The sequence below is a fragment of the Squalius cephalus genome (assembly GCF_949319135.1).
Source record: "Squalius cephalus genome assembly, chromosome: 2".
NCBI classification, from domain to species: domain Eukaryota; kingdom Metazoa; phylum Chordata; class Actinopteri; order Cypriniformes; family Leuciscidae; genus Squalius; species Squalius cephalus.
The window spans coordinates 8,492,045-8,564,133 of NC_137123.1; the positions used below are offsets into that span (position 1 = coordinate 8,492,045).

The 72,089-nt window shown below is 38.7% G+C and overlaps 3 protein-coding genes across 3 annotated transcripts in view; all 3 read left to right on the forward strand.

Moving 5' to 3' along the window:
- Positions 1-6,375, forward strand: part of LOC307144583 (B-cell receptor CD22-like) — a 33,129-nt gene extending 26,754 nt beyond the window's left edge. The window contains exons 9-13 of the mRNA XM_079847058.1: positions 1,494-1,751; positions 1,836-2,078; positions 2,162-2,249; positions 2,367-2,406; positions 5,893-6,375. Coding sequence (XP_079703184.1) covers positions 1,494-1,751; positions 1,836-2,078; positions 2,162-2,249; positions 2,367-2,406; positions 5,893-5,949 — 686 coding nt within the window. The 3' untranslated portion in view covers positions 5,950-6,375. The remainder of the gene's footprint in view (positions 1-1,493; positions 1,752-1,835; positions 2,079-2,161; positions 2,250-2,366; positions 2,407-5,892) is intronic.
- Positions 6,376-17,085: 10,710 nt separating this feature from the next.
- On the forward strand, positions 17,086-58,223 carry LOC307144594 (B-cell receptor CD22-like). Its single transcript, XM_079847066.1, has 13 exons — positions 17,086-17,149; positions 26,346-26,469; positions 26,824-27,165; positions 27,264-27,512; positions 31,481-31,828; positions 31,927-32,175; positions 44,627-44,965; positions 45,064-45,312; positions 53,246-53,500; positions 53,585-53,827; positions 53,911-53,998; positions 54,116-54,155; positions 57,679-58,223. Exons 2-13 carry the CDS (start codon positions 26,406-26,408, stop codon positions 57,733-57,735), a joined length of 2,523 nt encoding a protein of 840 aa, XP_079703192.1. The 5' UTR covers positions 17,086-17,149; positions 26,346-26,405; the 3' UTR covers positions 57,736-58,223.
- A 13,643-nt stretch (positions 58,224-71,866) lies between these two features.
- Positions 71,867-72,089, forward strand: part of LOC307148957 (B-cell receptor CD22-like) — a gene marked incomplete at both ends in the record, with an annotated part of 20,815 nt that continues 20,592 nt past the window's right edge. The window contains one exon of the mRNA XM_079854927.1: positions 71,867-71,930. Coding sequence (XP_079711053.1) covers positions 71,867-71,930 — 64 coding nt within the window. The remainder of the gene's footprint in view (positions 71,931-72,089) is intronic.

Below are 72,089 nucleotides of genomic sequence, written 5' to 3' on the forward strand. Positions count from 1 at the left end.
TGAAAGAGAGGTGACACTCAGTTATCTGATGCTGTCCTGTGAGAAGAGAAAACCCACCGTCTGTCGATCCTTACCTGTAGCCTCCTGTGTCCTGCCCATTACTTACGTTGGCCTGCTGTCTGCCATCTGAAGGTCCTGGCCTTTGCACCAATCCGTCCCTCGTCCCTTTTCCCCCTCCCCTCTTCTATTGTGGTCCTGTGAGCAGAGTTTCCCAGTCCCTGCTGTTGCTTAACCGAAGGCATCCGTCCCTTGTCCCTTCCCCTCCCCCCTGTACCGATCCGTGCAAAGAGGTGATCAACTGGCGGCTGACCTGAGCCTTCCTCCATTGAAGCCCCGTTCCAATGAGTGGCCCTTATGAAGAGTTCTGTGGCAGTGACATTCCTTTAAAGTGTTTTTATATTCAATAAAAATAATCAAGTTTTTACATCACGTCGTTGTCTGGCTTTTGGTGTGTCTTGGTGTAGCTCCTCCGGAGTGGTGGTTGTCCTCGGCCCTAGTGGTGACAATATAATTCCACAACTATATTAGTTTAATCAATGGTAGTCTTCAAACTGTTTTACTCCAGTATGGAGGATGACATGGACAGTTGACAATAAAACATAGGCGAGCAGCCACAATAACTATCCCACCAAGCCAAGGGAAATGCAAACAAGCAAAATATAACAGTTATGCATTTAGAAGAGTTTCATGAAACATAGTCAAAAGTCCTTCACTCACGACCCAGCCTACTCCGCGCTCGAAATGCACACAGAAGATGCTAACGGCAAGAAGGCAGTAGTCTGCAGTTGCACACACAATTCACGGCTTTGGCCAATTTCCAGCACACTCCAAATAGCCAGCGGGGAAACCGGAACCGTTGATCCGAGCTGTGAGACAGGGGAAGGGAAATCAGTTCTAAACAGACACACGTCAGTGCCCAATCATTCGTAAGTAGTAAGAATTTCCACTTTCCTCGATCAGGACAAATAGTTGGATTAAACGTTGGTTAATATCGTAGGCCTCTAGCTGCCAGGAGTCAATCAAGATGGTTGTCACTGCGTGGAGTCATATATCCAAAGGTTCATAGGCACGGAGACAGTCAGGCTTTTCACGTTTGGGGCGTCTGTTGGGGTGAAGGAGCATGCCGTGGAGGGCTGCCTGCTGATTTTTATTCAATGGATCTGCCAATAGCGTTGTACCACTGGCTCATCAGTAATATTGGACGCACCTGTGAACAGAGACTTGCAGATACACATGCACACCTGATAGACATTAACCCACCCTCACAGGTTGTCAAACAGTCAGTGTTCCCCTCCCGTTACATATTCACCAACAATACTTTCTTGCTACCATTGTGAAAAAGAAATATACAAAAATATTTTATTTGAATTACATTTATTTTATGCTAAGTATACTACAAATACATTTACATATTTATGTACTTAATATAATTTCTGCAATTGCAATTTCGCCAGGCCATATCTATATTGAATCTTAATTTTTGTCTGTTTTAGACCCTCCAAATAACGTCTCAGTGTTGATAAGTGGATCTCGTGTAATAGTGGAGGGAGATTCAGTGACTCTGAACTGCATCAGTGACTCAAACCCTCCTGCTCTGAACTTCAGATGGATTAAAGGAGGAACGATTGTAGGATCTGGAAGAATCTACAACATCTCAAAGATCAGCTCTGATGACAGTGGAGAATACAAGTGCAAGTCCACCAATGAACATGGAGAGCAATACTCTGATGCTGTGACTTTAAACGTCATGTGTGAGTTCATGATCATCTGCACATTGTTTTAAATTTCCAAGTTCAGCATTTTCTAATATCTATATAGTGAATTTTGATTTTTAGATCCACCCAGGAACGTCTCAGTGTTGATAAATGGAACTGGTGTAATAGTGGAGGGAGATTCAGTGACTCTGAACTGCATCAGTGACTCAAACCCTCCTGCTCTGAACTTCAGCTGGTTTAAGGAGAATGAACCCTCAGCTGTTGGATCTGGACAGAGTTTCAGTGCAATACAGAGTGGACGCTTCTACTGTCAGGCTCACAATCAACATGGATCTCAGAGATCAGACGCTGTAACTGTCACAGGTGAAGCTTTTATTAACACACTCCTGTATCTTCACATCATTCATCAGTTTGGAGAGTTAATCATGATGATCTTCCTCTTTCAGTTCATCATGTTGCTGGTAGGAATGTGACTGTGATCACAGCGGCATGTGGAGGATTATTCATCATCATCATCATAATATCATTTTTTATGTAAATAAAAGTCTATCAGTAAAGAGTACATAAATATATTTTCAAACTAATTCATAAAGATATTTGATTATTAATTGTATATGAAACAATGAAATTACTTGTTTGTGTTTTTGACAGTAAGAAGAAAAGGATAAACAGAAGATCTGCTATAACTGAGGTGAGATAATCAAAGAACCACAGAATAATATCATTGAAAGAATAAAATGAGCTTTTTTGTAAATTCAGAGATGGTTTTCTTTTTACAGCTGGTCCAATGTGAAATATTGATTTGAGCATAATTATGTTTTACTGTTTGAGTAAGAGACTGTAGAATGACAACACTTTTGAGACTTGATTGACACTTCTGTTCCTAGGGAGATGGCAAAGACTCTTCCTTTAGTGTTACGGCAACAGTTGTGATTAAGTCAGATTACATAATATGTTGGGAAATTATCAGACTGCTCAAACATCTCATGGCAAACTGACAAATACTGAGACGTGAACTCACAGCATTTCTTGTTTTGTGCTGTAAGTCCTTCTCCTTGTTTCCAATCATACTGCATCGCTTAGTTTTAATAAAATCATGCAGAGAAACTGCACGAGCCAATGGATGCTCCGCAGAGAGGAACGAACCTATGGGGCCCTATCTTGCACCCAGCGCAATTGACTTTGTACACCGATGCATGTATCATTCCTATTTTGCACCCGACGCACAGCGGACTTTTCCCTCCACAGACGCACGGCGGTAGATTAGGGAATGAACTTGCGAAAAGAGGAGGCGTGTTCCAGCAAAACCTTCCCTGGTGCTATTTTGCAGTTCCAGAAAACAATTCCGCCACTGACCAGGAAAAACCTAGTCTAAAGTCAGTGGCGCGTTTTCAGTGACGCGTTCAGATGCTATTTTAGGGGGGCATGCTTGGCCATAATGTAGCGTGTGCACAATGCGCATACACTTTGCTTCTCTCATCTACACACAAACGCAGCAGTTCCCATTTTTACAAATCATACATTATTACAAGGAAAAATATTAACATACGAGGGAAATCATTGTGGTTTCCATGAAGATAGGCATAAATCTAGCTTATACGAGAGGTGGAGCGAGAACGTGCACAATGGGACCCGAAAGATGGTGAACTATGCCTGGGCAGAGCGAAGCCAGAGGAAACTGGCTGGAGGCCCGCAGCGGTCCTGACGTGCAAATCGGTCCCTCAGGATAGCTGGCGCTCGCCACGCAGTTTTATCCGGTAAAGCGAATGACTAGAGGCCTCGGGGCCGAAATGATCTCAACCCACTAAGCAAAATGATGTACAAAACACGTCTTTTCAACTTCTTTGTCACAAAAGTCGGACGTTGAAAAGACATCCACTGAGGAGCCAGAATGAAAGTTTTTATGACGTCTTTTTTTTGACGTGTTCTGCACGTCCGATATCTAGACGTTCATCGAACCTTCGTACAAGGTTAAAACTAGTTCAGATGTGGCCATTGTGGACATATTTCAACATAATTTATGGTCTCATTTAGACATTTATTACACATTTACCCAAATTATTATACGCCTGTTTAACCGAAGCTAATTTGAGTGGGTTTCTCCCGTCCCCAATGTCACTTCTCTGTGTTTTACGGCCCTGGCCAGAACGTCGGTCTCCTCGGCTGTGAACCGCTCCTGCAAATCCGCTGTTATAATAGCAATCTGCCATGGAACAAGCGCACCTGCTCTTAAAGGGAATGTGAGATGAAGCCGCGTTCATTGATAACTGATACTTTCAGTACGAGAGCGCAAATCTCGCCTCGCTGCATTATTGGACTGCTTTCTCTGAAGAAAGTGGTGACTCCTCGTTCTCCCGCTGGGCTGAATGAACGGGACTAAGTAAGTGTTACCAGCATCAGGGCTGGGAAATCTGTATGGGTAAGTTGAATGAACCACTCTTCACAGCAAAATCCCCAGTGTTAAATTAACACTGAAAAGTGTGAATTATATAAACTCTGAGCAGAGTGTTAAATGAACACTGGAGCAGTGTTAAAGTTAATGAGCTAATTAAGTGATTAATTGAGAGATGATTGAGCATTATTGAAGACACCTGATGTTAACAAACAGAATCACTGAAGGAGAAAATCACACATTGTAAGTTACCATTATGGAGAATAGTGTTTGCTTTAGTTGGGCTCTTGACCCTTAGATGGTTACTTTAGACTTTGTTTGGCTGCTGTTAGTGAGTTATAACTGCCAGATGAACAAAGAAAAAAAAAAAAATCTGATGGTTATGTTATGACAATCATCATTTGAACTTGATTAGCTTCACTGAACTCATTGAGACCCTTATTTCTGACTTAGATTTATGTTGTTGATTACAGCATAACTGTGATTCTGCATATCTAGAATTTTAGATATAGTACGAAGGATTTCTTTTTTTTTTTTTTTTTTAAGAAAATATTTATTTTAGGCACACACAGACATCAAGATTCAGTCTATGCATCTCAACAATGGTGAGGAGCAGAATATACAATTAGGAAAAGGAAATTACTAAGACAATTCAGTTAATAATTTATTCATACCGCAATGCATGATGGGAGCCATTAATGAGTTGTGATTGGTGGCAGCCAGAGGAAAAGTTATTGTTACCATTGTTGAGATTCACAGGCTGATTATTGATGTCTGTGTTTCTAAATAAATTCATTTAAAAGTCTTTTGATCAGACCAATGTTTATTAATTATTTTGGATTATATTAAAAAGCTGATAATCATATGCTGTGGAGTCACCGAGCTGCTGTACTTATCAAGTTAAACCAAATTACCTCAATAAGTTTCATTTTTCAGATCACAGCATGATTATGTCTAAACATAACCAACACCATCAGATCACATTAGATCTTTGTTCATCTGACTGTTATAAATCAACAACAGCAGACAAGCAAAATCTAAAGTAAACATATAAGGGTCTAGAGCCCAACTAAAGCAAACACTATTCTCCATAATGGTAACTTACAATTTGAGATTTTCTCCTTCAGTGATTCTGCTTGTTAACATCAGGTGTCTTCAGTAATGTTCAATCATCACTAAATTAATCACTTAATTAGCTCATTAACTTTAACACTGCTTCAGTGTTCATTTAACACTCTGCTCAGAGTTTATATAATCCACACTCTCAGTGTTAATTTAACACTGGGGGATTTTGCTGTGTTGCCGGCGGAATACGAGTGAACTGTATCTATAGGTAACGTACTCGGTTACAAGCGTAACCTTGGTTCCCTGAAATAACAGGAACGAGTATTGTGTCACCGGCCGTGCTATCATGCCGTATCGTCGCTTCAGTCGAATGAACCTGATTCCTATGGGCAGAATGCATGCTTATATAGAGGGCTGGCCCTGCCCATTGGCTCGTGCAGTTTAACTGCATGATTTTACTAAAACTGCAGTAAATCGGAGAAAAAGGAGATTTCCCATTGTGTCTAGCCAATGCAGTACTCGTTCCCGTTATCTCAGGGAACCGAGGTTACGCTATAATAACTGAGTATGTTTCCCTGTAGAGCGATGATCCCAGTGCAAACACATGCAGCTCTTAACCTCAAGTCCAGATCATCTGACGAGTGAAATGTTGAAAACTACATGTGCAAAACAGTTTGTTCATTCAAAATGTAGGTAATAATCTCTCTGTCTTTCACACAGTCTGTCTCGGATCCTGCTGTTCACCAGTCCGGCGCTTTTGAATATGAGAATCTGTAGCTCAGTAGCTCTTCAAGTCTTCTCAAGAAGAAACTCTCATCACTCTTACTCCTCAATAGATACTATACAGTCCTTGCATTCAGTCTTTTCAATCTATATTATATGAGCAATCTCACCAACAGTAACCATTGAAGTGTTTGCTTTATTCATGTGCTTTTTAAAAATGTTTGCAGACCTTGTCAAATGTGTTTCCCTTAACAATAACAATACATGCCAAGACGCAGCGCTAAGATGAAGCACAAGTTGAACTTTACTCAACCTTTGTTGCATCATTGGACACGCCCACATCACAACTAACAATGAAAATGAAGAACTTTGTGTGTGAACACACTTTTAGAGTTTCCATTCTGCAGGGAAGTGATGTTTCTCATAGCTTTTGTAGAAAGTAATGGTTTATGTTCATTAATAAATGAGTTTACCACTGTGAGCTGTTGCTTTATTAAAGGACTTGTGTGAGTAAATCATACTCGATAATATATAGTAGGGGTGTAAGAAAAAATCGATACTCTTGAGTATCGCGATATTTTATTTTGCAATACTGTATCGATTTTCAAAAACGCAATATCGATTTTTTAAATTTTTTTTACATTTTTTTAGTTTACGTGCAAAAATATTCATGGTAAGACAGTGGTTCACGTTTATGTTGTGTTTAAATCCCTATCACTAGATGGCTATGCTGAGACGCACCACTAGTGTCCTCGCCTAACATTTTTGCTAGATGTTAACAACGTAGCTGGGCGTTTCTTCAACTAGGGGCACTTTTAGGCTTGTGAAGTTGAATAAAAAAAACTTGTTCAAAAGCCACGTAACACAGTCTCATAAGTTTAAATAATTTGTCTAGTTTTAAGGTCTGTATGAGGACAAACTTAGATTACAAGAGAAATTGTTAATATTTTACATTTTTTCCGACCTGGAATGAACAAATGTCATTTCCACCACATCTCTATATACAGCTGTTATTTAAAAACAGAATAACTTATTTCACTCAAGAATTTCACTCAGGCGTGCACCTGAGACCTGCTGTCAGACTCTCTAAAATGGAGAGTTTGCTCACAGGGTCGCAAGACGACGTAAAGTACATGCATCTGATGAGTTTTATCGAGTTGATGTCAATAGCGCGCGCTCTCTAGGCATTTTCATATTTTGCCGCTATGTGAAAAAATCCAGAAAAATGCGCCGACGCGTTTGTCGACCCCAGAGGATTAACTTTAGCCTAACCATAAATTGTGATTAAAATATATATGATCACTCACATCAAGGCGCCGCTGTGGTGGTGGAGTCCATGCAGAAGCAGCGTTTGGCACTGCGTCGCTTTTCAGCGCGAGCTGTGTGGAGAAGCCCATTTCCACCTCTATTGCGTTGGAAAAGCAATCCCGCGTGAAATGCAGGTTTCACACTCACGGTCTTCCAGGCCAAGTGCATGCAAACACTGGCGCCTAATTTCCAAGTCTGCTGGAAAGCTATGCAGTCCAGCAGTCCTGTCGCAACCAGCAACACTACACCTAAGTACTCCTGCCCACTATACAATACAGATAAATCTACGCTAGCTCGTTCCAAGGGCGTGGTGAGCTCGTACGAGGGGCGTGGTGAGCTGGAACCTGCTTACGTCACCTGCCACCGCTTACGTCACTTGCCACCGCAACATCCAATAGGAAAATTCAACTGCAGTAGCCACCGTTCAACCTTAAGAGGGCAGCACTCAGACGTTTTTACACCATATATTGTAAAATTAAAACACTTTATACCCAAATGTCAAAAAAGTTACTCGAATCAATGAACAGCACTAATAAAGCCCCATTCTTACAGATCATTGACTAAAAAAAGTTGGTTTAGGGTTTAGTTACCCTTTAAATTGTGGATACATTTTTAATGTGTGATGAGAACTTTTTAAATGTTTTTAAAAAATGTGTGTGCTGATGGAAATGACAGGGTGGTGGTGGAAATGACAATGAATTAACGTGAATGTAGAGAAACAGTAATATTTAGAGAAATATTTATTTGAAAAACTCTTAAACTCATCACACTCAGTAAACTCAATTCACAAAGTCAATCTACTCTTGCAATCCATATCAATTGTACTTTGTAATCATAAATGTCATTTCCACCACATGCTGTCATTTCCACCACAGAGGGCAGTGTGGTGGAAATGACATTTCTGTAGTTTTTTGTGAAAAAATGGAAGATAGCTTCACTGATCATCTTTGAATTAATACTCAGCATTTCATGCATGCAAAATACTCTTATTTAACTTAAAAAAATGTACTTTTTAAAAAAAAACCTTGAAGGTACAGCATGTTTCCACTACATGCTGTCATTTCCACCACAGAGGGCAGTGTGGTGGAAATGACTGTGGTGGAAATGACATTTCTGTAGTTTCTTGTGAAAAAATGGAAGATAGCTTCACTGATTAGCTTTGAATTAATACTTAGCATTTCATGTATGCAAAATACTCTTATTTAACTTAAAATTTTTAACTTTTTAAAAACACCCTTGAAGGTACAGCATGTTTGGAAATGACGTATAATAAATATATTAACTGATCAAGCAATATTTACCTTGATTTTTCTTATTTTGTTCTTGATGAAAATTTAAAATTGCCTCCATGTCCAACATGTGCTCTGATGTCTCTGAACATTTCCATAGAAACCACCTAAACAATCTTTCACACAAACTTTTTAAAGGGACATTACAGTGTTGTGGTGGAAATGACACCAATACTGTGCAACAGCTATATTTTGTATAAAAAGTAATGTTGATGGTGGTCTCACATTAAATACTATAATGTATTTTAATTATTTTACTAGTGCTTAATTTAGGTATATTAATAGTTACCAGATAAGTCATACTTTTAAACTGTATTTTCATTGTTGAAGTTAAAAAGTCTGGGTGTGCGACAGGGATAAAACAGTGATTTTGACACCTACAAGGAGGTTGAAAAGTATGAAAAAAATCATAATAGAAAGGTAGTAAAAAGTTTTTAAGGAGGTTTTATTGTTAGTTTGAAAAAGAAAGAGGACTTTGTCCAAAATTATATGTATTTTTAAAAATATGACCAAAGTACATAAAAGTGCCCATAGTCTAAGAATCACCCAGCTATGGCTGAACCCTGTGTAAGACATTCCGTGCTGAAGTGTGGAATCATTTTGGTTTCCAGAGTAAAGAGGGCACTACCGATATCGACAGGAACCATGCAGTTTGTAAATTGTGTCTGGGAAAAATACTCTGGTAATACCATGAATTTGATTGCACATAATGTGTTATGTATTGTGACAGGGGCTATATGTATTTTCTTTTATTATGGCCTACTGGAGCATATAAAAATTTGCTCACTAAGGCCGGCAAGACACTGGCTGCGTGGCGTGAGCATCTCAGCTGCGTGGCGTGTCCGTTTTTATTTCGGCTCCCATGTTAACAGGTTAGAGCTTGCACACTGCCTGCGTGACAGCCGCGCAGAAAAACGCGTGCATGAAATAGAACTGACGCCTATTTTTCACGCGACACGCAAGCGTGTTGGAAGCGTTTCCAGGCAAAATAGAATAGGAAAAGATGTTTATATGTCATTTTGACACGAATACATATTAATAAATGTCATTTTGATGTTTGAAAGTCTCTACACAGCAAAAAGTCCAGTGTTAAATTAACTCTCCTGGGAGTTTATATGGCTCCAGAGTCAGTGTTAAAATATGAGTGTTAAATTAACACTCAAGAGTGTTAAAGTTAATGAGCTAATTAAGTGATTAATTGAGTGATGATTGAGCATTATTGAAGACACCTGATGTTAACAAGCAGAATCACTGAAGGAGAAAATCTATTTTTTTTAAGACACCGTTATGGAGATCAGTGTTTGATTTAGTTGGGCTCTTGACCCTTAAACTGTTAACTTTAGATTTTGTTTGGCTGTTGTATCTGAGTTATAACTCTCAGATGAACAAAGAGAAAAGTTGATCAGGTGGTGTTGGTTATGTTTTGACATAATCATAATTTGACCTGAATCACTGAACTCATTTAGAGTCTAATCTCTGACTTAAATGTATATTGTTGATTACAGCATCACTGTGATTCTACAGCATAAGGTCCAGAATTTTCTAAATAATCTAAAGGATTTCTTTTAGGCACACACAGACATCAAGAATCAGTGTTTGAATCTCAACAATGGTGACAAACAGAATATTCAGTTAGGGAAAGGAAATTACTAGATCATAATTTATTCATACCGCAATGCATGATGGGAGCCATGAATGAGTTGTGATTGGTTGCACTGCAACTTGCTTTATTATTGTCACCATTGTTGAGATTCACAGGCTGATTCTTGATGTCTGTGTGTCCAAATAAAAGCATTTTCTACGTCTTTTTATCAGAACATTTTTTAAGAAATATTTTGGATTATATTGATAATGATGAAAATAATTTGCAGTAGAATCACAGGCTGCTGTATATCAACAAGGTAGACCTAACTCTCTAAATAAGAGTTGATATTCAGGCTAAGTTATGATTGTCAAATCATAACCAACACCACCTGATCACCTTTTCTCTTTGTTCATCTGAGAGTTATAACTCAGATATAACAGCCAAACAAAATCTAAAGTTAATGATTTAAGGGTCAAGAGCCCAACTAAAGCAAACACTGATCTCCATAACGGTGTTTTAAAAATTAGATTTTCTCCTTCAGTGATTCTGCTTGTTAACATCAGGTGTCTTCAATATTGGTCAATTATCACTCAATGAATCACTTAATTAGCTCATTAACTTTAACACTCTTGAGTGTTAATTTAACACTCATATTTTAACACTGACTCTGGAGCCATATAAACTCCCAGGAGAGTTAATTTAACACTGGAGTTTTTGCTGTGTAAGAACATGTGAACCACAATCCCAAACTGGCAGTTTGATTTTCTGTGTACTGAATTGTTTACCTAAAGTAAACCTCTTTGACTTTTATGCACATCATGTCTTTTTTTAAATGTTACTTTTTCTAAAATGATAGTCCTACTTTAAAAAAAATCCCAATATATTGCCTTATGCACAGTATCGAAATATATTGCAATATATTGAATCGCGGCCCATGTATCGTGATACATATCGTATCGCCAGATTCTTGCCAATACACAGCCCTAATATATAGCAGTTTATTAAAGGGTTTAATCTTTATTCCTTTTTAAATAACACATTAAATTATAAAAAGGTACATGGCCATTCAACCTTCTGTTTTGAATGAGTGCTTTAGAGCATGTATCAAACTGGCTTAAATTGTTTCAAACCACGTTTTGCAATTCTGATGCTCTGACGCTAGAAGCCGATGAGCAAACACCTGATCTGAAAATGCTGTGGGTTTTTACACGTCAGGTGTTTAAAAAAAATGAAAACACCCAATATACAGATGTTTCATAGATACTATAAGATATAATCAATAATTACAATTACACAAATCCAACATAAATATTAGATAGGTAAGATAGGTAAGATTAATTACCAGGGTAAGATTCATTTAAAATTAAAACACAAATAAAACACTAATATTAATAATAAAAGACTTCTCTTGTATATTAAGTTCTACAGTCTTTAAAATATCCATCAGTGTGTTGAAGGATTTTTCAGATATTATCAATAAATTGTGTTGTATTATTTAGCTTGTTCCTGGGTCTTATCTTTGCATTTACATGCATTTGACAGATGTCCTCAGAGAAACACTGAAACGGGCGCTCGAGGTCCGCGGCGAAGTCGGCCACCCACCCGACCCCTCTTGAAACACGGACCAAGGAGTCTAAAGCACGCACGAGTCAGAGGGTGTCTATTAGCCCCCACGGTGCAATGAAGGTGAAGGCCGGCGCAAGCCGGCCCGGGTGGGATCCCCCCTCCCCAGAGGGGGTCGCACCACCGGTCCGTCTCACCCGGTCCGCTGGAGAGGTGGAGCGAGAACGTGCACAATGGGACCCGAAAGATGGTGAACTATGCCTGGGCAGGGCGAAGCCAGAGGAAACTGGCTGGAGGCCCGCAGCGGTCCTGACGTGCAAATCGGTCGTCCGACCTGGGTATAGGGGCGAAATGCTAATCGAACCATCTAGTAGCTGGTTCCCTCCGAAGTTTCCCTCAGGATAGCTGGCGCTCGCCGCGCAGTTTTATCCGGTAAAGCGAATGACTAGAGGCCTTGGGGCCGAAATGATCTCAACCTAATCTATCTCCTCCTCATTTCCTTGAATTTGAGACTGTGCATTCTGTATTACAATTCTGGTGACGGATGCACATCTGTCCAACTTGCGTCTCATGTCATGAGCTGGGCTGTCAGTCTTTCGGCATTCATCATAAACACTGTTGAGCTCAGATTCTTCTCTTTGAATACCTTTAATGTGTTCTTGGAGAATATCACTGGGATCTTGTTTGATTACAGATTTTTTAGCCACATTCATCAAAACTTTCCAGCATTCATAAATACTGTCAAAGCGAAGTAATAATCCTTTCACTTTTTCCTTCTGAAATTCCTTTCCCTTTTCTGTTAATGTTCGATCTCTTTCACTTCTACGAGGCTTTGCAGGCTGTACTGCTTGTTGTACAATGATAGACTTCTACACTTTTTCACTTGTTTGTGACATCTTACATTATCTGGGAATTGTAATGCACATACCTCGCTGGCTGCATATAACCAAGAGGTAATGAGTTCACTTGAAAACACCCGGTTCAAAAAACAAAAATGAAAAACATCTTCTTTACTTCTTCGCTCAAAACACGAGTAACTCTTGTAATCCACACATGGAGAATAACTTCTCACCAAATATGTGTTTTTCCTGTTGCACCTTAAAAAGTGTCCGTGTGCAATGCAAAATGTACTTTAGTTCCTAGTTAACATCTACACTCAATATGCATGAATAGATTAAACAATATAAGAAAACATGTTAAATAACAGAAATAATCTGTATGGCAGTTATACTCAGTATGTGATGAATGAACAGTATTGTTCATTCATTCAACAACAATAACAGAAACTACAACTGACTTCAGCCACAGCCTTAAGAAATCAACTGAAATAAATTAAAGGGGTGGTAAAATGTCCTTTTCACAAGATGTAAAATAAATCTCTGATGTCCCCAGAGTGTGTGTGTGAAGTTTTAGCACAAAATACCCCACAGATATTTTTATATAGCATGTTAAAGTTGTCACTTTTTGAGGGTTTGCAAAAACGCACCGTTTTGTGCCTGGCCCTTTAAATGCAAATTAGCTGCTGCCGAGGGTTTCAAGAGCTCGTGTGTGTTAGCAGCTGCGATTACCTCACGCAGACACACTAAAATAACAGAAACTGTTCTGCCTTTAATGTTAAAGCGGAGTCAGACAAAGATGGTTGAGACTCAAGAAGAAGTGACAACATGCAGAATGCAACAGGACGTCTCTGAATGGTTAGTTGATGAATTTATGTAGCTGATGTGGCGTTAACTATCTTCAATTAGCATATTCTGTCATGGTAATCTATAAATCACTCGTATAGGAACTGTTGTTAGATGCACACAGAGTGACTTTCTATTGCATGTGAAAAGATGGATGCTAAAGTTTGAGCTGACTCACAAATGTACTCTTATACAACAACTTTTCCTCTTCTCAACATGGACTGTGTGTTCCCGGGGGCGGGGTTTATGTAAATTTTAGGGTCAGTGATGTCACTAACCCGGGAGGAATGTAGTCCTACCAGCCGTTTGTTGTAGTCCTTTTCTTTAAAAGACTTTACATTGTAGTTTATATACCTTTCAAGGGGGAGGGAATTACATAGAGGTGGCATGTAAAATACTGGAGTCAGCTCGTTACCTGATCTCATCAGCATAACAGTGTCATTCAAATGCATAGATGCTAATTCAATCAGCCTGGCAGTATCACCCATACCTTCACATTATCATAGCTTATACTACAGGGCCGTTGAATGCTTGAATCTGATTGGTTGACGAATGTTCTAAGGTGTGCATTATTTTCAGGGAAACGCACAGCTAAAGTAGTTCCAGGCAGGTCTTGACCGCATTACAGTTCCATATCACTTCGCGTAGTTAACTGTAATAACGGAAAATAGGATACAATTCATAACAAGAAAAAACATTTAGCCCCATGCACTTGATCTGCAATTTTCAATGTCTAGCTACACAATTAATGGAAACATGCAGTTTAATTTGAATAAATAAAGTATATTGTCCTATCTATAATCAATAGAAAATTAAACTGAATATAGGCTAAATAAATGGATAGTCCTGCAGCACGGATTTTTATTGCAGATAATATAAATAAATAATTATTGATAGGCCTACTTGTTAAAGGGCTTAGTGTTTAATTTATTTGGCTAGTCTACTGTCATCTGTCAATAATAGAAAAAAAAAAAAGAATGAACGAATTAATTAAAACAAATTGAATTAATAAATAAATAATAATATTGACACACATGCTTTTCTGTCTCATTATTGCAACATCTCTCTCTAATAACTGCATAAAGCCGAGCCGAGGACACACTTTAAGGCCGGTTATGAATGTAATTTGATGACTGATCATGCCCAAACGCGTGTTCAGCGCGTTCAGTCTGTGTTCAAAGTCGGTGTTTAAAATATGCAGCGATGAAAGCAGTCAGAGAATGTGTCAGCTGGTCGTGTGTCCCAGCATTAGTCTGCTATCAGTGGCTCAAACCTCCGTTACTAGCTCTAAAATGACGTTTTGGAATTAGCAACGGAGGCATGGTATTACATGCGTAAGAAATTAGTCCTACATACAAGAGCGTTTTAATGACAAACACTTTACAAACATCTTGAAATACATAATCTGAACAATGTTTCGAGGTGTGGTAACTGTAGTATAAGCGGAATAATTGACTTCAGGCCGTTGAATTATTAGAAAAATAATGCTCCGCTTCGCGTCGTGACCGCATTACCACCTCGGGTGTGCATTATTTTTCTAATAATTCAACGGCCTGTCGTCAATTATTCCTTACCTTAACTGTCACCGTCCCACAGGTGGGACGTTTGCCCATATATATATTTAGAACAATAATATCTTAGTAAAAACCTAAAGTAATATTGACAAACTATATATCATTTGAAAGCTTACAATCTCTAGTTTTCATATTTGGTGGCTGTTTTTTTAAAACAAATTACAGAGGAGCAGTAATTTATCAATTTGCAACAAGAATATTTCATATTCATTAGGCGTGTTTAGGCCTTTATTTTGAAATAGATATAAACATGAAAAATCACGAAAAATTGGTAGAAACCTCAGTTTGTTTTCATGCCAAGGGTTCAAAAGATAACACCAATTAAATTTTATGAGAAAAAAAGGTCTGAAAAAGTTTAGAATATAAAGAAAAATATTATGGATTCTCGATTTGTGATGCGGCACGCAGCGGCAGCAAGCTATAACGCACATATATGCTCTTTTTATGTTTATTAGAGGTTGAAATCAAATCAAATACTGCCAAAACACCCATACTATTTCTGAATAGGATGTATACTTCATAAATTGTATAAAATTATGGAAATGCATGGTTCAGATCACTCAAAACATATATGAAAATGGAGACGCCCTTATATGGTCAGTAAGGAAGCTGGCTGTCCATCTAGTGAAAAAGTTTGGTACTGCGCCCAAATAAAATCTTACTGAAAGCTCATTTTTTGAGATATCAACCTAAAATTTGGAACAAAACTTGTTTAGATTTTTGGCTTTAATTTTCTAGCAGTTTTAGAGTAAAATATATTTTGTAATATATATATTTTATGTAAAATATAAATAATTTTATTTGTACGTTCTATATTTTCATAAACTCAAACTTATATAACTTTTTTTTTGTTTCACTTTCATAATTTATTTCACTTCTACAATAATCTGGCAAATGTCTTCTTAAAAACAAGACCAACCATATGTCTATATTCCAAAGCATTCTTGAATTACAACCATTTAAAGGAGAACTCTTATCTTCTGCAGTCAGATTCACCCTTGTTCACTCTGAAGGAATCACTCACATTTTCTGTGCACTTGTAATGACACATCAAGGATGTTAAGAGGCTAAAAGCAGGTTTAAAACTTGCCCCACTGAAGTCAACAGGGTGCAAATTTTAAAAATAGAAAAATAGAATAGGCAACACCGATTTTTGTCGTTGTTCTCTGTATTGACAGCACTCCAAATGTACAAAAAAATGAGCTCAATGTTAAAATTGACCGGAGTTCTCCTTTAAGTTTGTATAGTGATTTTTTTGTCTATGTGAAAAAAAAGGGGGGGGGGGGGGGGGGGTGACAGTTAAAGGGTTAACTTGGGACAATGACACTGTTCAGGAGGTACATAAAGACAAAAGGTTAATGTCAGACACTTGGGTTGCTTGACCTAATCTTCTTTGAATCTCATCATCTATGCCTCAAAATGTAAAACACAGCCTACAGAACTTTCTCGGTTTATATACTATTGTATTGGAACCTATATGTAACATTTTATAAATGTGTAATACAACAATCTCATCAGAGGAGGATTAAACAACTCCACAAACAGCATTACCAGCTTCACTTATTACTAACCAGACTGACTTTATTTCTGTCAGACGTCTACAGAAGTTCTTATTGAGAATTAAACCGTTTGATACCTAATAAATAACAATGAAATAATTGTCTTGGCATGTTTTTCATTTACAAACAGTGCTGGTATTTTAGCCATAACCCTTTTCATTATCAAGTCAATTTCCAAGCAACTGGATTATTGCTTGGAAATGTACATAATGAAATGTTTTCCAAAAAAAACCCCACAATATTTATAATACTATATATTATTACCGGATATAAGTAATTAACGGATTCAAAGTTTGCAGCCCCGCCCCGATCTGCAGCCAGGCACAGAGCCAAAGTAAAGCGAGCCGAGAAAAACACCGTAATTGCACCGCAAGGAACGAGGAGTCAAGGTTTATCAAATGCACAATCAAGCAATTATTTTCTTGGTCCTATAGAAACAGGTTAAATATGCATGTTTAAAAACATGCTCATGAGCATCTCTACAGACTGACATAAAGTTTATCCAGTTTAACTTTTGTTTTATTACTTTAGTCTAATGTTGTCTCTGAAGTTGCTCTGTCACTGTGTTTAAACTTTGCTTCCGGTATCAGCTCTATGAAGTTTCATATCCTCATATTAAATATAAATGCTGACCACATAAAAACCCAATGCTGGTTTCAGCCTGTTCATTCGTCATTGAGTGTTGGAGAAACGGGTAAGAGCATCATTTACTAATCAATCTTTACATTCAAATATGTTATAGGGGAGACTGGGGCTAGTTGTCACACAGTCACTATAAGGTTAAAGGTCAAAAGTTCAACTGGGGTTGCATGCTATAACATTACAAAAAGTGTGACAGTGGCTGCAAACCACGTCATGCATGCGTAATGAGTCAAATATTTTATTTCATTTGTTGCTTTTATTATCAACTTATTAAATATAACACCCAGCCTGTATATAATTGCTTCCAGAAAATAATATGTGGGGGTGTTATGGGGGTGCTTTGGTCTTTTTGGGAGTGCTAAAGCCACTGCTAGCCCCCCCCCCACCCCCCCAGCGCCGGCCATGCCCGTCTTTAAACTGTGTCTCTATACAGAAAGTAACTTTTAAAAAGAAATCTACCTTTAGAAATATTCACTGGAGTAAAAGTGTGACAACTAAACCCAGTTTGTATATGTGAACACTGTAGACACACATTTGTACTAATTGTTCTGATTTTTGGAGATAATATGCTGTTGTGGATTTAAATATTTTATATGATTTTTCCAGCTCAGTGAGTAAATATCCTTGTGTTTTTTTTACCTTTAAACTTTTAACTCTTTATGTGATGATTAGATGTGTTTTTTTTTTTTTTTTTTTTTTTTTTTGTAAATATAAGCTTATTACGAAGACCAACATGTGCTGTTTTTCATAGTTGGTGTCATTACTTCTAATAATCTTAACCCACAAGACTATCTTCGTCAACAGCTGGTACGGCTGATGGTGCTCAATTTGATCTGGCCTAAAAGAGGAAGTTAAGGGCTTGTGTGTTTAAATTAACCATTTCTAAACCAGTCGCAATGAGTATGGCTGAAGTTAATTGTTTTAGTTTTCTTAAGTTATATTTGTTTGTTTACTAGGTAATGTACCATAAAAAATACAACAGAATTAAACCATTAAATTTCACAGAAATAAGCCACTGTACACTCTAAAAAGAGATGTGTTAAAAAACAACACACAAGATGTGTTGATGGCATTTTGACACATGTTGTGTAGATTTTTAACACACAATGTGTGTTAAAATGTAACACTGGAAACACTCTAAAAAGAGATGTGTTAAAAAACAACACACAAGATGTGTTGATGGCATTTTGACACAATGTGTGTTAAAATGTAACTCTGGATAGAATAGCACTGGGTGGAGGGCAGTTTTTATGAAAAAAAATTATAGGTATATTTTATATGGTATCCCATAAAATACTCTAAAATAAATAAAGCAATATATTCAAATAAATAAATTAAATCTTAATTCATGAAAACTTAAAGATTAACGGGTGTTTTTTTGCAGCCAATCACATCAGGCCTCTTTTTCAATGTCTTTTTCAAATGCTGCTTTCACTTGTTATTAATAACCAGATTAACTTTATTTCTGTCAGACTCTACAGAAGCTCTTATTGAGAATTACCAGGTTTTGGTGTTGAAGATTCATTGAATGTTTCATTTAAAGTCACCAGAATCATGATTAGTGTCAGCTTTATTTGGGCTCTTGACCCCTTGACTCTTTAACATTAGTTTTCTCTGATTGCTGTAAATGTGTATTTAATTTAACACATTTGAAACAGCAGAAATAAACATGAGAAAAATATGCTCCGATGATAATATTATCATTATGAACATGTAAAATTGTTCAGCTGAAGCTCAGAAAGAGTTTAATATTTGAAAAATGAGTGTAATACATAATAGATTAGCATAATGCACTTAGCTTAAAATTAATTAATAAATACACAGTTCGAACAGAATCTTACAGTCTAAGGTATCAAACAGACATCAAGAATCAGCACATGAATCTCAACAATGGTGACAAACAAAATGCTTCATGCCGCAATGCATGCTGGGTGCCACAATAGTGCAAATCTCATCCATGACTCCCAGCATGCATTGCGGCATGAAGCTTTTCATTTGTCACCATTGTTGAGATTCATACGCTGATTCTTGATGTCTGTGTTTGACTAGTTTCTGCTACAGATTAAAATTTTCAGAAAACATTTATTTTATTATTCTGCAGTGCTGGACAGCATGATGTAGTGTCACAAGATTGTTATAACTAACAGCACATAAATAAATTAAACGTGCACCATCCATTTACTCATAAACTTGATCAGATCAGCACTTGTTGATTATGACATCATCAAGAAACATCTGATCATATTTTCTCTCGCCATAACAAATGTATTTTATTAAAATACAGTTAAAGCAGCCAGAGAAAAACTAAAAGAAGAGTCAAGGGTCAAGAGCTCAAATAAAGGAGCCATTAATCACGATTCTTGTGACTTCAAATAAACATTCAGTGAAACATCAACATCTAAACCTCAGTTAATTCTCAATAAGAGCTTGTCTATGTAGATTCATGATGTCTAAACCATCCAGCTAATAAAATGTCCAAACAAACTCTTTATTAAACGTCATTGGACTCCATAAACACAAGTTAACAATACGTTTCAGTTTTCATCCAAACACTCAGTTGTAAAAACACAGGAAGTAACTCTGGCAAATACACACCGACTACAGTCACATGTGACACATATCTGACACAAGTTGTGTAACTATAACACATTAGTGTGTAAAAGGTTTCAACACACTTCTGTGTAAGAGGAATAACACATTAGTTGTGTTAAAGGTAATACAAAATGTGTAGTCCTTATAAACACAGAGATGTGTTAAGAATCGACACAGGTTGTGTGTTAAATTTGACACAACATGTGTTGTCCCTGAGCACACTCACTACATGTGTTAAAACTGACACAATATGTGTTAAAATCTACACAACATGTGTTAAAATCTACACAACATGTGTTGTCCCTGAGCACACACACAACATGTGTCATTTTTAACAACTCTTTTTACAGGTTGTGTTGTTTTCAACTCATCATTTTGAGTGCCGACACTCACCATCACTGTGAATGGTATGCAGTGTTTGCTATGTTCTCAAACAAACAGGACAGTGTAAATACAAGTTATTTATATACAATATTTTGTCAGCTGCTTCATTTTAAAGGACAAGTTCGGTATTTTACACTTAAAGCCCTGTTTACAGATCGTTTCTGATGAAATAGAACGGTTAAGATTAAAATGTGGACACATGCTGCTGTCCCGAGAATTTTAGGTTTATTTCGCTTTCCCCCCCACCTACACAATGGCAGCCTATGGGCACTGGAACAATCCTTCATAAAACGCATTAAACTTTCGTTTACAAAGACGTGAAACTCACCGAGTGGTCAGGGGTGTCCACTGATATGCTCACAAAAAAATCGCTGAAAAAGATGCTTTCCAACAGGTGTTTTACCATTCGTTGTAAAACTGTGGACCTATTTTTCCAAACGTCTCACACCCGTAGATTCTTCCGTTGAGAGCTTGAATAATAAACACTCCAGCCCAGTTGGTGGCGATAATGCACCTTTGCCAATTACAAGCAAACCACTGGCATTTCACTGAATACACAGAAGAAGCAGAAGAAGAAGCGGCGGAGTAATACCGTACCGCACACAGCCCATCCAATTCAAGTCAATGGAGGAGACAAAAACTACGATAAAACCTGTTGGAAAGCATCTTTTGCAGCGATTTTTGTGTGAGCATATCAGTGAACACCCCTGACCACTCGGTGAGTTTCACGTCTTTGTAATCGAAAGTTTAATGCGTTTTAGGAAGGATTGTTCCAGTGCCCATAGGCTGCCATTGTGTAGGTGGGGGGGAGAAGCGAAATAAACCTAAAATTCTCGGGACAGCAGCATGTGTCCACATTTTTATCTCAACCGTTCTATTTCATCAGAAACGATCTGTAAACAGGGCTTTAAGTGTAAAATACCGAACTTGTCCTTTAATAAAATTCAAAGTGCAAACTCGGTTAACCTTTATTTCTTCATGAACTTTTGTCAAAAGCAGCATTATCAATTAGGGGTTGAAGCGTGAATAACTGAATAATGTCCAGTACAGTGAGTCTGTCCAGTCATTGAGCTTGAAACATTGTCTTGTACTTTGTGTGCACATGCATTCTGTACTCGACTATTGATTAAACGGTTAATATTTTTGCATCTGGCCCTTTCGCTTTATTTTTTAAAATGACACAATTTGTGTGTTAAAATGACTTACACATTTATTGTGTTAAATTTGACACAACATGTGTTGTCCCTGAGCACACTCACCACATGTGTTAAAACTGACACAACATGTGTCATTTTTAACACATCTCTTTTTAGAGTGTACATTTGTTGTAGGTGTTGCTATGGTAATGTCGGTAACGCTTTAGATTACAGCCCGGAAAGTAGGCTATACTGCGTAATTAAATCGATTTTACAGTGTAACTTTCGGTAATTATAGTGTACCTATAAAGTATTTACATGTAAGTATAAGGGAACAATATGTAAAGTTTGGGGAATAAAGTGGTAACAACCAGGAGAATAATACTTATTCTACTATTATCATACAACAATCTTTCATTTGGGAGCAATTTAGCGAGAACATACACTGCATACCTTTTTGTAATAATGGTGTACCAATACATACTGTATAGGCTTTTTAAAAATTAAAAGGTACATATTTATGCATTTATAAAGTAATCTTTTTAACAAAAGTGCACTGAAAACTAAAACAATTGCAACTTTTGCTTAAATATTGGGGAAAGATACTCTTGTTTCATGTAGTGATGCTTGTTACCCTCTTGTTACAAGGTAAGTCTACAGTAAAAATACATACACAATCTTATATCACTGACTCGGAAATCTTTATCCGAAAAACAACTTAATTCAAAACAGATTTACAACACTTCTTTTTTGTTTAAAAGTGTTTTTTTTTTTCTTTTAAATCAACAACTCATTTCAAATGCTTAAGTTTTGACAGAAAGTGGCACGTTTTGTCCCCCCTTTTATCCTCTTGCTTGGCTTCTTCCTTGTGTTCCTCTTTTCTTTTCTTTTTTTCACTGATGAATCTGAAGAAGAAATCATGTATCTTGCTATTCTGCATTATGTATGAAAAGAAAATCCAGTACACCCAGAAATACATCCTCACCATTTACTCATCTTTTACCCTCATGCCATCCAAGATGTATATGACTTTCCTTCCTCAGATTAACACAAATTAACATTTTTAGAAAAATAAAAAATACATCTCTGCACTGTAAAAAATTTCTAACCCTCCCAAATCAAAAATTTCAAGTGACCGATAACATCTAAATTTTTCAATTGGCCCAAGTTAAATTCTGTAAATTATAAAATTAAATTTACAGATTTTCACTTGGGCCAATTGAAAAATGTAGATGTTATCGGTCACTTGAAATTTTTGATTTGGGAGGGTTAGAAATTTTTTACAGTGTGGGAATATACACTGTTAGACGTTACCAGTTTTTTTTTTTTTTTTACAGTAAAATACTGGCAACACTGTTGCCAGTAATTTACTGTTAATTGTACAGTTCTTTACTGTAATCTACAGTATGTTACTGTAAAAAATGCACTAAATTAAAACTCGAGTTTACTCATTTCACTTGCAGAAGTTGAGATGTTTAATTGAAAATGTTTGGTTTTAAGTTACCATGGAGATCAGTGTTTGCTTTAGTTGGGTTCTGGACTCTTGACTTTTTTACATTAGTTTCTCTCTTGCTGTTTGAACTGTGATTTTGCAGGTCACACTTATAACTCATCAATAATGGCAATATTTGTTTTTATTATTTTTTCTTTTTCATGCAGCAGTGCATGCTGGGAGTTTTATACTATCCTGGAACCCAGCATGCATTGTGACACGAGACTTTTGATTGTCACCATTGTTGAGATTCATGTGCTGATTGTTGATGTCTGTGTGTGTCTGAGTTAAGCAGGAGTTCAAAATGTTTTAATCCACTATATGATTTCAATATCCTTCAGAATAACTGGTTACAGAAATGTTTCTTTATTTCATGTTTTAGATTAACAGATATACTATACATATTAAATACCCATACATTTAAAGCTTATGTACCAGATGTGATCAGAGATTCAGACATGTCCAGGATGATTATGGCATCATCACTACAGCCTGAACACCTGATCATCTTCCTCTTGGCTCTTTCTTGCCATAACAAATGTGTTTTATAAGCTCACTGTTAAAGCAGCCAGAGAGAAACTCATGTTATAAAGTCAAGGGTCAAGAGCCCAACTAAAGCAAATACTGATCTCCATCATGGTGACTACAAACTTTATTATTTTCAATAAAATATCTAAAATAAATATCTGTTAATACTCAACAAGAACTTTTGTACATGTATGAAAGAAATAATGTTAAACTGGTTTCACACTCGGTGTTGCTGGAAGTCAGTTGTAGTTTTTGTGTTTCTCTTTTTTCTGTTCTTGTTTCTCTGTCCTTCAGTGATTCTGCTTATCAGGTGTTCATCAGTTTCTCAATTCACTCACTTCTTTTCATTCACCCTGTCAAGTGGACTATATTAGTGAACTAATGTAGTTAATTCAATAGACTGTGAATTAACAGCACTCAAAATCGACACTCAGAGGCTGTTTTCCCAATCACACCCTATACCCTCATTCCCAGTGTCAATTGCGCTGGGCGCAAGATAGGGCCCTTAGACTGACCGTGTGAATGTAGCTAATGTGACACCATCCACTCTTACTCAAGACATGTTCCAAAAACAGAAAATGTTTCCATTTACTCAGGAACAGAAAGAAAGAGTAAAGACTTCTTTTTTTTTTTTTTATCAATAAATTATCATTCTCTAAATCAGAATTGTGTATTATTTGCACTCAGCAAAAATTAACTCTGCTCAGAGAACATTTGGTCCCTCTCTACAGAGAGTTAAAATAACTCTGAATCAGAGTCTAATTTAACTCTGGGGATTTTGTGATGATTTGACATACTGATAACCATGGCAACTGATGTCAAGTTCTACTCTTGTTCAACTTCCAAAGGACACAAGGACGACTCAAATTTCCGACTCAATCACTTTTATTTTTCTTTTGGCTTTGTCAGTTGATTGGTCTGTTCAATGAATTAGGTTGTAAACCTTTAAAGACAGAGAACAAAAGTTACCATTTTAATGAAACATTTTAGTTAAACATTCTTAATGAATTGTAAATGAGTTTAAACGTTTAATTAAACATTTTAAATCAATTTTATGATGAATTACCCACTTAAGCCTTTTACATGGAATAAAGAACCCATTTAACAAATAATCAGTGAAGTCTGTGCTACAATGTGTTCCTTAACCCAGCAGTTAAATATAGCTCAAACATATTAAAGGGCACCTATTATGTAAAATTCACTTTTACATGGTGTTTGAACATAAATGTGTGTTGGCAGTGTGTGAGCAAAACCACCCTAATGATACAAATCTACCCAGTTTTTTTTTTACAATCTCAATAAATTATAAGCACTGTCTCAGAATGAGCTGTTCTAAGATTCGGCGCAATGTGACGTAGAATTGCGCAAGCCCCAACGACGTGGTTTGATTGACACTGTGGTTACCCCGCCCTCTGTGATCTGTACACCATCGCCATTGTTTCAACGACAGCCGGTAATGTCTCCTATGAAATGTAGGTGTTCTGTTGTGGGATGTAAGAATGGACATAGTCTTCACTGACATCAGAGCCACTGAAAACACAGCGGATGGATTTTATTTATGAAGAAAAGGCGCCACTTAAACTTCCTAAATACGTTTATGTTTGCGAGAATCATTTTCTGACTGACTGTTTAGTGAACGAGGGTCAAAGTTAATCCAAGTGTGGATCGTTGCCTACTGTTCGCGATCCAACGTCACCTCCAGAAGAAGTAAGTGTATTTTATGATTTTTGAATAGTCATTTCAATCGATGTCAGCAAGTTCAACAACAATGCGTCTAAAGCTATTTATTGCCGTCGTCATAGGATGTCTCAACAAACAACGTAAGACAGTTTTATGTCACGTATCATTTTTTGCAGCAATTAAAAAAGTAAATAAATTAATACCTGCTTTATCTCCATAGACAGTATATAAACGTCTATCTCCCTGCAGCATATGTTAACTGGTTCTGTATAACCATCTTCTCACATTTGCCACATAAGAACCTGTACGACAAGTAATGGCAACAGCACCCCTCCCATAAATAATTTCGTTTGTACTTAGCAAATGTTATCACAGTATGTGTGTGTGTAGTTTCAAAAAATTGCGCGAAAGTTATCACAATGTGTGTGTGTGTGTGTGTGTGTGTGTGTGTGTGTGTGTGTGTTGCACATCCATAATTGCAAAGGGGACGCGATTAAAACTCTATAAGTACATACATGTATCAAATAACCATTCCGAGACGTCTTGGTCCATTCTCATTTGTGATTCTTCTGCCGAGTCTCTTCATCATCTGGGTCCAGCAGGGCGGGGATATGCAGCTCATTTACATTTAAGGTGGTACACACCAAAACAGCTCTTTTTAAAACAGGCCCCAAAAATGACATTTTCAAATGGTTATAATAAATTAACTGTGGGGTATTTTGTGCTGTAACTTCACAAATACATTCTGGGGACACCCAAGACCAATATTACATCTTGTAAAAAGGGGCATAATAGGTGCCCTTTAAGCAGCATTTAGAACACCATGAAAGTAAATAAAACATTTCACCGACCACTGGTGTCTTTGGACTGAACCTACGAGTGAACTTGGAGTGTCTTCTCTGTGAAGTTTGTTTGTCGGAATGACTAAGGACCTCCATGTCTTCACAGGTGCTCCAAATCAGAGACAATATGATCAGGTGACAAGCAGCCAGTTTTTTTATAAATAAATAAATAAAGATGATTAACAGAATAACAGATACATTTAAAATTATCTGAGAGTTGCATAATTATATTATTAGATAAGTAAATAATATTAGCATGTACTTAGAATTATAAATAATTATTTAATTATTATTATTTTTTTATTTTTTTTCAAATAGTTAAATACAATTAGTAAAGGGTTAAAAGGAGTGTGATCCAATTGTTTGCTTTGGAGTTAAATTGCTACCAAGAATCCTGAAATTATTGATACTGGTCTTGATACTGATTAATGAAATCACTTATTAGTTATACTAATTAAGTATTAACGCTGTTGCATGATTATTTGTAGAAGTTATGACTTGTAATCTCGTAAGTTTCCCATGTACATTATGCTATTGCTACGGTGGTGCAAGGAGCCGTTGCTTACACACTTTGAGCACTGTATCTAATTTCAGAAGCGCCTTCAGTGATCTGATTCTGGAATCAATCCTGATTATATTGGTGATCTTGCAGTGATGTCAGTCAGAATGGCTCCTCCTCTTCCTCTGATACTTCTTCTTATGATTCTCGCATTCCACGGTGAGCTACAAGTTCATTTTAACTTTTGTCAATCATTCTTTTGAACCCCCTTTCACATTTTTTGTATGAATCAAAAATATTATATTAAGCAAATTTTAGTCTTTAGTAAAAACTAAAGTTCAGCTAAATGTTTCATTGTTTCCCCCAAACTAAAACGTACCAAGATAAAAATAAATAAATAAATGTACAAGTTATGTGCTTTACATCACTGACTATTATTTCAATTGTGTTGCAATGTTAACAGTTCATGTGTTCCAGGGAAAAAGAACAGCGTAAAGATTTGGAACAACATGAGGGTAATTGTAAAACATTTTTTTTTGTGTGTGTAAACTATCCCTATAATCTGTGTTTCAGCGGTTTCTGATGCTGATTGGGGTGTGAGTTACAGTCCTTCACACATCTGTGCACTAAAGGACTCAACAGTGATAATGAGATGCACTTATACATACCCTACTGGACATCAGATCATGAAAGTGTTCTGGACCAAAACACTGGTAATAGATTACGAAGAGCCTCCAGATCTGTCTGAGGATCCTGAATACAGTCAGAGGCTTCAGTATCTGGGAGATAAACAGCAGAACTGCACCGTCAGACTGAGTCATGTGACACTGAAGGATGAAGACATTTACTATTTCAGATTCATCACTGATACAGACAAATGGATTGGTAAACCTGGAGTGACTCTTACTGTCACAGGTGACTATGATGAGGTTTATCTCTTCTTCTGTGCATTATGTTGAATAATAATCAGTGTATGACAGCAGCACTAGATATAATGTGTGTGTTGTGTTCAGATCTTCAGGTGGAGTCTCCTAAGAGAGTGACAGAGGGAGATTCAGTCACTCTGAGATGTAAAAGCAGCTGTGCTCTGACTGACAGAGCAACATTCATCTGGTACAGAAACTCACAGCCATTAACTGAGAGAAGAGACAGAAACAATGAACTCCTGCTGCAGTCAGTCAGAAGAGAGGATTCAGGCAGATATAGCTGTGCTGTAGACGGACACACTCACATCTCTCCTGCTGTTCAGCTCAATGTCACGTGTGAGTATGTGTTTTATGTACTTCAGTGTTTTATTTAGTGATGCATTTTCCTTGACGATTCACCCCTACTAGTCATAAGTTTTAAATGTAAGAACTGATTTTCCTGCTAAAACAAAAGCTGAGATAAAATTCACCGTACATTAAAGCAATAAAGCAATAAAATGCACCCTGGACAGAAGAACGCAAAGAAAGAGCACAGGACATTGTCTTGTCCAAACTTTTCTTCTTCCTTATGTCTGCATCCCCCTCTCCCTCCCCTTCCTCTCCCCCTGAGTCAAGTCACCAAAATTTCACTAAGAATGTCTATATATCACATAATGATGTATCTTGTGAATCTATTGTTTTGCCTTTTCATGTTTGGTATCATTTTAAATGTCTCGGTGCGATGACTCCAAGTGAGTAGATAAATCCACGTGTTAATCCTGAAACACAGAACAAGACACAGAAGAACATGCAGACATTAAACAAGAAGCATGATAAAATTCACTCCAGGAGAGAACAGAATTCCCGCCCCAGTTCATAGCCAGCCAGGGATGACCAAGCACCACAGGAGTAGAAGGAGTGTCAATCAATAGAAAGTCAATGTTCTCTGAATGATTACCAGAAGTGACCAGTCTTAAGGTGACAGTAGAGTGTGTGACGGAGGGTAAAAGTTGACCATTAAGTGCAACCACAGAAATGGGCTTGGAGGGCACCACCACTGGTATCTGAACTCCACAAACTTAATTTGAACTTTTGTCAATCATCCTTTTGAACCCCCTGTAGCGACTGCGAGGATGAACCAAACACAAACTAATCTTCTTCCAGAAGATTAATTCAAACTTTCCACTTCCCGCCGAACAAAGGGGAAGATTTGTTCAGAACTTATCATCATCATCATCAATCTTGCCATCGGGTCCAGGCGCCACCAGTCTGGCTATTTAAAAGAGCCCCCCCAGCACTATGCAAACTTCAAAGCGATGAGCCCCAATAACGAAATAACTGGTCAATGCTAGATTTGTTGCCGAATACTGATTGGTTAAGAGAATGACAGAGACCAAGGTCCCACGAGAGATGAACAAAACAGATTTCAGCAGGAACTATCCATGACCTCAGATTGGAATGTCTTAAACCCGATAAACTTTACACACCAAGAGACTTTACATATCAAAATCCATAAAACTCATCCCAGAACAATTCTTGACTGACCTATAATCAAACACAATTGAAGCTTCTAGGTGATTTTGTTCAAACATAATCCCACACAGAGTCTTCACATTCCAGACTCAAATCACCAAACCCAGAGCCATAAATCACCCACAGGCTCCAGAGAGTCTGCTAACCAAAGACTTTTTATTGGTTAACTAAAGGAAGAACGTTGTCAACCATTGATAGTTTTGCAAGACGGATCGATTCAGAGATGGTACGAACACAACTAGCAAGATGGCTGGAATTAAATCTGTGTAAAATGTTTCGTATTCTGATAATTAGAAATCATGTCTAAACTGGTGCATCTGGTCTCCGCTTAAAGCTAGAGAACCGACACCCCCCCCCAGGGACGACATGATTTACGACTTTGCAAACAAAGCAGCAGTCAGACTTCCAAATCCTTTTCAGATAAAAAAACCTTTAAAACCCAACGCAGGGCGTCAGTAAAGCGCGCAGAACAAAGATGAAGATAAAAAACCAGACAGACAAGTAACCATGTAGATGCGAAGAGACAAAGAACCCAAATTAAGATCAGAAGAACGGGTTCAACAGCTTTATTCAAGCCATCTTACTACTCTCGTCTCAATTTTCTTTCTTTTCTGGGTTTTCCTTTCTTTTCCGTTGTGAGTCTCGGTTCTAAGTTAAGTTTTGCGGCAAAGTTTCGGTCCACGTTTCTTCTGCAAAGCCAGCTTCAAACAAAGACTTCCATCCACCCTCTCTAGAACTCCCAGGAGCAGAGCGATCGGGGGAAATGCATACAAACGCAGCCTCAGCCACGTCTGTACCATGGCATCCAACTCCAGTAGGGCTGGATGTGTGAGGGAGAACCACAGTGGACAGTGAGTCGTCTCTCGAGACGCGAATAGATCCACTTCCACTGGGCCGAACCTCTGACATATTGACTCCACCACCTCGGGATGGAGTCTCCATTCCCCGGGCCTCAGCCCCTGCCTCGACAGGATGTCTGCTCCCTGATTCTGTTTCCCTGGGATGTATGTTGCTCGGAGAGACAACAATTTCCCCTGGGACCACAGGAGGATCTGATGTGCCAGTCTGCATAGAGGGCGAGCCCTCAGACCCCCTTGATGGTTTATATAGGCCACCACCGACATATTGTCCGTCCTCACAAGGACGTGATGACCCTTGAGATCCGGCAGGAAGCTCCTCAGAGCTCGGAACACCGGCAACATTTCCAGGCAGTTTATATGCCAGGAGGAATGATGGTCCTGCCATAGACCTCTCGTAAAGCGGCCGTCCATGACCGCGCCCCAGCCCGTGAGGGAGGCATCTGTCGAGGCGGCTTTCCGACGACATGACGCTCCCAGCACGGGACCTTGGGACAGAAACCAAGCTTTCTTCCACATAGATAGGGAACAAAGGCATCTGCGCGTAACCCTGATCATGCGAAATGGGTTTCCCCTCGGGGAGAACCCCTTGGTTTTTGTATGCAGACTAGCACCAGCCCGACCCGCAGCCATATAAGCCCTGCCCACCAACGATGATGTTTCACGACACGGTTTAGTGGGCAGCACCAGGGTTTTTAGGGATGATGCAGACTCGGGGGCTAAATAGGTGGCAAGCGGCTGTTCCACCCGAGGCATCATCCCATAACCGTTCTATCGCGCCCCCAAGATGTTACTGAAGTTCAAAACAGGGGGGTTGGACACGCGAGATGAGTGTGGATTTTTCCACGATTTACACAACTCATTATGCAAATCGGGAAAGAACGGTCCAACTTGCTTTTTACTAGCGCTTCCTGCCTCTCATGTGGCCACGAGAGACAACCTCCACCAGCTCATCATATGCGGGGACATGGGGTGGCGAGTCATCCCCAAAATCCCCGCCTTCGATGCTGAGCACGTCTACTTCCTCGGAAGCAGACAGCTCAAGCATCGGGCTCTCCACTCGTGCGGAAGAAGCCACAGAGCGGGCTTCCACACGAGGAGAGAGAGCATCGGAACTGTTGGATGAATCACGAGAGCGTGCCTCGGCAGTCTTGGGATCCCCTGCCAGATCCATCTGCGAGCCCCATGAAGAGCATTGCCGCGCCACCTCAGCGAACGCGGGTCCCGCACCACGAGGCTCACGAGCCTGGCCATCTTCATCAAAAATTGTCAGACGAGAGCGCAGCACACGGATTGTTAATTTTTCACAATCCTCGCAAGCAGCCCCCCTCGAGAGCTGCCTGCACATGCTGCGCTCCCAAACAGTGTACACACAGTTGGTGTGTGTCCCCACCCGTGATATAACGTGGGCAGGGATGCACACACCTCCTGTAACTGCTTTTACTCGCCATATTTATATATAAATGCTTGTGACTTGTGACAAACAACACCAAATAGGACATACAAGAACAGAGAGCGCTTGCTGAAGAACAGAAAGCTATCTCTGTTGTGTGCCGGCGTCCTTTTGTATTGACATTACGTCATGACGCAACACCAATCAGGATAGGTTTAGTTTAGTTCATACTTCAGAGGCGCTACGCTGAGTGGCGTTCCCCCCAAACTGTCATTCGACGCAGTTTGAGTTCCCTCGAAAGGGAACTAAAGTTCAGCTAAATGTTTCATTGTTTCTCCCAAACTAAAACATACCAAGATAAAATAAATGAATGTACAAGTTATGTGCTGTACATCACTAACTATTATTTCAATTGCGTTGCAATGTTAACAGTTCATGTGTTCCAGGGAAAAAGAACAGCGTAAAGATTTTGAACAACATGAGGGTAATTGTAAAACATTTTATTCTGTGTGTGTAAACTATCCCTATAATCTGTGTTTCAGGTGTTTCTGATGCTGAGTGGGGTGTGAGTTACAGTCCTTCACACATCTGTGCACTAAAGGACTCAACAGTGATAATGAGATGCACTTATAAATACCCTACTGACCATCAGATCATGAAAGTGTTCTGGACCAAAGCACTGGTAATAGATTACGAAGAGCCTCCAGATCTGTCTGAGGACCCTGAATACAGTCAGAGGCTTCAGTATCTGGGAGATCAACAGCAGAACTGCACCGTCAGACTGAGTCATGTGACACTGAAGGATGAAGACATGTACTATTTCAGATTCATCACTGATAAACCTGATGGAAACTGGACTGGTGAATCAGGAGTCACTCTTACTGTCACAGGTGAGTTTGATGAGGTTTATCTCTTCTTCTGTGCATTATGTTGAATAATAATCAGTGTATGACAGCAGCACTAGATATAATGTGTGTGTTGTGTTCAGATCTTCAGGTGGAGTCTCCTAAGAGAGTGACAGAGGGAGATTCAGTCACTCTGAGATGTAAAAGCAGCTGCGCTCTGACTGACAGAGCAACATTCATCTGGTACAGAAACTCACAGCCATTAACTGAGAGAAGAGACAGAAACAATGAACTCCTGCTGCAGTCAGTCAGAAGAGAGGATTCAGGCAGATATAGCTGTGCTGTAGACGGACACACTCACATCTCTCCTGCTGTTCAGCTCAATGTCATGTGTGAGTATGTGTTGTATGTACTTCAGTGTTTTATTTAGTGATGTATTTTCCTTGACGATTCACCCCTGCTGGTCATAAGTTTTACATGTAAGAACTGATTTTCCTGCTAAAACAAAAGCTGAGATAAAATTCACCGTACAATAAAGCAATAAAGCATTAAAATGCACCCTGGACAGAATATCGCAATGAAAGAGCACAGGACATTGTCTTGTCCAAACTTTTCTTCTTCCTTATGTCTGCATCCCCCTCTCCCTCCTCCCTTCCTCTCCCTTAAAGTCACCAAAAGTTCACTAAGAATGTCTATATGTCACATAACAATGCATCTTGTGAATCTATTGTTTTTCCTTTTCATGTTTGGTATAATTTTAAATGTCTCAGTGTGATTGGTAAAATGGTCTTAATTTCATTGCAGTCATTGGTATTATGAGAAAGATTGAGAACTTAGGAGAATCCTGTTCTTCTCTCTGGGTGATGTCTCTTCAAGATATCTGATAATTCTCCCCTCTCCCCCAAAACCAGGAGTTACCCCCTGGGGTACATGAACTGACCCAAACCAACTCTAAAAAATATTGGTATAACCCTTTTGTTATGGTCTGGGTATTTAACCCTCTGAGGTCTGAGCTGTTTTCTGGGCCCTGGAGGTGTTCTGACATGCTCTGACATTTGTGCTTATTTCTGTTACTTGTGACATTTTCATGGCTAAAGTCTGATTACACTGTATTCAGCACAAACTCTGCTACAATAATATATCAGCAGCATGTGTGTAAAAGTTTGTAGTTTTGAGATAATAACATTTATGCGTGGTTTGTGAAAAAACAAAAAACAATTGTCACTGAAATAAGCTCATGAAACCCATACTGATTATTTCTTCATAAGACTTTTGAAAATTGTATGACGTAGCCTAGAATATTTGCTTCAAAACTATGTGAAAATCACCCTGACTGCTCATTCAGAGAAGACAATATATTGATTTAAAAATTTTACGACGTGTTTTGTGTGAAAAAGCCTTATGCGGGAGCTCATTAATATGTAAGCTTTTCTCACCTGAGAAAGACAAAGAACCTCCCCTAACGGCCCTATTAGGAGCTATCAGGCCCTATCATTCTGAGCAACCTTGCACAAAGAATGAGGAGATTTAAAAAAGAATGGCTTTTAGATTGTTTTTAATTTATTTACAACACAACATAATCCAAAGATACACAAATGACAAAAAAAAAACACATTATTTAACACACTGAACTAAAGACAGAGACTTGAACTGTCACACACCTTTGTGCCATTCCTGAAACATAGTACATACCTTTCATTTCCATGGTGTTTGATTTTTCACTTTAGCATGTTCATGGATGGAGACTTATGTGAATGTTGAAGTCAGCAGGACTTATTCAGTGGCATCTTGTTCCTCTAAAAACAACAACAACAACAAAACAGCTGTGAAGATTCTGATATCAAGAGAAATTATGCTGCACAATTTGGGGAATACATTTTAGATTTTTCAGGTTAAAATAGCTTTTTAAAATGTACAGAATACACACACACACACACACACACACATATATATATATATATATATATATATATATATATATATATATATTAGCCTACTTTTACCATGCTGTTTTTTATAATATAATATAAAAACATCCTCGTGTCGAACATGTATACAAGCACTGAAAGGTTGCCTACCAGTTCACATTTCATGTTTCTGTCTATATATAGGCCTACATGTAGGCTACATATATGACATTAGGCTTAGTTCATGTTTTTACTCCAAACTCATTTCATAACATACATTTTAATCTGGCACGACCAGTTTAACATGTCTTACCTTAAAAATCGTCTCATCTTCAAATCGCGTTCTTCTGAGGTAAATCCGAGGTAAATTCAAGGTAAACAGCACAGCACAGCACAGCTTACATTCGTCCAAACTCGATGAAAGCAGAGAGGAGTAAGTTACGAAGTCTCTGCTTCTTTGTTTTGAGGTGATGAGGGCGTTTACAGGTCTGCGTTTCTCCGCATGGATCATTTGCATGTCAATCGCTCGTGCGCGCGTGGGTGTGGTCACATTATAGTTAATTAGGACGCGTTTGAGAAACTGTACATGCCGCTGCTTTGGTATGGATTACTTAAAAATATAATATTTGTTTTTTATATAATTTACATACTTTAAAAATAGAGATTCCAAGCGTTGTATAGACATGCGTTTTAAGTCTGTGTGACAAACATTCGCTGAGTAACAGGTCATTTTCTGTCGCGTTTCAGAATGAGTTTCACATTGAGAGAGACGGCAGAACGCGCATCATGTTTATTTTCTTTGTTTTACGGAAAACACAACATTTTGTTTTTATTATGAGTGTACACAAATAAAAGAAGACATTTAACAGCTTTGAATGATGTCCAACACAAGTATGTAAAATCAAAATCAACAGAGTATTTTGCACTGATAAAAAAAAAAACGAGCAGATCACGCCGGCGTGATTGCCGACCTCAGGGGGTTAAGGGGAAGTGGCAGAGCAGACTTTGGGAACCTGTAACCAGGAATAACCCCCATGCAGTGCTGTGTCAGTGTTTTCTCAAGTCTTACACTTGAAACACACTCACACACCCCTGTGTGTCTCTGTCAGGAATCCATTGATTTTATTGAAACTAAATTCCAATGAATTAAGTGAACTTCACTGGAGCGCTGGAAAGACATACACACATTATACCTTCGCCCAGACCGTTGGACTCCGTCTTTGGGCCAGTGGGTGGTCTTTACATAAATAATTAAGATTTTTAAAAATGTTTTTGATAGAAGTATCTTATGCTCACAATGCTGCATTTAAACAATAAATAACATAGTGATATTTTTAATATAGTAGCAATTTGAGCGCTGTTGAATGGATTCTTAAACACCTCTGACTGGCCATTGTGTTTAGGTGCTCTGATTGGCTACAAATGATCAAAGCTTCAAAAACATGTTGTCTTCACCGAGCGCTTACAGATACACACGGGAATGTTTGAAATCCGGTGTCTATCATTGCATCTGTCTATCAGGGGATCCGTCTATCAATGGATATATTAGGGATCCGCTGATAGATGCCTGCTTTTAAACGCTCCAGTGTGTATCTAAGCGCTGTGTAAGGTGTCTGTTTACAACATGTTTTTGAAGTGTTGATTATTGTAGCCAATCAGAGACATATGTTGAGTGTGTGAATGTAATGGCCAATCAGAGGTGTTTAAGAATCTGCTCAACAGCGCTCAAAATGCTAGAGGGAAATGCTGGTTTCGTCACATTTTTTGAATTTCAGTAATGACTTGGTACCGAAGTCGATACTTTTGACAACACTAGCGGCTCTGATGTCAGGACTAGTAAACGAAGACTACTATGTTCACTCTTACATCCAACAACAAAACACCCCAATCGCTTACGAGACATCCCTTACGGAAAATAAATGTATTCAAGTGTGCTATTAGTATACTTATTTTAAACTAAAAATAAGAAAGTATACTTTCAGTCTTCTTTTTATATACTTCTCAGAAATATAATTTATGTTGTAGGACTACAGATGGAAACTAGAAAAAAAAGTTTGTTGAGACAAACTTTAAGATGGCTTGAGAAAGCCGGACCACAGAGTTTGAAGAAGTTAAAAGTAGTTAGAAGTTTTAAGTAGTTTGAAGTTTAAAGTAGTTTAAATTTTGATTGATAAATGAGTTAGAAAGAAAGAATAGTTAGAAAGAAAAAGAAAGAAAGATTAGTTAGAAAGAAAGAAATAGAAAGAAAGAAATAAAAAGATTAGTTAGAAAGAAAAAGAAAGAAAGATCAGTTGGAAAGAAAGAGAAAGAAAGAAAGATTAGTTAAAAAGAAAGAAAGATTAGTTAAAAAGAAAGAAAAGTTAGAAAGAAAGAAAGAAAAAAGAAAGATTAGTTAGAAAGAAAGAAAGAAAGATTAGTTAGAAAGAAAGATTAGTTAGAAATAAAGAAAGAAAGATTAGGTAGAAAGAAAGAAAGAAAGAAAGATTAGGTATATATAAAGAAAGAAAGAAAGAAAGAAAGAAAAAGATTAGGTATAAAGAAAGAAAGAAAGAAAGAAAGAAAGAAAGAAAGAAAAAAAGATTAGGTAGAAAGAAAGAAAGAATGAATGGTGGATTAGTTAGAAAGAAAGAAAGAAAGAAAAATAGATTAGTTAGAATGAATGAAAGAAAGACTGATTAGTTAGAAAGAAAGATTAGTAAGAGAGAAAGAAAAATTGATTAGTAAGAAAGAAAGAAAGAAAGAGAAAGAAAGATTAGTTAGAAAAAAGATAGATTAGCTAGAATGAAAGAAAGAATGAACGGTGGATTAGTTAGAAAGAAAGAAAGAAAGAAAGAAAGAAAGAAAGAAAGAAAGAAAGAAAGAAAATATTAGGTATAAAGAAAGAAAGAATGAAAGAAAGAAAGAATGGTGGATTAGTTAGAAAGAAAGAAAGAAAAATAGATTAGTTAGAATGAAAGAAATAAAGACTGATTAGTTAGAAAGAAATATAGATTAGTAAGAGAGAAAAAAAATGGATTAGTAAGAAAGAAAGAAAGATTAGTTAGAAAAAAGATAGATTAGCTAGAATGAAAGAAAGAATGAACAGTGGATTAGTTAGTTAGAAAGAAAGAAAGATGTATTAGTAAGAAACAAAGATGGATTAGTTAGAAAGAAAGAAAGATGGATTACTTAGAAAGAAAGAAAGAAAGAAAGAAAGAAAGATGGATTAGATAGTTAAAAATAAAGAAAGATGGATTAGTTTAAAAGAAAGATATATTAGTTAGAAAGTGAAATAAAGAATGAATGGTGGATTAGTTAGTTAGAAAGAAAGAAAGAAAGATAGATTATTTAGCAAGAAAGATAGATGGATTAGTTAAAAAGAAAGACAGACTGATTAGTTAGAAAGATATATTAGCAAGAGAGAAAGAAAAAAGATTGATTAGTTAGGAAAAAAGAAAGAAAGAAAGATGGATTATTTAGAAAGAAAGAAAGAAAGAAAGATAGATAGATTAGATAGAAGGATAAATAGATAGATTAGTTAGAAAGAAGGATTAGTTAGAAAGAAAGAAAGATGATTGGTTAGTTAGAAAGAATGAAAGAAAGAATGGTTAGAAAGAATGATGGATTAGTTAGAAAGAAAGAAAGATGGATTAGTTAAAAAGAAAGAAAGATATATTAGTTAGAAAGAAAGATAGATTAATTAGAACGAAAGATGGATTAGTTAGAAAGAAAGATAGATTAGATAGAAGGATAAATAGATAGATTAGTTAGAAAGATAGATTAGTTAGAAAGAAAGATAGATTAGTTAAAAAGAAAGAAAGATGGATTAGTTAGTTAAAAATAAAGATAGATAGATTAGTTAGTTAAAAAGAAAGATAGATTAATTAGAATGAATGATGGATTAGTTAGAAATAAAGATAGATTAGATAGAAGGATAAATAGATTAGTTAGAAAGATAGATTAGTTAGAAAGAAAGAAAGTAAGAAAGATAGATTAGTTAGAAAGAAAGAAAGAAAGAAAGAAAGAAAGATAGATTAGTTAGAATGAAAGATAGATTAGTTAGAATGAAAGAAAGATAGATAAGGTTTGAAGATAGATAGATAGATAGATAAGGTTTGTAGATAGATAGATAGATAGATAGGTAGATAGGTTTATTAGTACATAGAATAGTAGTTTAATTGAGTCTAGGGCTTCAGGGAGTTTAGATTTGAGTTTTTGTGTTTGTGCACTAATGGGCCACCGTAGCCTTGGCTCAATTTGAGCAGTCTGCAATGAAAGTCAATGGGATTTTTATGATATTTAATATTAATTTTTAAGAAAACTGAAAGTCAAATCAGTCTGAAAAGGTATAGCAACTCGAGTCAGAACAGTCTGAAGGTCTGACCTGAGTTTGGAGTTTGTAGAGTTAAAGCTCTAGGAGGAGTTAGAGTTGAAAAATTTTGGGTCAGAAGAATAATAATACGTTTAAATAGGATTTCAGTAAGTTGGCTTTCCCAAGCCAACTTAATTAGCATTGTGCTAAATCGTCTCCGGTTACTTAACTGTAACCTTGTTCCCTGAGAGAGCAGAACGAGATCCTGTGCTACTTTGCCGTGCTGAAGATGTCCCAGGACTGCTCTTCAGACAAAATATCCTGACGATGCACCTGTGGCTCATTTACTTATAGCCTCAGTCCTGGGACATCTTCAGCACGGCAAAGTAGCGCAGCATCTCGTTCCGCTTTCTCAGGGAACAAGGTTATAGTTAAGTAACCGGAGACGTTCCCTTTCGAAAGCTACAATCGATGCTGCGCTGCTCAGCGTATTGGGAACGAGAATACCCACGCTGCCGTGCTTGAACATGTCTGGACTCCCACGGTTGTGCAGGTGTGTTTCACAAGAACGTAAGAAGGCCTAGACATTAGCTTGCGATGTCGACTCAAGGACATGAGAGCCCGGAGTGGCATGAACATCCAAACTATAAAATCTTATGAATGTGTGCGGAGAGGACCAACCTGCCGCATCACAAACATGTTGTAAAGGGGCCCCCCTTGCCAAAGCACTAGAAGAGGCGACCCCCCTGGTGGAGTGAGCTCTAAGACCTATAGGCGAAGCTTGCCCTCGCGCCTCATAAGCAAGAGCGATAGCATCCCTGACCCAATGAGACATAGTCTGCTTGGTAGCAGCTCCTCCTCTGTTGCTGCCCCCATAACAGACGAACAGTTGCTCTGACTTACGCCACTGGCTAGTGCGGTGGATGTAAGCCTGAAGAGCACGGACTGGACACAGTCTATGAGATTTCTCCTGCTCCGGCGTTGTGAACGGTGGAGGACAGAAGGCTTCTAGAATGACCGGATGTACAGCCGAAAATGGAACCTTAGGCAGGTAATCAGGATGTGGATGCAAAATCACTTTCACCATTCCTGGGGCAAAGTCTAAGCAGGATGGCGAAATAGACAGAGCCTGCATATCCCCAATTCTTTTCAAGGAAGTTATTGCCATTAGAAAAACCATTTTTAGAGTCAGAAGTTTATCAGACGCTGATTCTATAGGTTCAAAGGTGGTGTCAACCAGACCCTCGAGAACTATAGCTAAGTCCCACGACGGGATCTTGGTTTTTACTGGAGGCCTCAGTCGCCTGGCCCCACGAAGGAAGCGAGAGAGCAGAGGGTGTCTCCCGAGCGGTGCCCCGTCTACCAAGGCGTGGCAAGCCGAAAGAGCGGCCACATAAACCTTAAGAGTAGCAGGGCATGTGCCTGTTGATAATTTCTCTTGCATGAAGTCCAGAACTGAAGCAACCTGGCAGTTAACTGGATCTACATTGTGTACAACACACCATCTTTCAAAAACACCCCATTTACTGGCATAACTTTGTCTAGTGGAGGAAGCCCTAGCACTTAGGATGTTTCAATAACGGCAGGCGAAAGCCCAGTGTCCCTCAGTTGGTTCCCATCAGGGGCCAAATGTGAAGATTCCACAGGTCGGGCCTGGGATGGAATATCGTGCCCTCCGCCTGAGACAGAAGGTCCCTCCTCTCCGGAATCGCCCACGGCGAGCCGTCGAGGAGAGACATTATCTCCGAGAACCATACTCTGTTCGGCCAACGCGGCGCTATCAGTAAGAGGCAAGACCCTTGTTGGCGAATTCTGGCTAGAACTCCCGGGAGCAGAGAAACTGGAGACCCCCCTGGTGATTTATATACGAGACTGCTGCTGTGTTGTCCACCCGCACTAGGACATGACAGCCCCTCAATTGATGGAGAAAATATTTCAGAGCCAGAAATATGGCCATCAGCTCGAGGCAATTGATGTGCCAATCGAGCTGATGACCCTCCCATTCCCCTTGAGCTGGACGGCCATCCAAGACCGCTCCCCAGCCCGCCAGGGAGGCGTCCGTCGTTAGCAGTTTGCGACGACACGGCGCCCCTAAAGTGGGACCCAAGGCGAGGAACCGGGGTCTGAGCCACAGAGATAGTGTACGAAGCCCGCGGCGCGTCACTTTTATTTGCCTTTGAGGATTGGCTCTTGGATGAAATCCTCTGGCTTTTAGCCACAACTGAAACGGTCTCATGTGCAACAGCCCCAGAGGAATCACCGTGGAGGCTGATGCCATGAGACCCAACATTCTTTGATACTGATGAACAGTACGAACTTGGCCTAGCTTGACTTTGGGCATGGTCTGCCGAATGGTCTCGATTCGAGCGGGAGACATTTGTGCCCGCATCGTAACCGAATCCCAAACGATCCCGAGATAATTCGTTCTCTGAGCAGGAGAAAGAACACTTTTCTTGGTGTTGAGTTTCAGCCCTAGAGAAACTAGATGAGCTAACACAATGTCTCTGTGTTGGAGCGCCATCTCTCGTGATTGTGCTAGAATTAACCAATCGTCGATATAATTCAAAATGCGAATGCCCCGGAGTCGCATTGGAGCCAGTGCTGCATCCATGCATTTTGTGTATGTGCGGGGTGACAGTGCTAGACCGAATGGAAGAACCCGAAATTGGTACGCTTCGCCCCCGAAAGCGAACCTCAGGAATTTCCTGTGTTGTGGCAATATTTCTATGTGAAAATATGCGTCCTTCAGATCGATCATGACGAACCAATCGCGATGTTGAATTTGCGACACGACCGTCTTGATGGTTAACATCTTGAACTTGAGTGCTTTGACTGTGCGGTTTAAGCCTCGAAGATCTAAGATTGGACGCAACCCCCCATCCTTTTTGGGTACTAGGAAGTATCTGCTGTAATAACCTGACTCCCTCTCTGGAAGAGGAACATGTTCTATGGCCTCTTTGCTCAGAAGAGTTTGCAGCTCTTGCGACAGTACATGCATCTGCTCCGGTTTCACGGTAGTGAAAATCACGCCTTTGAAACGCGGAGGACGACGAATAAATTGGATTCTGTATCCTAACTGTACTGTGCTTAATACCCACGCAGAAACGCCTGGCAGAAGTTTCCACGCTGCCAGACTTTCTGAGAGTGGTATTAATTTTAATTCTTCCTTTTGAGGGGATGTTAGATGTTCCGTGTCCGGAATGACAGCCGGAAACGACGGAACATCTAATATTTCGCTGGAAACCGCTGCCCCCCGAGGCACGAGAGGTGGCGGGGATGGAGTGGTTTTGTGAGGGTAGCGGGAAGGGACGAATAGGTCTTGAACGCGCCCCATCCCGCGGGGGACTACCCCCACTAGATTGGGCGCCAGACCATCAGGACTTCTTTTTTCTATTAATAATAGTCCTGAGGTCTGGCTTGAGAGGTTGCTGAGCGCGGCGAGCCTGTCCCCAATCCCTCGAGGGGGAGCACGGTCCGCTACGCTCTGCTTCTTAACCTCCTGTGTATATAACCCTCTGGGGTCTAAGGTGTTTTTGGGGCTCTTGGGATGTTTTGACATGCCCTGACATTTGTGCTTTTTTCAGTTATTTATAAACATGATAATGGCAAAGGTGTAAATTCACTCTATATAGCACAAACAGGGCTACCATAATATGCGAGCAACATGAATGTAGATGTTTGTATTTTTAAGAGAATAATGTTAATGCGTGGTTATTGAAAAAAATAAAAATGAAAGTTGCTGAAATAAGACCACAAAACTCATACTAAATATGTCCACAAGACTTTTGACTAATGGATGTTGTCGCTTCGAGTTCTGGCTTCAAAATTATGTGAAAATAGTCTTGCTTTATCGTTCACATAAAACAATACATTGATTTAAATTGTGTAAGACAGGTTTTGCTTGGAAAGCCAATATGCGAGGGGGGCGTGAACGAGGAGTGGTTTACACCTGAGAATACAATGTCCCACCCCATTATGCATAATGAGCCATTCATTCAGGTGTGACACTGACTGAGCCAGTGCAAGGACAAAATATATATTTAGAAGAAGACTTATATTGACCATTTAAGATTTTGCTTACATCTATCTTGTAAATATGTTTTGCTATTTTATTAAAAAGGTTACAATTACAACAATAATTACAATTTCAACAATATTTCAAGTGTACTCTTTCTTTGTAAAAAAAATGATTATAGGCCTACATTTTATCATATGTATTCATTAGTTTGAATATAGCCAACATTGGAACAGCTAACATCTTAGTTGATGACTTTATTTTTGACAAAAATTGTATTTTATATATATATATATATATATATATATATATATATATATATATATACAGTGAGGAAAATAAGTATTTGAACACCCTGCTATTTTGCAAGTTCTCCCACTTGAAAATCATGGAGGGGTCTGAAATTGTCATCGTAGGTGCATGTCCACTGTGAGAGACATAATCTAAAAAAAAAAATCCAGAAATCACAATATATGATTTTTTAACTATTTATTTGTATGATACAGCTGCAAATAAGTATTTGCACACCTGTCTATCAGCTAGAATTCTGACCCTCAAAGACCTGTTAGTCTGCCTTTAAAATGTCCACCTCCACTCCATTTATTATCCTAAATTAGATGCACCTGTTTGAGGTCGTTAGCTGCATAAAGACACCTGTCCACCTCATACAATCAGTAAGAATCCAACTACTAACATGGCCAAGACCAAAGAGCTGTCCAAAGACACTAGAGACAAAATTGTACACCTCCACAAGGCTGGAAAGGGCTACGGGGAAATTGCCAAGCAGCTTGGTGAAAAAAGGTCCACTGTTGGAGCAATCATTAGAAAATGGAAGAAGCTAAACATGACTGTCAATCTCCCTCGGACTGGGGCTCCATGCAAGATCTCACCTCGTGGGGTCTCAATGATCCTAAGAAAGGTGAGAAATTAGCCCAGAACTACATGGGAGGAGCTGGTCAATGACCTGAAAAGAGCTGGGACCACCGTTTCCAAGGTTACTGTTGGTAATACACTAAGACGTCATGGTTTGAAATCATGCATGGCACGGAAGGTTCCCCTGCTTAAACCAGCACATGTCAAGGCCCGTCTTAAGTTTGCCAATGACCATTTGGATGATCCAGAGGAGTCATGGGAGAAAGTCATGTGGTCAGATGAGACCAAAATTTTTGGTCATAATTCCACTAAACGTGTTTGGAGGAAGATGAATGATGAGTACCATCCCAAGAACACCATCAGTTAGAGCAATGGCACATGCTGCAGTAACACAGGGTTTGTGATGTGAAAATTTTAATGGATCAACACAATTGTTAGATTCCAAAGACATCAGTGAAACAAGTAATTTCATGATGATTATAAAATCATCAACAGGTAACCATCATCACCTGATCTCATTTCACTTTAGCTTTCTTTGCTGCTGTAAATGTGTTTGACAAACACACTGTCACAGCAGCCAAAAAAAAGACAAAAGATAAGAATAATAAGAGTTAAGAGCCCAACTAATGGAAACACTGATCATTGTTATGGTGATTTCAAATGAAACATATTAGAGTTAAACACCTGTTAATTCTCAATAAGAACTTCTGTAGACGTCTGACAGAAATAAAGTCAGTCTGGTTAGTAATAAGTGAAGCTGGTAATGCTGTTTGTGGAGTTGTTTAATCCTCCTCTGCTGAGATCTTCACAGATCTAATGTCTTCTTTTCTCTTCAGTTGATTTCATCTGAGGCTGTGGCTGAAGTCAGTTGTAGTTCTTGTTTTTCTGCTCGTCTCTTTTTCTGTTCTCTTCTTTCCTTCAGTGATTCTGCTTGTTAACAGGCTTATTAAGGATGAGATGACTCCATATTTAATATACACAGGTTTTGTGGCTCAGATAAGGTCCAGTTCTGGTTTATTTATTTGCTCTTGGCTGACATGTAGCATTGCTATGGCCTGCTTGTGGCCCAGATCTGGCAAACAGGAGTGGGCCACCCAAGGGCCGTCATTCCACGCTGCATGTGGGCCAGATCCGCATTCCACAAGTGCCAGATGTGGGCCGGATCTGGGCCGAAACAATGTTGCTATGTGGGCAAGTGATACCCTGCGTCTCAATGTCCATGCTGTATATCCTTAACAGTATAAGATATTAAAATAAGTATGTCCCAAAGCATAGTATGTTGAAAAGAGTATGCCAGAAGTCCCTGTATGGTCTTCTATTTCTGATGGATTTTCAAAGTGTGGATCCGTGCTCACTATAACAGCTAATATTGCCCACAATCCACAGCGCTTTGAAGCAGGATCCAGTTCAGAACTACAAACTTCATTTTAACTTTTGTCAATTATCCTTTTGAACCCCCTTTCACATTTTTTGTATGAATCAAAAATATAATATTAAGCAAATTTTAGTCTTTGGTTTAGTAAAAACTAAAGTTCAGCTAAATGTTTCATTGTTTCCCCCAAACTAAAACATACCAAGATAAAAAATAAATGTACAAGTTATGTGCTGTACATCACTAACTATTATTTCAATTGCATTGCAATGTTAACAGTTCATGTGTTCCAGGGAAAAAGAACAGCGTAAAGATTTGGAACAACATGAGGGTAATTGTAAAACAATTTTGTGTGTGTAAACTATCCCTATAATCTGTGTTTCAGCGGTTTCTGGGGCTGATTGGGTTGTGAGTTACAGTCCTTCACACATCTGTGCACTAAAGGACTCAACAGTGATAATGAGATGCACTTATAAATACCCTACTGAACATCAGATCATGGAAGTGTTCTGGACCAAAAACCCTGTAAATAATGTAGATCCTCCAGATCTGTCTGAGGACCCTGAATACAGTCAGAGGCTTCAGTATCTGGGAGATCAACAGCAGAACTGCACCGTCAGACTGAGTCATGTGACACTGAAGGATTCACACATGTACTGTTTCAGATTCATCACTGATAAAGACAAATGGATTGGTAAACCAGGAGTGAATCTTACTGTCACAGGTGACTTTGATGAGGTTTATCTCTTCTTCTGTGCATTATGTTGAATAATAATCAGTGTATGACAGCAGCACTAGATATAATGTGTGTGTTGTGTTCAGATCTTCAGGTGGAGTCTCCTGAGAGAGTGACAGAGGGAGATTCAGTCACTCTGAGATGTAAAAGCAGCTGCGCTCTGACTGACAGAGCAACATTCATCTGGTACAGAAACTCACAGCCATTAACTGAGAGAAGAGACAGAAACAATGAACTCCTGCTGCAGTCAGTCAGAAGAGAGGATTCAGGCAGATATAGCTGTGCTGTAGACGGACACACTCACATCTCTCCTGCTGTTGAGCTCAATGTCATGTGTGAGTATGTGTTTTATGTACTTCAGTGTTTTATTTAGTGATGCATTTTCCTTGACGATTCACCCCTACTGGTCATAAGTTTTAAATGTAATAACTGATTTTCCTGCTAAAACAAAAGTTGAGATACAATTTACCCTACGATAAAGCAATAAACGCACCCTGGACAGAAGATCGCAAAGAAAGAGCACAGGATATTGTCTTGTCCAAACTTTTCTTCTTCAATGCTTATGTCTGCATCCCCCTCTCCCTCCTCTCTTCCTCTCCTCCTGAGTCAAGTCACCAAAAGTTCACAAAGAATGTCTATATATCACATATGATGCATCTTGTGAATCTATTGTTTTTCCTTTTCATGTTTGGTATCATTTTAAATGTCCGATTGGTAAAATGGTCTTAATTTCATTGCAGTCATTGGTATTATGAGAAAGATTGAGAACTTAGGATAATCCTGTTCTTCTCTCTGGGTGATGTCTCTTCAAGATATCTGATAATTCTTCCCTCTCCCCCGAAACCAGATGTTACTCCCTGGGGTACATGAATTGACCCAAAACAACTCTAAAAAATATTGGTATAACCCTTTTGTTCTGGTCTGGGGATTTAACCCTCTGGGGTCTGAGGTGTTTTCTGGGCCTGGAGGTGTTCTGACATGCTCTGACATTTGTGCTTATTTCTGTTACTTGTGACAAATTTAATGGCTAAAGTCTGATTACACTGTATTCAGCACAAACTCTGCTACAATAATATGTCAGCAGCATGTATGTAAAAGTTTGTCGTTTTGAGATAAAGACATTTATGCATGGTTTGTGAAAACACACAAAAAAAATTCTCCCTGAAATAAGGTCATGAAACCCCTACTGATTATTTCTTCACAAGACTTTTGAAAATTGTATCACGTAGCCTGGAATATTTGCTCCAAAACTATGTGAAAATCATCATGACAACTCATTCAGATAAAACAATATATCAATTTTAAATTTGTAAGACATGTTTTGTGTAAGTAAGCTTTATGCGTGAACACATCATGAATATTAATGTCTTTAACACCTGAGAAAGACAAAGACCCTCCCATAATGGCCCTATCAGGAGATATCAGGGGCTATCAGTATGGAAGTAAAATATTGACAAATGTTTTTGAAACAAAAAAGCTTGTTGAATTGCACAACTCGAAAAAATATGCATTACATTAACCCTGCTTGCATTTTAATGCATTGTATTTTCAGGGCTTGCATTTTTATGGGCTGAAATTCAACATGGTTGTATAATTAACCTGTGAATATTTCAATTCAAAACATTTCACACACTTTTTTATTATTAAAAATTCAATAATCCATATTCACCTTTCAGATTTCACTTCCAAAATGTTCATTCTGTTTAAAAATACGACCTATAATATTCAACCGGCAATTTTTTCGTCCATTTTATTTCGCTTTACAAATGTGCTTCTACAAATTCAGTGGTTCAAATTCGACAGAAAATTCAACATTTGACATCCGGGAATGGCAGGAATATCAGTAGATTGCCGATTGATGATCTCCATAGCTGTTAGTTGGCCTCACCAGCAGGAGGTGCAAGCAGCTGCTGACGAAGAAAACTATAGAGCAACGGGTGAGAGGCTCATTCATTCGTTGAATTACAGAAATGGAGCAAGCAGTAGGCTATTTGTGATTATTATCAGGGCGATGATTTGTGATGATTATCAAAAGCTGATAAAGACACAAAAGCTGTGTTTACATTGAAGTCTTCACTATTAGGCTACTTTTGTACATGTAAGTTTTGCACAGCTTTCTCTGTCGTGACCGAGATTATGTTATTCCCCGATGCTGATGTACAGATCAAATGTTAAATCTGAGGTAGTAGACATATATTTCTCTCTGTTGTTTAGTTTTCTTAACTTTATATTAAGGCGCTGTGCTGCAGAACTGGGGATTCCCTCAATACGTCACTCTCCAGGATTCCCCTGCGGTCTCAGGACACTCAAAGTAACTCAATGGACAAAATACAGTGATATAAAAGACCAAACTCCCACCTTATTGGTGATGTAGGCTATATTAATAGGCTACAAGCAAGCAGATGGACTAGACTATGAACGTAATGCGTAAAGTTTCACGCTAAGCGATTCCCAGTGAAGTACTGGCAGTTTGCCTGACACTGGATATTCGCACATTTAGGGACCATCTATAAAGTTGCATACGACATTGGTACACACGTTAGGGTGTTAGGGTGAGACCACGGGAGGAGACCGGCTCTACACGTAGGCTATAATATCTAGGTGTCGCCCAGCCCGCAGCTCTACAGATATCTGTTAGCGAGGAACCACGTGCCAGCGCCCAGGAGGATGGGCGTTTAACCATCTCGCCCCCATAAGGAACCTGACGACCAGGTCGTGCTTTCTTACTGTTTTGCCATCTATGTGGTCGTGATATGCTGAAATAGCAGCAGCATGTACTTTGAGGGTGGAGGGAGACAGCCTTCGCTCCAACCCTTGCTGCAAGAAGGAAAGCATGGACCCTATCGAACATCTTCGGGGGTCCTCTCGGCTAGTAGAACACCACTCGACGAACAGGTTCCACTTCAAGGCGTAGGCACATCTTGTGGATGGCACCCGTGCAGAAGTGATGGTGTTATGTACCCCTGGGGGTAAGTCACCTAGAACCTCAACGTCCCATCCAGGAACCACACATGAGTTTCCAGAGGTCCAGACGCGGGTGCCATAGGGTGCCCCGTCTCTGAGTCAGAAGATCCTTCCTCAGAGGAATGGGCCAGGGAGGGACTGTCAAGAGGAGCATGAGTTCTGGGAAGCAGGTCCGGGTGGGCCAATAGGGAGAACGAGAAGGACCTGCTCCTCGTCCACCCTGACTTTGCACAGGGTTTGTGCAAGTAGGCTTACTGGGGGAAATGCATATTTGCGGAGGCCCCGGGGCCAGCTGTATGCCAGTGCGTCCTGGCCGAGTGTTCCCTTGGTCAGGGAGTAAAACAGCTGGCAGTGGGAGGTCTCTGAGGAGGCAAACAGGTCTACCTGAGCCTGCCTGAACTCTCTCCAGATCAGCTGAACCGCCTGGGGGTGGAGTCGCCATTCAGCCCGCCATTTGACATTCAGACATACATGGCGCGAAGTGACCTCAGATACTCCTGACTCCAGAGGAGGAGATGGCGGGCGAGTTGTGACATGCGACGGGAGCGTAGACCATTCAAAAATGCATTTCTGTGTGAGCATTTTCAACAGTAGCTTGTGGAGATTCGCAGGTCCAAGACATGGGCATCGGCTGCTCTCACTGTAGTGGAGTGGATGGCCAGAAACTTGGGGGGACGCCGGGCAAATTGAATCACATAGCCGAGCCTGATGGTCCAAATGAACCAGTGAGACAGACTGGGGAGTGCTAACCAGGCCCACAGAGACCGTACAAGCGGGACCAGAGGGACCATAGGTGTACCCGCAGTGGGGCAGCGAGGTGGAACTCAGGACGCGGCTCGGGAGGCTCTCTCTCTAGAAGCGGCCCGTAGCGGAGTCTGAGTGTGCTGTGCAACACTTACCTGGTTCCACAGGGCAGGAGGCGCAGGAGGAGGCTTGGTTGAGTTCTCGAACTTCACACTGTTGCCCGCTGGCGATAGAAGAGGCGGATGAGAGTGGTGAGGATTCTCTCCTCCCACTGCTCTCCAGGCCCTCTTCAGACCCAGGGATAGAGGAACTGGAACTTTTTTTTAATTTGGGTACCAATGTGACTCCAGTGGTGAAACAGAATTTTGACTCAAAGGATGGCACCTTTGGCACTTTTGGTGTTCCATATTTTGGCACCAATATAGCTCCATACTGCTAAGTTTTCAATGCACATCCGAGAAAGACCCGGGAAAGGATGGCTGTCAGGTCTGAATCTGATTCAGCATAAGCACACACACTATTACAGTGGGAACTCAGCATCATCCTCATTTCCAGAGCGAAACAGCCCCTCTCTCCGATGCAGCAATCGACATCTGCCCTCAGCTGGAGCCCTGAATGAAACGCTAGGTTCCTCCATTATTTTTATTTTTTTTAAGAACCAGCAATCCCATCCAGAAGCTGCTCAGGACACTACAACGGAGAATAGACAAGGGGACCGCGCACCTAGAGCGCAGAGCAAGCGCTGGGTTGCCGTGACAACCCGCGCTGCAGCCCGGCAGCTCGACGGCACACGACACGCGCAAGACCCCTCAGGTTTTGCCTGGCGGAAGCTCTTGCAGATCTTCACGGTCTCCCTGAGTGTCGAACAGACCTGCAGCTGTGCTTTTACACACAAGCAGTGGCTGGCCAACAACAGAGGGGACTCAAGCATTCCGGAAAAAATAAGAGTCAACCATGCGAAAACATGAACCACCCACGAACACAGTCTCACATGTTTCCCAGGCAAGCGAGATAGTGATTGTGGCTGTCAGTGAGGACAGTAACGAACGAAACTAGAAACACACGGGTGGAATGCCATCTTTAGAAAGACGCAATTCATAGCCATGTAAGCTCTTTCAGAGGAATGCTGTCTTTGGTACTGAAGCACGCAGGTCACAGGACACAGACAGGAAAATGTGCAACCTGTCGTGCACTCTCTCTCTTCACGGCGGTCTTACCAGCCGCAAGAACGGCTATACAGTGCTCATGGCGCACCGTCACCAGCTGTGAAAGCAGCCTTTTTGTTTTGCTCAGTAACACAAAAAAAGAAGAGAGAGAGAGAAAGAAAGTCGACCCTGCTGCATCGCCCGCACCAGACATAAGAGATCCTCCTGAAGTGCTTGCTTGTTGTTTGATCACTCAGTAGATTAAACAGCATCGAAACGCTCGGCTCCGAAGCAAAAAGCTGAAGTGCAATCGCACCTCTGCTCATTATATACCCGCGCTGTGTGGCTGAGCAGCTGATGCAAATGATTGCACGCCAATGTGCATTGGCTCATTTAGATTCACTCGAAGTAGGTTGGCCTTTCTAGCGAGATTCCTATTCGTCGGTCACGTCGTACGTTGAGAGTGACCACAGCCTTAAACGAATCAACTGAAGATAAAAGACATTAAATCTCTCAAGATTTCAGCAGAGGAGAATTAAACAACTCCACAAACAGCATTACCAGCTTCACTTATTACTAACCAGACTGCCTTTATTTCTGCCATTCATCTACAGAAGTTCTTATTGAGAATTGACAGAGGTTAAGATGTTTATGTTTTATTAAAAATGTTTGGTCACCATTATGGTGACCTGTACGTTATTATACCTGCTATTTGCTTTTGCTGTGTAAATCTCACGTGTGGCTGTGCTGTGCTAGATCTAACTTCATAAGGGAAATTCGTGTTATAGCATCTCACTTTTATTCGCTGGCCAGCCAGGGGGCACCAGATTTTAACATTCCCCTTAGCCATTGAACTGGAGCAGTAAGCTACATTTATTGTGTGTTTCCGCCTTCTTGGTCATGCATATTACTGTGTATAGTTTTTAAACTGCTACTTAAATATTTTTTGCACATTTACACGATTTCTGTGTACGTCTGTTACTTGTGTATCACAAGGGTAAAAGTCCTGTGTTTAAGTAGCATGGTTACAAATATAATCTATTAATAACAATAACCAATTTTGGTCAGGAATAAAGTTAATAATTCAACTTTATTATGCTGAAAACAATATCACCTGATCATCTTAGTTTCTGGCTTCCTTTGCAACAAATTATGTGTTTTGGTAAACAGTGTTATAAAGACCACAAACTGACAAAAAGCTAAGAGTCAAATTGCCCAACTAAAGTGAACACTGATGTAAGCACTGCAAAATGAACCCCACACATTGGGAGATACAATTCCACAACTATATTAGTTTAATAAATGGTAGCCTTCAAACTATTTTACTCCAGTATGGAGGATAACATGGACAGTTGACAATAAAACATAGGCGAGCAGCCACAATAACTATCCCACCAAGCCAAGGGAAATGCAAACAAGCAAAATATAACAGTTATGCATTTAGAAGAGTTTCATGAAACACAGTCAAAAGTCCTTCACTCACTACCCAGCCTACTCCGCGCTCGAAATGCACACAGAAGATGCTAACAGCAAGAAGGCAGTAGTCTGCAGTTGCACACACAATTCACGGCTTTGGCCAATTTCCAGTACACACCAAATGGCCAGCGGGGAAACCGGAACCGTTGATCCGAGCTGCGGGACAGGGGAAGGCAAATCAGTTCTAAACAGACACACGTCAGTGCCCAATCATTCGTAAGTAGTAAGAATTTCCATTTTCCTCAAACAGGACAAATAGTTGGATTAAACGTTGGTTAATATCGTAGGCCTCTAGCTGCCAGGAGTCAATCAAGATGGTTGTCACTGCGTGGAGTCATACATCCAAAGGTTCATAGGCACGGAGACAGTCAGGCTTTTCACGTTTGGGGCGTCTGTTGGGGTGAAGGAGCATGCCGTGGAGGGCTGCCTGCTGATTTTTATTCAATGGATCTCCCAATCGCGTTGTACCACTGGCTCATCAGTAATATTGGACGCACCTGTGAACAGAGACTTGCAGATACACATGCACACCTGATAGACATTAACCCACCCTAAAGCCTAGTTCACACTACATGATTTTAACCCCGATTTAAGCCCGATTTGCAAATCGTTGAGCTCGCCGACAGGTCGGGGTGTTATCGCGTGCAAATCGCGGGGGATTAGCGGGCGATGAACGCTCGCCAATCTGTTAGTATGAAAGATCCAACAACACATCAAAGACGCTCGCAGACGCCTCGCAGACGCGTCGCCGAGCCCAGAAAAATATCTAGCATGCTAGATATCCAGAGCTGTCGGCCGACTCAACCTCACTGATGTCATGAACTACAGCCAATCAGAGCAAGGCATGGGTTGAGGTCACCGGGTAAATACGCGGTTTTCAGAGACACAATGCTTAATCATAAAACAGATATAACACTACAATGTCCAGCAATCTATTTAAATAGTACATTGATTGGGTTTAAGTGGTCGTTCAGTGAGGCCTATTATATGTTGATCCGACGAAATTAAGCGTGTAATTAAGTGGTCCAGGGGTAGAATTTTTGCCACGCGTGTCAGAGGTTCTGGGTTCTAATCCGCACTCATATATATAGGCTATATTTATTTTATTTTTTTCTCATCAAAACCGATTATGTTTTTCAGTGGTTGTATATCAGGCAGGGACACTTTTTTGTGTGTGTGTTTTTTGTTTTCTAATTGCACCGGAACCGAGTCTCTCCACAACGGATTGAAGTGCACGTCTGAGTGAAGGCTGTGCGCGAGCCAGAAACAAACACAGTATCCATGCCACTGATCGCAGCGGCAACGAGCACTTTGATCAGTTGATTTAAAAAAAACCCACATATTTCAGCGTTAGATCGCGTCTTATTTAAAAAACGAACGAAATGAATGCTCTGCTAACTGAAGATGTTTTGTTTATTTGTATTGGTACATTCGTGCCGCGAGATGTTTCAATAGTGGTGGGGACAATATCGACCTTAGAAAATAGTGGTGGGGACATGTCCCACCCATCCCACCCGCAAATTACGCCTATGGTTGGGTGACAGAGTTGTTGTCAACTCCTGTAGTGCGTTACCTCCTGTTGCGGATCAATCACGTTGTGTCGTGTGGTGTGAACAGCTCAACAACTTGAACACTCCTGATTTCACAGAGAGCAAGTCATGTAGTGTGAACCGCACAGTTCAGCCTGACGTTTTAAAGTCATGTAGTGTGAACTAGGCTTAACAGGTTGTCAAACAGTCAGTGTTACATATTCACCAACAATACTTTCTTACTACCATTGTGAAAAAGAAATATACAAAAATATTTTATTTGAATTACATTTATTTTATGCTAAGTATACTACAAATACATTTACATATTTATGTACTTAATATAATTTCTGCAATTGCAATTTCGCCAGGCCATATCTATATTGAATCTTAATTTTTGTCTGTTTTAGACCCTCCAAATAACGTCTCAGTGTTGATAAGTGGATCTGGTGTAATAGTGGAGGGAGATTCAGTGACTCTGAACTGCATCAGTGACTCAAACCCTCCTGCAGAAATCAGCTGGTTTAAAGGAGGAACGATTGTAGGATCTGGAAGAATCTTCAGCATCTCAAAGATCAGCTCTGATGACAGTGGAGAATACAAGTGCAAGTCCACCTATGAACATGGAGAGAAATACTCTGATGCTGTGACTTTAAACGTCATGTGTGAGTTCATGATCATCTGCACATTGTTTTAAATTTCCAAGTTCAGCATTTTCTAATATCTATATAGTGAATTTTGATTTTTAGATCCACCCAGGAACGTCTCAGTGTTGATAAATGGATCTGGTGTAATAGTGGAGGGAGATTCAGTGACTCTGAACTGCATCAGTGACTCAAACCCTCCTGCTCTGAACTTCAGCTGGTTTAAGGAGAATGAACCCTCAGCTGTTGGATCTGGACAGAGTTTCAGTGCACTACAGAGTGGACGCTTCTACTGTCAGGCTCACAATCAACATGGATCTCAGAGATCAGACGCTGTAACTGTCACAGGTGAAGCTTTTATTAACACACTCCTGTATCTTCACATCATTCATCAGTTTGGAGAGTTAATCATGATGATCTTCCTCTTTCAGTTCATCATGTTGCTGGTAGGAATGTGACTGTGATCACAGCGGCATGTGGAGGATTATTCATCATCATCATCATAATATCATTTTTTATGTAAATAAAAGTCTATCAGTAAAGAGTACATACATATATTTTCAAACTAATTCATAAAGATATTTGATTATTAATTGTATATGAAACAATGAAATTACTTGTTTGTGTTTTTGACAGTAAGAAGAAAAGGATAAACAGAAGATCTGCTATAAATGAGGTGAGATAATCAAAGAACCACAGAATAATATCATTGAAAGAATAAAATTAGCTTTTTTGTAAATTCAGAGATGGTTTTCTTTTTAAAGCTGGTCCAATGTGAAATATTGATTTGAGCATAATTATGTTTTACTGTTTGAGTAAGAGACTGTAGAGTGACAACACTTTTGATACTTGATTGACACTTCTGTTCCTAGGGAGTTGGCAAAGACTCTTCCTTTATTGTTACGGCAACAGTTGTGATTAAGTCAGATTACATAATATGTTGGGAAATTATCAGACTGCTCAAACATCTCATGGCAAACTGACAAATACTGAGACGTGAACTCACAGCATTTCTTGTTTTGTGCTGTAAGTCCTTCTCCTTGTTTCCTATCATACTGCATCGCTTAGTTTTAATAAAATCATGCAGAGAAACTGCACGAGCCAATGGATGCTCCGCAGAGAGGAACGAACCTATGGGGCCCTATCTTGCACCCAGCGCAATTGACTTTGTACACCGATGCATGTATCATTCCTATTTTGCACCCGACGCACAGCGGACTTTTCCCTCCACAGACGCACGTCGGTAGATTAGGGAATGAACTTGCGAAAAGAGGAGGCGTGTTCTGGCAAAACCTTCCCTGGTGCTATTTTGCAGTTCCAGAAAACAATTCCGCCACTGACCAGGAAAAACCTAGTCTAAAGTCAGTGGCGCGTTTTCAGTGACGCGTTCAGATGCTATTTTAGGGGGGCATGCTTGGCCATAATGTAGCGTGTGCACAATGCGCATACACTTTGCTTCTCTCATCTACACACAAACACAGCAGTTCCCATTTTTACAAATCATACATTATTACAAGGAAAAATATTAACATACGAGGGAAATCATTGTGGTTTCCATGAAGATAGGCATAAATCTAGCTTATACGAGAGGTGGAGCGAGAACGTGCACAATGGGACCCGAAAGATGGTGAACTATGCCTGGGCAGGGCGAAGCCAGAGGAAACTGGCTGGAGGCCCGCAGCGGTCCTGACGTGCAAATCGGTCGTCCGACCTGGGTATAGGGGCGAAAGACTAATCGAACCATCTAGTAGCTGGTTCCCTCCGAAGTTTCCCTCAGGATAGCTGGCGCTCGCCACGCAGTTTTATCCGGTAAAGCGAATGACTAGAGGCCTCGGGGCCGAAATGATCTCAACTAGGGATGTCCCGATCCGATCAGGTGATCGGAAATCGGGCCCGATCACGTGTTTTCAGACTCGATCGGAATCGGACGTTACCTCCCGATCAGGACTTGGATATATATGTATATATATATTCTCATTATTTTTTAACACATCTATAGTTACACCGGTTTCACACTGCACGCGTTAGCAGAGTGTAAGCAGCGCAGGAGCAGTGCGTATGGTGAGCAGGGGCAGGACACGCGCGTTTTGCTTTCACACTGGCAGCTTTTGTCACGCCCGAACCGCGGGTTGTGTAGGGCAGGCTACAGACAGAGTAGGCTACTCTCTATAATGGATAAGTTGGCATTGCTTTTTTTCGTTTTCAAATACATTTAAGAGAAAAGACTTGTCAAGAAGCTTATTTTATTAATAATTTCATATAACTTTTTGTTCATCTTTGTTTTTATTGTTATGGCAACAAGTTTGTTTTTGGACATTTGTTTTCTTTTTAAATTGCTGTTGGTCATTTGATTGACTTTTTAAAACACAATAGATATCATCAATGCACTTTTTGGATAAAACTGCGGTGTATTTTGGCCATGATCAATGTATTGTCACTTTAATTCAGCAAAAGCGGCGCAGCAAAAATAGACTCGGTGCCGAAACGATCGCGGCACTCCTGCTCTGCTCTGCTACGCACTGCCGCGCCGCCTCTGCGCACGGTGTAAATGCTCTAAAGCCTGGTTTAATCTGTTAACATGGGCGGCGAAAAAAATACGCACTGCACGCTCTGCTAACAGTGCAGTGTGAAACCGGTGTAAGAGTTAGGAGTGCAGTTCCTAAAAGCACATTACTGGCTTTGCAAACACTGTAGCACTTTTATTTTTTATTTGTTTACATGCCTGCCGGGTATTTTAAGTTGAGGTGCTATTTGTTTATATATTAGACTTTTTTATATTTACTGTTGCACTAAGTCCAAAAGTGAAAAATTTATTTATTACTTGATTGTTCAAGCTACCTCACAGAAGTGCTCTGTTTGTTAACAGAGTTGTTGAATGTTAAAATAAGGTGAATTAAATAAAAAATAAGGAACATCCTGGATCTGTTTTTTCGCTCTTCTTTATTCTTTTTTTATGTATTAAGTATCGGATCGGGACTCGGTATCGGCAGATACTCAAAATCAAATGACTCGGACTCGGACTCGAGGGCAAAAAAACCTGATCGGGACATCCCTAATCTCAACCCACTAAGCAAAATGATGTCCAAAACACGTCTTTTCAACGTCTTTGTCACAAAAGTCGGACGTTGAAAAGACGTCCACTGAGGAGCCAGAATGAAAGTTTTTATGACGTCTTTTTTTTGACGTGTTCTGCACGTCCGATATCTAGACGTTCATCGAACCTTCGTACAAGGTTAAAACTAGTTCAGATGTGGCCATTGTGGACATATTTCAACATCATTTATGGTCTCATTTAGACATTTATTACACATTTACCCAAATTATTATACGCCTGTTTAACCGAAGCTAATTTGAGTGGGTTTCTCCCGTCCCCAATGTCACTTCTCTGTGTTTTACGGCCCTGGCCAGAACGTCGGTCTCCTCGGCTGTGAACCGCTCCTGCAAATCCGCTGTTATAATAGCAATCTGCCATGGAACAAGCGCACCTGCTCTTAAAGGGAATGTGAGATGAAGCCGCGTTCATTGATAACGGATACTTTCAGTACGAGAGCGCAAGTCTCGCCTCGCTGCATTATTGGACTGCTTTCTCTGAAGAAAGTGGTGACTCCTCGTTCTCCCGCTGGGCTGAATGAACGGGACTAAGTAAGTGTTACCAGCATCAGGGCTGGGAAATCTGTATGGGTAAGTTGAATGAACCACTCTTGCCGGCGGAATACGAGTGAACTGTATCTATAGGTAACGTACTCGGTTACAAGCGTAACCTTGGTTCCCTGAGATAACAGGAACGAGTATTGTGTCACCGGCCGTGCTATCATGCTGCACGACTTGCCGTATCATCGCTTCAGTCGAATGAACCTGATTCCTATGGGCAGAATGCATGCTTATATAGAGGGCTGGCCCTGCCCATTGGCTCGTGCAGTTTAACTGCATGATTTTACTAAAACTGCAGTAAATCGGAGAAAAAGGAGATTTCCCATTGTGTCTAGCCAATGCAGTACTCGTTCCCGTTATCTCAGGGAACCGAGGTTACACTATAATAACTGAGTATGTTTCCCTGTAGAGTGATGATCCCAGTGCAAACACATGCAGCTCTTAACCTCAAGTCCAGATCATCTGACGAGTGAAATGTCGAAAACTACATGTGCAAAACAGTTTGTTCTTTCAAAATGTAGGTAATAATCTCTCTGTCTTTCACACAGTCTGTCTCGGATCCTGCTGTTCACCAGTCCGGCACTTTTGAATATGAGAATCTGTAGCTCAGTAGCTCTTCAAGTCTTCTCAAGAAGAAACTCTCATCACTCTTACTCCTCAATAGATACTATACAGTCCTTGCATTCAGTCTTTTCAATCTATATTATATGAGCAATCTCACCAACAGTAATCAAATTGTTAAAATCTGTGAGAAAGATTATTTGTACCATTGAAGTGTTTGCTTTATTCATGTGCTTTTTAAAAATGTTTGCAGACCTTGTCAAATGTGTTTCCCTTAACAATAACAATACATGCCAAGACGCAGCGCTAAGATGAAGCACAAGTTGAACTTTACTCAACCTTTGTTGCATCATTGGACACGCCCACATCACAACTAACAATGAAAATGAAGAACATTGTGTGTGAACACACTTTTAGAGTTTTGCAGGGAAGTGATGTTTCTCTTTGCTTTTGTAGAAAGTAATGGTTTATGTTCATTAATAAATGAGTTTACCACTGTGAGCTGTTGCTTTATTAAAGGACTTGTGTGAGTAAATCATGTCTGAATAGCAGTTTATTAAAAGGTTTTTATCTTTATTCCTTTAACACATTAATAACACATTCAATTATAAAAAGGTACATGGCCATTCAACCTTCTGTTTTGAATGAGTGCTTTAGAGTGTGTATCAAACTGGCTTAAATTGTTTCAAACCACGTTTTGAAATTCTGATGCTCTGACGCTGGAGGGCGATGAGCAAACACCTGATCTGAAAATGCTGTGGGTTTTTACATGTCAGGTGTTTAAAAAAAAATGAAAACACCCAATATACAGATGTTTCATAGATACTATAAGATATAATCAATAATTACAATTACACAAATCCAACATAAATATTAGATAGGTAAGATAGGTAAGATTAATTACCAGGGTAAGATTAATTTAAAATTAAAACACAAATAAAACACTAATATTAATAATGAAAGACTTCTCTTGTATATTAAGTTCTATAGTCTTTAAAATATCCATCAGTGTGTTGAAGGATTTTTCAGATATTATCAATAAATTGTGTTGTATTATTTAGCTTGTTCCTGGGTCTTATCTTTGCATTTACGTGCATTTGACAGATGTCCTCAGAGAAACACTGAAACGGGCGCTCGAGGTCCGCGGCGATGTCGGCCACCCACCCGACCCGTCTTGAAACACGGACCAAGGAGTCTAACGCACGCACGAGTCAGAGGGTGTCTATTAGCCCCCACGGTGCAATGAAGGTGAAGGCCGGCGCAAGCCGGCCCGGGTGGGATCCCCCTCCCCGGAGGGGGTCGCACCACCGGTCCGTCTCACCCGGTCCTTTCACTTTTTCCTTCTGAAATTCCTTTCCCTTTTCTGTTAATGTTCGATCTCTTTCACTTCTACGAGGCTTTGCAGGCTGTATTACTTGTTGTACAATGGTAGACTTCTCTGACACTTGTTATTTTTCACTTGTTTGTGACATCTTACATTATCTGGGAATTGTAATGCACATGCCTCGCTGGCTGCATATAACCAAGAGGTAATGAGTTCACTTTAAAAAATACCCGGTTCAAAAAACAAAAATGAAAAACATCTTCTTTACTTCTTCGCTCAAAACACGAGTAACTCTTGAAATCCACACACGGAGAATAACTTCTCACCAAATATGTGTTGTTCCTGTTGCACCTTAAAAAGTGTCCGTGTGCAATGCAAAATGTACTTTAGTTCCTAGTTAACATCGACACTAAATATGCCTGAATATATTAAACAATATAACAAAACATGTTAAATAACAGAAATAATATGTATGGCAGTTATATGCAGTGTGTGATGAATGAACAGTACTGTAATCAATAAACATGTTTTCCACTATGAACTATTGCTGAAAGGACCTTACACATATTATAGTGTGACTGAATTATGTGCAAATATTATCTGTTTATTAAAGGAACTGTGTGACTGATATTTTATCTTTATTCTTTTCAAATAGAAATTAAATTTGCTAAATTAAACGGACCAATTTCAGCCCATTGTTTCATATTGGTGCTTTGAAGCTCGTATCAACCTGTCACGTGATTTCAACAAACGAGACTTTAATACGTTATTAGGCTTGTTTGACTTGAACCGGAGCTGCACAGACCGATCGGTTTATGACGTCAAAGTACCTCGAGAGTGATTCAAAAGCATACGAGCCGTCTGCTCTCTAATCGCTCTCGTGGTAATTTGATGTCATTAATAGATCAATCTGTGCAGCTCCGGTTCAAGTCGAACAAGCCTATAATGTTTCAAACCATGTTTTGAAATTGTGATGATTTGGCGCTAGAGGGCGATGATCCCACAGCAAATTTTAAGTCCACCCCTCATAAATTTCTATCTATTTTATTGCTGTGTCTCTGTGCAGATATTGCCGTTAATATCCTTATAAGAGTCTGGGAAAACTGTTCATGATTGTTTAAAAATAATATATGAGTTTTATGTTTGATTGATGTCATTTCCCATTACTGAATTGCCCAATCGTGTAGCAAACCAGCACAACCATGTGGGGCCAAGATGGGTTTGGCCTGGGTTATCAAACTGGGTTCCAGCCAGTTTTGTCCACAGTTTCCATGTAGGCCCCACATGGGTTAGCCAGATGAAATGAACACTGCTCAGTGTGCACACTACAGGCAAAATGTCAGAGCTAATGAGATAATTAAGTAATAACAAGCAGAAGGAAAGAGGAACAACAATAACAGAAACTACAACTGACTTCAGCCACAGCCTTAGAAGAAATCAACTGAAATAAAATAAGACATTAAATCTGTGAAGATCTCAGCAGAGGAGGATTAAACAACTCCACAAACAGCATTACCAGCTTCACTTATTACTAACCAGACTGACTTTATTTCTGTCAGATGTCTACAAAAGCTCTTATTGAGAATTAACAGAGGTTTAGATGTTGATGATTTATTGAAAATAATAGTTTGAAATCACCATTTTGTGTATCAGTGTTTGCTTTAGTTGGGCTCTTGACCCTTGACTTTTGTTGATTCATTTTATTTTTTTCAGCATCTGCAATTGTGTTTTTACTAAAAACATTTGTATGTTGTAATATAAATGAAGAGAGATCATCTGAAGAAGGTTTATGACTTACAGTTGGTTGATATAATATGAAATAAATCTGTATTTTGTCAAACAAGTTAAAAAATATTACTTTGATCACTACCATGCATTAACACTATTAGGAGAAGCTGAGATAATATAAAACGGGTGATTTAACATTTATAATCACATGATGATTCTTGATGTCTGAGAGTGACTGAATATAACAAAAAACAAAAACTTATGCAGAACATTTTTAAAAATCCTTTGCTGTGTTTTTACAGTACATGTCATGCTGTAGTTATACAAGGATGATAATTCAAAACTTAAAAATGTTAAGGGCAAACCAATCAGCATCAGTTATTATATTATGAATGAGATCATGAATCAGACTATTTAATGATGATTACACTATCATTTTAAGTTGCCAAAACAACCTGAAGCGTAATGGCTAACTCGGATCATGTGTGCCTTGATAACCAATCACATTACAGCCAATTACATTGTTCATAAAGAACATTTGTTGCAATTGTTCTACAATAAACTTAGTATTTAGGGAAATGCAGCCAAGATCATGACAGTAATGTTTTGATGACATTTTCATCAAGTATAGTTGCTTGAATCACAGATCTTATCCAGCATTATTAAAAGTTTGTTAGTTTTTCATTACATTAAATCTGTGATGTTATTGCTTGAGATCCAACAATGCTTTTAGACAATTATGTTTTCAATACACACACGGATATCAAGAATCTGCATATGAACATCAGCAATGGTAACAATCAAGCAGAAAGCTTCATGTTGCAGTGCATGATGGAAGCCACCAATCAAAACACATCCATGGCTCCTATTATGCATTGCAGCATGAATAAATTATGCAGCTGAATTGTCCTGTAATTGTCATTGATTATTCCTATTGTTTTTTTTGTTTTTTGCTTTTGTTTTGTTCTGACTTTAGTAGCTTTTTTTTGTGATGTTCAGAGTTGATCTGTTTGTTAATATTTTGTTTATTGTCACCATTGTTGAGATTCATATGCTGATTCTTATTGTCTTTGTAAGTCTAAACTGTAGATTCTGTGCACCTTTAATTTTTTAATTGTTCATATTAGTTGTGTTTCTGCTGTCGGGCCAGTGCTGTGCCCAAAATCTGCTGCATATCCAATGTTGGACCAGAAGCTCCACAGCGCTTCACTAAAATATGCCCGTAACACGCCTCTCTGGAACAACGTCACACTAACCCATCTTTTCACCAACAAATGGAAGTTTTATAAAAATAAAAAGTAAAAAAAAAAATCAGTTTTATCGAAAACTAATCAGAAAGAAATCACTGGAAACAGCGTGATCGCAAAACAAACATGATAAAAGTGGCTGTTTGCTGGCATTTTTGTTGTTACTTTGAATATTTAAAACCCAAGCATCGATGTCTTACCACAGGTTTACAATATAAAAAGTGATACATTGATCTTAATGGATTAATTTATGTCAAAATTGCACATTAGGTCTATTTCACAAAAGAAAGTGGACACACATACTTATTCAGTCGTGTCTGTTTCTGTTTATTTGTAGTCACAGGACATATTTACATCACATTTAGAAAGAATGATCATTTCTACAAATATGCCACCAAAAATATGCCCTGAGGAGCTTTAGCACTCTCTCGACTCCCAGTAGGCTACAGTTATATTCAGTCAGAGAAACAGAGGAAGCTCCCGAAAAAAAAGTTGATTTATTTTATGATAGTACGGTTACGAGACGAGACGTAGGCTACTGACAGATAAAATAAAAACATGATTGTGATAGCCATTATGATTTGTCTGATTTCTTCAAGCGTTCATATTTACTATGTTTACTATGGTAATGGTTAGCGTGCACAGACTTTTGAATCACGTATACATATTCGGTGATCAGAATCGGATCACAAACAGAAGGTGATGAGGTCAATTATTTAAACCACATAGCTCGTCATTTAATTAGTTAAGATACACTGTGATTTTTGACATTTGAATATGAATTTTATATTTTTTTTTTTACATGTATACACAGACGTTTCATGGAACGTTAGGTCATGAAAATTTGCCTAAAAGTCATGGAAAAGTCATTTAAATTTATTGGTAGAAATGTGTACAAACCCTGTACATTTCACACCTGTCCTACTTTTCATTACAGGTCTGATGAAGAAAGACGGGCAAGAAAAAGGCAAATGAGGCATACTGAAAAGAATGTATGAGACATTTAATAAGACATTTTTATTTATCTTACCATGTTCTATATTATGATTTGTTTTCTCTGCTATCCTTTTAGGCACAAAAGGCAAACAAGTGTGTTAAAGTTTAAATGTGTGTGGCATAAGGCCTCATGGGTATAAGGTTGGCTTTTTTTTTTAAGAAATCTTTCTTCTTGCATTTTCTAAGTAAGGGTTAATGCCCGACGAGGTGTCCATTGTCAGGTATTAATGGACTACGGCGAGGCGCGTCGGACGGTTGCCTCCGCCTAAGTCCATTAATACCTGACAATGGACACCTCGAAGGGAATTAACCCGCTTATACCATGGTCACTTGCCAAATAACACATTTTTAAAACATTAGTTTATATTTTAATTAGTTTTACAATCGAAATCTAAAGTTACAAGTTACAAACAATAACTTGGTTTCCTTGGTTACGCCTGACGGTTTATTTAGGTGTCCTCTATCACTTTTTAACGGACACCCTGCAGCCAATCAGAATCGAGTATTCACCCAGACCATGGTATAAAGCAGTTTTATGACTAACATGATCTTAGATTTGCATATGAAAGGGTTCTGTTTTGTGTGTTTTTGGCTACAGGTGACGTGAACTGGGGAAGGGAGATTGAGGAAAGTGTGTAAACGATGTTAATGTCTAACCACAGATGTGTATGTACACAAATCTAATTAATTTGTACAAACAGATATGAATATGTACAGAGAAATGTATATGTAAAGTTTCACCTATCTTTATCAGAACTAATTAAACTGTTTGATACCTAAATACATAACAATAAAATAATTGTCTTGGCATGTTATTCATATACAAACAATGCTGGTATTTTAACCATAACCCTTTTCATTATCAAGTCAATCCATAATTTATTCATTTTAATAACATCTTGAGACTTGCTGAAATTATTCGACTTTTATTTAAATGTTAAAAATTAATGCTTGTAACTGTAAAGCATATACTGAAATAACATTAAAATGAATAAAACATAACTTGAAACTAAGTTTGTTGACATTTCAATGTGACAAGTCAAAAGAAGTAACTGGATTATTGCTTGGAAATGTACATAATGAAATGTTTTCCAAAAAAAAAAAAAAAGTAATTAAGTAATTAACGGATTCAAAGTTTGCAGCCCCGCCCCGATCTGCAGCCAGGCACAGAGCCAAAGTAAAGCGAGCCGAGAAAAACACCGTAATTGCACCGCAAGGAACGAGGAGTCAAGGTTTATCAAATGCACAATCAAGCAATTATTTTCTTGGTCCTATAGAAACAGGTTAAATATGCATGTTTAAAAACATGCTCATGAGCATCTCTGTAGCCTGACATAAAGTTTATCCAGTTTAACTTTTGTTTTATTACTTTAGTCTAATGTTGTCTCTGAAGTTGCTCTGTCACTGTGTTTAAACTTTGCTTCTGGTATCAGCTCTATGAAGTTTCATATCCTCATATTAAATATAAAGTGTTGACCACATAAAAACCCAATGCTGGTTTCAGCCTGTTCATTCGTCATTGGAGTTTTGGTGAAACGGGTAAGAGCATCATTTACTAATCAATCTTTACAATCAAATATGTTATAGGGGAGACTGGGGCTAGTTGTCACACAGTCACTATAAAGTTTAAGGTCAAAAGTTCACGTTACGAAAAGTGTGACAGTGGCTGCAAACCACGTCATGAGTCAAATGTTTTTATTTTATTTCATTTGTTGCTTTTATTTTCAACTTATTAAATATAACACCCAGCCTGTATATAATTGCTTCCAGAAAAAAATGTGTGGGGGTGCTATGGGGGTGCTTTGGTCTTTTTGGGAGTGCTAAAGCCACTGCTAGCCCCCCCCCCCCCCCCCCAGCGCCGGCCATGCCCAAGTCTTTAAGCTGTGTCTCTACACTCTAAAAAGAGATGTGCTAAAAATGACACATGTTGTGTCAGTTTTAACACATGTAGTGAGTGTGCTCAGGGACAACACATGTTGTGTCAAATTTAACACAATAAATGTGTAAGTCATTTTAACACACAAATTGTGTCATTTTAAAAAATAAAGCGAAAGGGCCAGATGCAAAAATATTAACCGTTTACTCAATAGTCGAGTACAGAATGCATGTGCACACAAAGTACAAGACAATGTTTCAAGCTCAATGACTGGACAGACTCACTGTACTGGACATTATTCAGTTATTCATGCTTCAACCCCTAATTGGTAATGCTGCTTTTGACAAAAGTTCATGAAGAAATAAAGGTTAACCGAGTTTGCACTTTGAATTTTATTCAAATGTAGCAACTGACAAAATATATGTATATAAATAACTTGTATTTCCACTGGCCTGTTTGTTTGAGAACATAGCAAACACTGCATACCATTCACAGTGATGGTGAGTGTCGGCACTCAAAATGAGGAGTTGAAAACAACACAACCTGTAGAAAGAGATGTTAAAAATGACACATGTTGTGTAGATTTTAACACATGTAGTGTGTGTGCTCAGGGACAACACATGTTGTGTAGATTTTAACACATGTTGTGTAGATTTTAACACATGTTGTGTAGATTTTAACACATGTAGTGTGTGTGCTCAGGGACAACACATGTTGTGTGAAATTTAACACACAACCTGTGTCAATTCTTAACACATCTCTGTGTTTATAAGGACTACACATTTTGTGTTACCTTTAACACAACTAATGTGTTATTCCTCTTACACAGAAGTGTGTTGAAACCTTTTACACACTAATGTGTTATAGTTACACAACTTGTGTCAGATATGTGTCACATGTGACTGTAGTCGGTGTGTATTTGCCAGAGTCACTTCCTGTGTTTTTACAACTGAGTGTTTGGATGAACACTGAAACGTATTGTTAACTTGTGTTTCTGGAGTCCAGTGACGTTTAATAAAGAGTTTGTTTGAACATTTGGATGTTTTAGACATCATGAATCTACATAGACAAGCTCTTATTGAGAATTAACTGAGGTTTAGATGTTGAGGTTTCATTGAACGTTTTATTTGAAGTCACCAGAATCGTGATTAATGGCTCCTTTATTTGAGCTCTTGACCCTTTATTCTTCTTTTAGTCTTTCTCTGGCTGCTTTAACTGTATTTTAATAAAATACATTTGTTATGGTGAGAGAAAATATGATCAGATGTTTCTTGATGATGTCATAATCAACAAGTGCTGATCTGATCAGGTTTATGAGTATATGGATGGTGCACGTTTAATTTATTTATGTGCTGTTAGTTATAACAATCTTGTGACACTACATCATGCTATCCAGCAGAGCAGAATAATAAAATAAATGTTTTCTGAATATTTTAATCTACGGCAGAAATTAGTCAAACACAGACCTCAAGAATCAGCGTATGAATCTCAACAATGGTGACAAATGAAAAGCTTCATGCCGCAATGCATGCTGGGAGTCATGGATGAGATTTGCACTATTGTGGCACCCAGCATGCATTGCTGCATGAAGCATTTTGTTTGTCACCATTGTTGAGATTCATGTGCTGATTCTTGATGTCTGTTTGATACCTTAGACTGTAAGATTCTGTACGAACTGTGTATTTATTAATTAATTTTAAGCTAATTGCATTATGCTAATCTATTATGTATTACACTCATCTTTCAAATATTAAACTCTTTCTGAGCTTCAGCTGAACAATTTTACATGTTCATGATGATAATATTATCATCGGAGCATATTTTTCTCATGTTTATTTCTGCTGTTTCAAATGTGTTAAAATAAATACACATTTACAACAATCAGAGAAAACTAATGTTAAAGAGTCAATAGCTCAAATAAAGCTGACACTAATCACGATTCTGGTGACTTTAAATGAAACATTCAATGAATCATCAACACCAAAACCTGGTAATTCTCAATAAGAGCTTCTGTAGAGTCTGACAGAAATAAAGTTAATCTGGTTATTAATAACAAGTGAAAGCAGCATTTGAAAAAGACATTGAAAAAGAGGCATGATGTGATTGGCTGCAAAAAAAAACAACCGTTAATCTTTAAGTTTTCATGAATTAAGATTTAATTTATTTATTTGAATATATTGCTTTATTTATTTTAGAGCATTTTATGGGATACCAAATAAAATATACCTATATTTTTTTTTTCATAAAAACTGCCCTCCACCCAGTGCTATTCTATCCAGAGTTACATTGTAACACACATTGTGTGTTAAAAATCTACACAACATGTGTCAAAATGCCATCAACACATCTTGTGTGTTGTTTTTTAACACATCTCTTTTTAGAGTGTATACAGAAAGTGACTTTTAAAAAGAAATCTTTACCTTTAGAAATATTTACTGGAGTAAAAGTGTGACAACTAAACCCAGTTTGTCTGTGTGAATACTGTAAATATTCACACACATTTGTACAATTTTTTTCAGATTTTTGGAGATAATATGCTGTTGTTGATCAAAAATTTTATATAATTTTTCTAGCTCAGTAAATATCCTTGTGGTTAAAACTTTAAAATCTTTATGTGATGATTAGATGTGGTTTTCTTAGTAAATATAAGCTTATTACGAAGACCAACATGTTCTGTTTTTACTAGTTGGTGTCATTACTTCTAATAATCTTAACCCACAAGACTATCTTCGTCAACAGCTGGTACGGCTGATGCTGCTCAATTTGATCTGGCCTAAAAGAGGAAGTTAAGGGCTTGTGTGTTTAAATTAAACATTTCTAAACCAGTTGCAATGAGTATGACTGAAGTTAATTTTTTTTTTAAAGTTCTATTTGTTTGTTTACTAGGTGTAAGGTCCGCTATATTGGTCCAATCTCGGTTCGCCAATACACAGGGAAGGTCACCACGTGTTCTGTCCTCACTCATGCAAAGTATTGGTTGGTTAAATTTGTAATACATTAATCATATGTATTTACTCGTTAATTCATCTGACTCCATAAATTAAAGGTTTTAATGATATATGTGGATCATTAATTATGAGTGAATGTTTGACTATTCAGTTTAACTCTTCAATGAAAATAATATCAAAGTCAGTTAGAATAATCAAATGTAACAATTTATTATGTCAGGTAAATGTATCATGCCAATTTCATAATCAATTCAAAGATAATCAATACAAAACATCAAATCCTCTGGAATAGAGAGAAGATGCAAACCCAACTTTAAGAAATACATGAGGCTGAGAGATCTCACTCCCAGCGTCACGGGCCAATCTGAAGTGCAGAAAAGGCCTCGATCTCCCTGCTGCATTTCATTAAATAGCCAGACCTCTTTCACATGGAAACATGTGCCAACAAAAGAAATTTGCATTCAGAGGTAGCACCTCTTGGGGGTGAGTGACCATTTGCTTGAGAGCATTCCTTTGTAAGTCAGCTATCCATAAACTCTTAAAACCTTATTACCTTGTGTTTTACTTATTCTGAAATGAGACATTTGTACCAGTCGCACTGTGACATTTTAAACGATACCAAACATGAAAATAATCTGTGATAATCATTCACATTAAACTATACATTTTCTTGGATGAATTCAGGTGATCATCTGAGCATGAGAGAGAGGGGGTGAAGGGAGAGGGAAAGAGATGTAGATTCGGATGACTCGGAGGTGAGACTTTCGTCTTGATAGTGCATGAGAGCCAGTTCAAATGGTAATCTCCACAGAGGTCCTTTTGTCCTCTCAGGGTCTGGTCACCCCCTGAAATAGACTGTCCGGAATTTCCTAATTTATCAATTCTTACATAGGTAATGTACTATAAAAATTACAACAGAATTAAACCATTAAATTGAACAGAAATAAGCCACTGTACATTTGTTTTAGGTGTTGCTATGGTAATGTCAGTCAGAATTCCTCCTCATTTTCCTCTGATCTTTCTGCTCATGGCTTACGGTTAGTCAGTGCAACACTTCAGAAACTCTCAAAAGATTTTGCATACCACATTTTTTATAAACAACTGCTGCTATTTGTTCAGGCTGATTTCTGTGTTTCAGGGGTTTCTGGTGATGATTGGGGTGTGAGTTACAGTCCTTCACACATCTTTAACGGACCTTCTATCGCCCTATAATCCATCGCGCTCTTGAAGATCACTAAATTCGAGGCTTTTGGTCATACCTAGGATATCCAGGTCCACCAAAGGAGGGAGAGCATTTTCACATTTAGCTCCAAAACTCTGGAATAGCCTTCTTGATACTGTTCGTTGCTCAGACTCGCTCTCCCAGTTTAAAACTAGATTAAAGACGCATCTCTTCAGCCAGGCATTCATATAATACTTTTAATCTTACAGTTAAATCCGGCCTCTAGTTCATAGACGCCAGAGGAGAACTGGCCCCCGACTGAGCCTGGGTTCTCCCAAGGTTTTTTTTCTCCATTAGGTCACCTGATGGAGTTTTTCGGTTCCTTGCCACTGTTGCCTTTGGCTTGCTCAGTTGGGGATATTTAATTTAATTAATCAATCAATCAACAATACTATTGATCAGCATTACCAAACGTGGACGTTTTCCACTAGAAACAAACATTGATGTATTATTTTAATTTAATACTGTGAAGCAGCTTTGATACAATCTGTATTGTGAAAAGCCCTATATAAATAAACTTGACTTGACTTGACTTGACATCTGTGCACTAAAGGACTCAACAGTGATAATGAGATGCACTTATACATACCCTACTGGACGTCAGATCATGACTGTATTCTGGAGCAAAAAATATTATTATTGGTCAGACCTGTCCGACAGACCTGACATTGGAGAATTGCTCAGTACCACCAGGTCAATCTGACACATTGGCACATTCCATTCACTTGTCCATCTGTAGTCAGAAGCTACGTTCAGACTGTCATTCCAAATCTGATTTTTGTGCATATCTGATCAGATTTAGCAAGTGTGAACAGAAAAAAAATCCCATGAAATGTGATTTTTACAAACCCGTTTTGAGCTACATCCATATGTGGTTTGAAAATTTCGAGTGGTTTATGTGACATATGCGCTCATACCAGCTTCATACGGTTCTGCCTCATAAGATTCAGTTGTTCAGCACGGCAACTACATGTTGTCATGTTGTAAATAAGACAAGATCTGTATTGTAAACCTCTCTATGTTGCGTTTGTTGCTGTTTTTGGCTTATACAGTTAAACCTTGCTGTAAAAAAAATGGCCATATTCTGACAGTAACATACCATTTTCAATTAAAACAGTAACATCCCGTAGATTACAGTAAAGAACTGTTCAATTAACAGTAAATTATTTTACCATTAATTTACAGGTCAAAGTTTTACTGTGCAATGCGGATATTCCGGAAAATGAAAGAGTGCCACTGGCAACACAAATCGGATCTGAACAGTTGCAATACACATCGTGGACAGTCAATCATTTTACATTAGATTCATATTGGATACACAAATGAACAGATTTAGACTGACAGTGTGAATGTAGCCAATGTGACACCATCCACTCTTACTCAAGACTTTTTCCCAAATCAGAAAATGTTTCGAATTACTCAGGAACCGAAAGAAATGTTTTTGTTTTTTTTTATATCTATACATTATCATTCTCTAAATCAGAATGGTCTATTAGTTGCACTCAGCTGTTCCTTATGTGAGCAGAAGATAAGAAAGAGGAAGAAACATTTCTGTCAGGGCTTTTTTAAATAAATACTGTTAACCATGTTAAATTCATCAGTTTAATGCCTGCTTATCAGACACACCAGAACACGGTAAGAGATCCTCAGGTTAAAATGTGAATATAGTCAGATTAATGCTGTTGTAGAAATATTCTCATTCTGAACTCTGCTCAGAGCATGATGGTGCGTTATGGCAATGCTTTTGAAGATAAAGATTGTGTTTTTATCCTGATGCATGTATTATATTCAGGCCTGCTTCAACGGGGTGCTAAAGAGCAGTTGAAACTATATTCATTCTGAGCACGTAAAAGGCCAATCAGATGTGTTTCAGTTAGTCAGAGTTCACTCAATACAACACTGACTGAGTTCTGCACTCTCGTGAATCCTCTCATTATAACCAACAAAGTGTAAATGAGTCATTATGCAGTGTAGTCAGCTTAATTGATTAGAATGGGAATTTAGCAGGAATGCAGAACTCACACTAAACTGAAGTGATTGACAGCTTCAGTGATTATAAAGGGATTTCTATGTATAATCCATTCATAATTTGAATGAAAGTTTTGTTTTTCATGCTGCTAATAGGATCAATGGCCACGTACACGCTGCAAAGATTCAGGAGTAACAACTGCTAATGAATACGCTAAATATTCGTCACATGAGTCACTCCCGAAATTGCGATGATTTGACAGTGATAACCATGGCAACGGACAAGACAAAATTGTCCCAAAAAAAAAAAAAAAAATTAATTCAATTAAAAAATAAATAAAGAAGATTAACCGAGTAACAGATTAATAAAACAGAATAACAGATTAATTAAAAAATATCTGAGAGTTACATAATTATATTAGTAGATAAGTAAATAATATTAGCATTTACTTAGAATTATAAATAATTATTTAATTATAATTTTTTTTTTCTTTTTTTTTTTCAAATAGTTAAATAAAATTCGTAAAGGGTTAAAGGGAGTGTGATCCAATTATTGTTTGCTTTGGAGTGAAATTGCTACCAAGAATCCTGAAATTTTACTGGTCTTGATACTGACTAATGAAATCACTTATTAGTTATACTACGTCAGCAACACATGCCCTAATAATACTATTGAACGCTGTTGCATAATTATTTGTTGAAGTTATGACTTTTAATCTCGTAAGTTTCCCATGTACATTATGCTATTGCTACGGTGGTGCAAGGAGCCGTTGCTTACACACTTTGAGCACTGTATCTAATTTCAGAAGCGCCTTCAGTGATCTGATTCTGGAATCAAGCCTGATTATATTGGTGATCTTGCAGTGATGTCAGTCAGAATGGCTCCTCCTCTTCCTCTGATTCTTCTGCTCATGATTCTCGCATTTCACGGTGAGCTATAAGTTCATTTTAACTTTAGTCAATCATCCTTTTGAACCCTCTTTCACATTTTTTGTATGAATCAAAAATATAATAAGCAAATTTTAGCCTATAGTTTAGTAAAAACTAAAGTTCAGCTAAATGTTTCATTGTTTCCCCCAAACTACAACG

Bases quoted from the DNA above. Each gene is read 5' to 3' on its own strand.
- LOC307144594 (XM_079847066.1), top strand. From the start codon at position 26,406: ATGTCAGTCAGAATGGCTCCTCCTCTTCCTCTGATACTTCTTCTTATG. The intron at 31,829-31,926 runs GTGAGTTTGATG...TGTTGTGTTCAG, and splicing joins AGTCACTCTTACTGTCACAG to ATCTTCAGGTGGAGTCTCCT. The intron at 53,828-53,910 runs GTGAAGCTTTTA...TTCCTCTTTCAG, and splicing joins AGACGCTGTAACTGTCACAG to TTCATCATGTTGCTGGTAGG.